This window comes from Cupressus sempervirens, chromosome 3 (genome assembly GCF_028749045.1).
Source record: "Cupressus sempervirens isolate cs-2001-9-10 chromosome 3, ASM2874904v1, whole genome shotgun sequence".
Lineage (NCBI taxonomy): Eukaryota > Viridiplantae > Streptophyta > Pinopsida > Cupressales > Cupressaceae > Cupressus > Cupressus sempervirens.
In genome coordinates, this window is record NC_143120.1 from 300,555,933 (window position 1) to 300,628,021 (window position 72,089).

The 72,089-nt window shown below is 33.3% G+C and overlaps 1 pseudogene; it reads right to left on the reverse strand.

Annotated features, from left to right (window-relative positions):
- Positions 1-17,921: 17,921 nt before the first annotated feature.
- LOC149566175 (uncharacterized) lies at positions 17,922-42,771 on the reverse strand (annotated as a pseudogene).
- Between the last annotated feature and the right edge of the window lie 29,318 nt (positions 42,772-72,089).

The following is a 72,089-nucleotide window of genomic DNA, read 5'->3' on the forward strand; positions in this document are numbered from 1 at the left end:
CTTTTAAATTTGAAGGCGGGGGTCTAAGGGTGGCAACCACCACTGGGGTCAAGGAGCAATGCCCCCTACGAGGTCTTGGGATAGTGCCCAAGGTGTGCTCCATATCAGAGTATAGGGTGGGATCGAGGGGTAGCACCCCTAATGCCAAGCATGTTTTGCCTCTTGTATTTCCTTCAAATTTTGCATTTTTGAAACAATTTTCAACCAAAATTGATATACTTGAATAACATTGAAAAGGCATCATTTTAAACATTTTTCTTCAAATTTTGCTTGTCTTTACTGAATAACTCACAAGTACTTATGATAATGCAAAATTTAATTAACTTCTAAAGCAACTAATGAATCTAATTTCTAAGGCCTTCTTGCAAACTCTAAAACAAAACTCTAAAGCAATGCATCTATATGATTTATCCAATCCAAATTAAGATTAATTACTTAAGTAAGGCCAATAGTTGCAAAATATTTTATCCTAATGCATTGTTCCTAACTCAAATCAGAAAACTAACATGCCTTTGACACCTTTCCCCAACAATGGTGCTAAAATGATAGGGTGACACTAGGGTAAAGAATATGAAAGAATTAATGATTTATGATGGAATTCGACTAGCCTATACATGTCAATCTGAGAGTGTAACCTTGTGAAAGGTGTCCAAGTAGTATGCCATCAAGGGATGATAGTTGTGAGATGAGTGGTTATGAATGTAGCTATGACACATGAAATTGAGTCTATGAGAATTGAAATAAATCCAGCGATAGGAACATCATAAATAAAGAAAACTCAAAAACATCAATTTGTAATAAGATAATATCAATAATAATTTAAAGTATTAACTAATCTAGAATATAAATCAACTAATCTATAAATCAATACAATGATGAAAACCTAAACATCTAATTTATTAAAAGACATGAATATGTAATAAAACTATTAACACTATATAACAAATAAACTACACTAAATAAAATAATCATTGTGCTTTACCAAAGAGCAAGCCCAAACTCCTTAGTTTGCATGATGAGTAGAGAAGACAAATTCTACACTACTGAAACCATGCCAAAATGGATGTTGTTATTTATTGCAAAGTAGTATAGTTTAGACCTGCGTACAATAATCTTTTCTTGCAGAATATTATATCTTACCCATTTCCTCTCCTATATGCTTACGCTTTTTTTAGATGTAGATCTTATAACAAGTTTTGAGCCATTTTGGAAATACATAAAATAAGTAATATGTGGCAATAGAATAGAAATTTATTGCATAATAATAATAGGAAACTTATTTTTATCAAAACAACATTATCTTCACCACAAATCTTGCTTGCCAAAATGGAACCATAAAAAATGGATTAATATTACTTGTAGCAGCTGTAGCGGTTGATATTATTTGAAGCCTCATTTCCAACCACCATTTGAAGCTATGGTTTTGAAAATGTTTAGATGTAATAGAATACATATATAGATCAGATGACATGTATTCTTTCCACACAATTCATGCATTTGCATTTAGAATAATTGGATTGAATGTCATTCGGTGGATCATAGTTAAATGTGTCTAATCTTGAAAATAATCTGCACATTGACTTGGTGACCACCCATCACTTCTATAGCCCATGACTACCAAATTTCTTGCTCCTCCATTCATTGGATAGGATATTGATCTACTAATCCATTCATTGGCTCATCATTTTGTCTTGACATGTCTCAGTCCCAACATCGATCCTTGTCAATCATTGGTGGTTCTTCCTTATGTATGAGATATTCACAAGTTGATGGAGCTTTGTATTATAGTAAAAAGAAGATAGATAGTAGGTTACATGAAGAATAGCAACTCATAATTAGTGTGCTAGATAAATACAATCACATCTTATTTATTCACATATTCTATCTAACAACTAGATTAAATATTACTCATAAATATTAAATCATATGAAACTTATAAGGACAAAATAGAATATAAATGGGGATTGAAATGAGTGTTAAGGCTTATACAAGGGCTAAACTAAGGTATGATTTGGAACATTAAATGATTTCATCAATCCTTTGACCACAATGTGGTGATTCTAGCCCCCACAGACTAAAAAATGGTAAATAGTTTCTATTCCTGGTGGTCATCAAACTCCAAGTGGTCAAACACGACTTTCTGGTAGACTTCCATCCACCATATGGTGCTGCATCAACCCACATATGTGGACTAAAACTCGCTATCTAGTCAGCATGAATTCCACATAAGTAGTCCATGATGATAGACCATATACATGCCAGCAAACCCTTTGACATGTGTCACCTCCACCTCACCATCTATGCGTCTAGTCAGCCAAACACTATCTAAAATTTGGTAGCCGTCTGACCATCATTTCTAGGTAAATTTGAACTATTGAAATAGCTATTTGACCATCAAATTTAATCTCATAGTTTGCTACCAAGACCTGTCTCCAGAGTTAGCTTTGATTTAATAGTCCAACTTTGGGAGGCCATAACTCAGTCAATCTAGACTCCAAATTAGGTGTTGTTTTTTGGGGAATAATTTCATAAAGTTTTCAATAGTCTATTCCTTTCTAGTTTTGGTGCATGGATTTATTAGAAATTCCATTTTTGGGTAACTATACCTATTCAATCCCAGATTTTGCAACTTGAAACACTCTATATGGGCTCATCTGGACACATTTTCAGGTTTCATTTTCTTTGAAAGTGCTTCATTTTTCATCTACTTTCCATATCTACAATTAGATTATAAGGTTGTGTGGATAGAAATATCACTTTCAAACTTAGGGCATTTTTTGCATTGTATTTCTTTGATTACTTTTCAAAATTGTTGTACATCTGAGCTACAATGCTTAGTGCCAGATTTGAGCCTCAAAAGATTGTTGTAAACAAAAAAATTAGAAGTTCACTTTTTACATTTTGACAAGTGGCCTATTATACATGCACTACCTATAAAGTTCCCAATCATACATTAGGGGGGATTGATTAATTTTTTTTGCATTTTTGGGGGTTCATTGATTGATCTCATGGAGTCTTGTCACATATGTCTATCTGGTTTAAGACCGAAGTTGACAACATGGAACTATCACAGATGTAGTGCATTTATACTAGATCATCTAAGAGGGCATCAAGAAATCTTTCCTTATCACTATTCAAAGACGTTGCCACCAAATCCTAATTGGACATATATTACTAAACTTCTTCACTTTCTGTATAATAGTATGAGTAAGGAATGTCTTGCTACTCTTAGAATGGCATGTTTTCCTCATTATATTTGGATGGCTCTTTGGGAAGCATTTGAAGATCTAGTAGTTCCTACATTTCTAGAGGATATTCTATCACCAGTCACTCTAGTTATCGTCCCTGCAACTCTAGTTGAGATCTCACCTCCTGATGCTCTTGTTGCTACTACTAATCTAGTTCCAAGCAAAGATGCTTCTAATTTAGTGTAGTAGGAATCACCATGTCTTCCTACTTTAGCTTCATGGGATGACTTCCTTCTAGACATTGTAGGTCTATTCGTCGACTCTAACATTGAAGACATGAGAGACATCATCGCTAATATTCATCTTCTCTTTCTTGAGGTGAATTCTTCATCCATTGCCATAGTGATAGGTCCAACATAGTAGGGTTCACTTTGTCTTCCAACTCCAGCATCAGTGGATGACTTCTTGATAGATATTTCATGTTTGTTCATGGAGTCACACATAGTAGATTTTGGAGGCATCTTTGATGATCTACATCTTCTCTTTGATGAAGCAAAATCTTCTTTAGTTATCACAAGGGCTCACTTTGACCCTCCTATCCATTCTCTACATGATCAATCTTCATAGATTGATATGATTGTGGATCCTTATGTACAATAGTTGTAGGAGGTCTCTTTATCATTCAAGGAGATGCATGGTTCTTTGGGACATATTCTACATCTATCCTTGTTAGAATTGCACTTGTTCTTTTTAGTAGTATTGGAAGGAGCAACCATGAGCATCAACTAAAGGACAATTGATCAAGTTTTTGAGACAAAATTCATCATTAGGATTCTTTCTACACATAGGGGAAGCATCTCACCTATACCTCTACCATTGTTTCTTCCAAAGGGGAGGAACATTATTTAGCAATCATGGATCAGCTTCTACTTTGGAGTAGCTCTCGTTGATTGACACTCTACATTTAGGAGGAGGTGGGGTCTACCTTTTCTAATTCTTCACTTTTACCAGAGGGGGCGGGGGGTGGGGCAGGGGGTCGGGTGTGATGCATAGTCACACTTTGGAAAACTCAGGAGGAAAAACTCACTCAACTGAGTTGCTTCAAGGGGCGTCTACAACTTTCAGGATCACACACGATATATTATAACCACCCATTGTGATTTGAACCAACTGTTCTTATCATTATTATTATTATGAAAACACAACCAGAGATACCTTAGACTCAACTCATAAGACTCTTATAACCATCCACTAGATTCAATAAACAAAACTTTGAAAATAAATCCCCCCAAAAATTTCTTCTTGCTGCCTCCGGATATACCTACACTCAGACATGAATAACTTTCGAACCAGAAACTATTTACTCAATCCAACCATTGATATTTTTCGTAACTAGGTTTCAAATAACATATAAAAATTTGAGAGAAATCCAACGGTTCAAACTTGACATATTGGCCCCGCATCAGAGTACATTTTTCTGCAAAACATTGCTTGTCGCTGTCTCTAGATAGGCCTGCACTCAGACATGAATAACTCTTGAACCTGATCAAAACTCTTCAATCGCTTTGGTGAAGATGGGCGTAATTATCATGAAAATCCAATGGTGCATTTGGGAGATATTACCCATGCACTGAGATTAATTTTCTACAAACATACTGAATTCGACCCAAAACTAAAACTTTTTAATCTTCTACAAACTATCAACTTGTTTCCAGTGAGAAGATAAGAAAAATCCGTTCAAAACTCAGACCATCGAAAACTTGCACAAAGACAAAATGAAAAAAACATTCCATATCTCTCCAAATTCGATTCGTGTCTTACATAGCCGACTGGCTCACCCTTAAAACTGACTTTCTTTTTTCCTATTAAAGGATGTCAAACGTTTTCTTCTTATTTTAGAAAAGAAGAACGTCTTCTATCCAAAAAAAGGATAAGAATCTAAAACGTTTTTTCTACCAATATTAGACAGTCATTTTCTAAGTCAAGAATATTCCAAAAAGTGCCTACTACCTATTATTGGATTCTAAAAATCATTAAACACTCCACCTACGAACTAAAAAAAAACTATTCTAATTTAAGATCCACGCACCTAGTCCTAGGTGGCTATATCTGGAGAGCTTATCGAACTGCTACTCTAGGTATGCCACCACATGTAGGACATTATTACAAACTTCAAAAACTAAAAGCATTTAAAACATAACATTAAATTTCCTATTACATTTTCAACAATGTTGCCTCCTATAGCGTTTCTCTTCTCTGCCACTGCAGCATACTCCCCTGTAGAATGAATCTCAAGTCCTCTTGAGATGATGTGTTGTAGAAATGAATTTCATTCTTCTTTCGAACTTTCCAATTTCTTTGAACTAGGATGAGCATATCTACAAGAAAAACAAAAATAATATCCAACTTCTCCACATTGTAGCTTTGATTCTTTAATGCTGTAAATGTCACAGAAAATTCTCTAGCATGATTCACTATACATGAAATCTGCATCCCTGCATAAACATTATTAGAAGAAAACATATCATCAACATTAAGATTATTTGAGTTCTCTTTTTGAATATGAGCTTCCTTATACACCATGTAATGTGCATCATATCTATCTTCATCAATAGTAACCATAAACTTACCTGCTTCTTGACTATCAACCAGTTTCACATCTTGAATCTTAAGAATCGTATTTATCTCTTCTTCCTTTATTAAACATTTATCATCATCTTAATCTTCTGTAGTAATCTCACTTTCAAATATCTCTTTCTTATTACAACTTTGCTCAAGAACAATAATAGTATTGCACTCTTTCCTTTCTTCTTCAAGCTAAGTTTCCATACTACCGCCATGCCTTTTCCATTCTCCTACAATGGCTGCAAATTTTTCTCATAAATCAGATTCTTCTTTAGAACTTGTTGTTACACATTCTTTAGCTTCATCTTCATGCCATTCCTCTTGACATTTTTCTTCATTATGCATATTTAAGGCTTCATCAGTTGCCTCCAAAATCTTTTCCATAGGAGTACCTTCCAACATTGTACTCTTCTCTATTTTCAAAGGACATGTTACTGTTCCAACCACAAATTGTTCACACTCAAATCCCATAGGACTTTCCTCTTTATTCTTCTCATCAACATTTACTTGCTGCAATTTATCTTCTTTCTGCTCTTCAGGTTCTTTCCCTTCCAAAGGACAACTTACATCTATCATTGTTGAGATTTTTGTACCAACTTCACATACATCTACACTCTTTATGGCTGCCTTCTCTGTAGTTTCATTTGCCTCTACCAAAACTTCTTTCACTTCCTCTTTCACTTCATCATGTGTTGGAAATGCTATCCTATCAATAAGACCTATACTTCTTGATTCCTTCCATGTTGTATCATCCTTCAATGGAAGAAAAACCATCTTCTTCCCATTCTTGTTGATGGTATATGTGTTCTCTCTACAATCATATATGGTTGACATGTCATATTGTCATGCTCTTCCCAAAATCAAGTGACAATCTTTTAAAGGCATAATATCACATTCAATGGTATCAAAATATGGTCCAATGTTTAAAGAAACATATGACTTTTCGAAGACATCAATCCACTGTTCATCTCCTAACCCATAAGCTCTGTAAGGTAAATCATGAGGTACTCTTGGAAGATTCAGTTTCTCAACCATTTCTACTGAGATTATATTTTCAAAGGAACCACTATCAACTATAACTTTGCATACCTTATTCTTGCACTTGCACTTTGTTCGGAATATAGAATGTCTTTGGCTATAGCTTTGTCTTTTTGCTTCTTCTTCTTCCATTATGATGCAGAGCTACACTTTAGAAACCTGTCGTGGATATACTCAACTCAAAGGGCTGCTTCAAAGGCTCAAACTCATCAATCTGGAAACCTTCACAAAGGCTCTGATACCAAAAATGATGCAGAGCCACACCTTTGAAAACTCAAGAGAAAAAAACTCACTCAACTGAGTTGCTTCAAGGGGCATCTGCAACTTTCAGGATCACACACGATATATTATAACCACCCATTGTGATTTGAACCAACTATTCTTATCATTATTATTATTATTAAAACACAACCAGAGATACCTTAGACTCAACTCATAAGACTCCTATAACCATCCACTAGATTCAATAAACAAAACTTTGAAAATAAATCCCCCCAAAAATTTCTTCTTGTTGCCTCCGGATATACCTGCACTCAGACATGAATAACTTTCGAACCAGAAACTATTTACTCAATCCAACTGTTGAGATTTTGTGTAACTAGGTTTCAAATAACATATAAAATTTGAGAGAAATCCAACGGTTCAAACTTGAGATATTGACCCTGCATCAGAGTACATTTTTCTGCAAAACATTGTTTGTTGCTGTCTCTAGATAGACCTGCACTCAAACATGAATAACTCTTGAACCAGATCAAAACTCTTCAATCGCTCTGGTGAAGATGCGCGTAATTAGGCCTATAATAACATATCCAAAGCTCATGAAAATCCAATGGTGCATTTGGGAGATATTACCCATGCACTGAGACTAATTTTCTGCAAACATACCGAATTCGACCCAAAACTAAAACTTTTTAATCTTCTACAAACTATCAACTTGTTTCCAGTGAGAAGATAAGAAAAATCCGTTCAAAACTCAGACCATCGAAAACTTGCACAAAGACAAAATGAAAAAAATATTCCATATCTCTCCAAATTCAATTTGTGTCTTACATAGCCGACTGGCTCACCCTTAAAATTGACTTTCTTTTTTCCTATTAAAGGATGTGAAACATTTTCTTCTTATTTTAGAAAAGAAGGTCTTCTATCAAAAAAAAGGATAAGAATCTGAAACATTTTTTTTACCAATATTAGACAGTCATTTTCTAAGTCAGGAATATTCCAAAAACTGCCTACTACCTATTATTGGATTCTAAAAATCATTAAACACTCCACCTACGAACTAAAAAAAAACTATTCTAATTTAAGATCCACACACCTAGTCCTAGGTGGCTATATCTGGAGAGCTTATCGAACTGCTACTCTAGGTATGCCACCACATGTAGGACGTTATTACAAACTTCAAAAACTAAAATTATTTAAAACATAACATTAAATTTCCTATTACATTTTCAACAATGTTGCCTCCTATAGCGTTTCTCTTCTCTGCCACTGCAGCAGGGTGGGCACCTTTTCCTCTTATGGGGTTTTGTCCTTCTCATTCTTCTCTTTTGTAGATACTTGATGTATATCATAATGGGGGGGTCTTGATTACTCTATCCATCCATGCATCTTATTTTTTCATCTCTTTTTTTGGGGGAGGGGTTTTCCCATAAGGTTTTCCCTCTTTCTCCACTTTATGAGAGATTCTATTGCATTTTGTACATGGGTATCTAACATTGCCTAGTAGCTGGGGCCCATTATGCATTTTCATCCTAGTTTTTGTGAGCTTAAGTGCATTCCCCTAAGTTGGACTTCAAGGGGCATGTTGGTGTAAATAAGTATTTACTATTTATAATTTACTTAAGTTTACTTAGGTCAATGCATTATTTTATTATTTATTAGTTTGACACCTAGGAGTTTTTATACTCTTATGAGTTGTCATGTTGACAACACTAGAGTTCGCATAATTAACTGAGTTTTCATGTAGACAACACAATTATTTACACTCTTATTTTAGCACATGTGTCTACAACATAATTTTATTTGCTACACCTTTATAGGCTTATCCTCTCATCATTGCACTTACTCCTATGCTTAATGGTGGATAATCCACTCTTGATGGACATGTTCTTGGTTGTAAGACTTATTAGTGTGATGACTCTTAGACATTTTAGAAGTATTCCAAAGGCTTTTATATTCAAGCACTCCTAGTGTGTATGTACAAAACATTGAATGACAATAAATCAATTTTGGATATTGTTATTCTGATCATAACTTTTTGGTCTACTATTGTGCTTGTGCTTGAGTTCCTTGATCTTGGGTGAATTTTTCCCTAAGAAAAATTCTTATATGGTATCAGAACTATACCAAATTCTTACAGTTTTCCTATCTTTACTACTATCTACATTATCCTTGTTACTAGAAATGCCTCTGCTTCCAAAGTAATCATCCAAATTTGAACTATGGTCCCCCATTTCTATTTTATCATCATTTTTAGCAAATGTTTTAGACTTTGTAACTTCATCCATATTTTTCTTCTTAATCTCCCTTTTGTTACCCTTTTTGGTACCCTTACCACTAGTAAAACAACAACAATATGTGACTAAAAAAACAACTATTTCTTGTCTATATGTTACTAAACTTAGTCATGTGACTAATAGTAGTTAATAGCCAGTCATTTATAACACTATTAAATTTACTACTAAGAAATTTTACTCATCTATTTGATCATTGATTTTGATCATTGATTTAATGGTATATTTAGTAGTATATATAGTGGTATATTTAGTAATTGATATAGTAGTTGATATAGTAGTATATTTAATCATGTGGATAGTCATATATTTAGTATTTTATTTAATCACATATTTAGTTGTATATATCGATAGTTGATTTATTCACATATTTAGTAGTATATTTAGTAGCATAGTTAATCATATATTTGGTCCTATATTTAGTATATTTAGTCACATGTTTAATGGTATTTTTAGTAGGATATCTAGTAGTATATTTGATCAAATATTTAATAGTGTGTTTGGTCATAATAGGGCATGATGGAATTGCACCACCATCCATTTTCTTTTCAAGAAGGTGCCCTTCCATTAAGCTATCACCCTTTAAAGAACGATCATACAATGTGTAGCTTTCTACATTGTCTTGGTATTTAATACAATCTTTAACTCTACAAACTATGGTTATTGGTCTCAATAGAAAGTTGACTGGACCACATACACAATTAGAGAAGAGGAATGCTCAAACTATGAAATCAATGAAAAGTATTTGTTGGCACGTTGTGGGATCTTGCTAATCCAATGATAGTACAATAATGAGAGAATTTAGATTCTACAACTAGTATATCAATACCTTTGTCATTGACGTAAATGTGTGAGAGTAGCATATAAAAAACTAGCGAGAGATATATCTATGGGGGAGAGTCTGTAAGAAGGGAAAGTAGTAGATATATCAGAGCATGTATAGGCTATATATGTTTTTGATATTCAAATAATTGCATTCAAATGAGAGATTGATAGTGAAACTATATTTAACCATCAATTCGAAAAGAAAGCCAACATAAATGGTTTTTCATCATATATTCTCATCAATTCCAAAGGGGAAGATTGTTAGGCTTATAAAGATGGTTGACATGTGGATATGATGTTTATCTATTGTATTGATGACAAGTTTACCATTTATGTTACAACATACATATAAGTTTATGTTCATGACAAACAAAGATAATGCACATTGTAGAGGTTGAATTGATCACCAAAGTTGGGATATAATAGTTTAAGCTATGATAGCTTAGAATCATGATCAAGAATGCATTCAAATACTACATTTTTAAATAATTGGTCTTTTGGATTTGATTGTGTGCACTTTTTTAGCATCAACGTTTTGGATCATACTACATGATCCATCATCAGGATGAGAAAGTGCAGGAGTAGAGATATTGCAGACTGAGCCTTCCTCTAGAGATATAAAAACAGCAAGGGAGAGCACGAAAATTCATGCAAAGAACAAAGGAGTACAAACTAATGAAATAAATTACACAATAAGAGCATAAAGAAATTATATCTATAGAATTTAAAACTAAAGAAAGGCAATAAAAATAAAAAATAAAAGAAAGCAAAGAAGACCTAAACCACAAGCACTAAGAGTAAGAAAAAACAATTAAACAAAAGAGAGCAAGTGTATATATATATATATATATATATACTTATATATATTTATATATTAATAAATAAATTGATATATATATATATATATATATATATATATATATATATATATATATATATATTTATATATATATATTTATATGCATACAAGAACAGATCTATTATATCTAATTATATATATTTATATATATTAATATATATACTTACAAATATGTATTAATATATATAAACACATAAATATATATATATTTATATATATATATATATATATATATATGTGTGTGTGTGTGTGTGTGTGTGTTTATACTTACAAATATATATTAATATATATATACATATATATATAAACACAAAAACAACCAAGGAAGCTAATGTAAAAAATAAACAAATAAGAAAATTAAATAACACGAGAAAGACAATTTTAAAAAGTTATATATAATAAAATTATTTTTTAAAAAATTTAAATTATTTTTTTTTAAATTAAAAAAATTGAAAATTAAAAATTAAAAACCAAGAATGAAGAAAACAAATAAAAATAAAACATAAGAGCATATCTAAAAACATGAATGCACCTATATAAGCAAGTAAACATGCGGATATATATATATATATATATATATATATATATATATATATATATATATATATATATATATATATATATATATATATATATATATATATATATATATATATATATATATATATATATATATATATATATATATATATATATATACAAGACGCAAAATACAAAAGGAAACAATAACAAGAAGAACCCGCCAAGTCAAAAGAGGAAAGAAAAAAAACCAAGAAGACCATCCTAACAAAGACCAGACCCACACAACTCAAGCACTACAGAGACAAAAATAAACTAGAACATGCAAGGACCAACTATTCTGCTCAAGATTTGTGTGTGCCTGTGTGTGGGAGAGGTGGGGCGGGGAGGAGAGAGGGGAGGGAGGGAGGAACAATGAGAGAGAGAGAGAGAGAGAGAGAGAGAGAGAGAGAGAGAGAGAGAGAGAGAGAGAGAGAGAGAGAGAGAGATCAACACAAAACAAGAAAGAGGGAGGAAGCCAAGAAAACAAGCTAAAACAAACAAACAAAAAGGATGGAGAGAGAGAGAGGATAAGACCAAAAGAGAAAAGGTGGGGGGGGACACCAGTATACCAAAAAGAACAAAAGAAAGAGAATGGAGGAGAACCAAGAGACTATCATGGATCATGAGGTCTGTCAAGTGTGCCATGTTGGGGGTTGTCGAGAGCATCAAACAGGGGGCGCCACGTATGGTTGATGGACCACTCGTCATCACGGTTAAGGTTAATGGGATGGTGGGAGATGGCAATGGCCTCCTTTAATTTTCTCTTGAAATAGTTGTGCTCCCTAGACCACGATTTTTGCATTCTCCAAAAAAATATGATGCTTGGTAGAAAATGAGTGTTCTACTAGAGCAAACTTTTGCACCCTCTCATGTTTGATGTCGGCACTATGCTCCCAGATCCTGGTGATAATAGAGCAACCAGTTTCCCCAATATAAGGCATGCCGCATGAGCACTCAATCTTGTAGACACCAGAGTCCTGAAGAGAGTTATGCAATTCCTTGATCGGGGGTATAAAATTTCTTAATTTCGAGAGGGGCTTGAAGGCAACCCAATGGCCCTGTTTAGATAAGATTTTGCTAATTTTTTGGGAAATGCCTTCCACAAAAGGAAGAGAGACATAATGAGGAGGGAGGGTTCAAGTGGGTCTGATGAATACTGCCAGAGAGATAAGAGGACTTGGCTTGGGCGAGAGCTTTAGAGATTTGCTTATGCGAGTACCCATTGAGCTTGAAGACTTGGCACAAGTGTTCAAGTTCATGGGGTAAGTTATCTGCATCGCAAATTCTATAGGCTCTGAGGGAAAGAGTCTTGAGGATACCAACTTTTTGGGAAGGGTGGTGGTGAGATGAAGAATGAAGGTACAAGTCTATGTGGGTGGCTTTACGAAACACATGACGACCAAAGGTACCATCCAATTTCTTCATGATAAGAACATCGAGGAAGGGCAACTAGCCCTCTGACTCAAGCTCCTTGGTGAAGGAGATGGTGGGAGCTAAATTGTTGATGTGTTCATGAAATTCCTCAAGTTTATCCAAGCCATGTGGCTAGCAAACATTGGTGTCATCAACATAACGCTTCCACCATTTGGGTTTCAGAGGGAAGGAATGGAGAGCCATATCTTCAAAATACTCCATAAAGAGATTAGCTATGATGGGTGAAAGGGGCAAACCCATTGCCACCCATTCCACTTGTTCATAGATAACATTTTGGAATGAGAAGAAAGTGGATCTCAAACATACCTCAACTAAGCTAGCAATCTCATCTCCAACCTTGCGTCTCATAATCTGCATAGAGTCAAGAATCAGAACCTTGCTAAAGAGAGAGACCACATCGAAATTGATCAAAATATCGCCTTGCTCCCACTTTTCATCCTTAATGAATTGGACAAAATGATAGGAATCTTTGATGAAAGAGTTGGACTACCCCAGTAACAGAGATATAATCTTATCAAGATGAGAGGCTAAAGCGTACGTAGGGGATCCAATGGTATCAACAATGGGACATAAGGGGATGTTCTCCTTACGAATTTTTGGAACCCCATATATGCAGGGGGTCACTTCCTTAGAGGGGACTAACTTTTTCTTTATCACATCCTCAAAGGAGGAGCTGGACACTAAGGCTCTGACTTTATTCAAGATCCTAGAGCAAGGATTGCAAGAGAGGATCCTGTAGCTGCTAGTATCTGAGAGTAGGTCTAGCATCTGAGAGAAATAGTCCTGCCTATTTAGGATGACTATGGCATTGCCCTTTTCTGCCTTGGTAATGACAATATCATTGCTATTGACAAAATCTTGGAAGGCTTGTGATTCTACCCTCGAGATGTTGTGCCTAGGTAGTTTGGCATGTCGAAGAGCTACGATGCAATCTTGCCTAACTTCTTCAACAACACCAGATGGGAGGGATTGGATAGCATGCTCAATCTCAAGAAGAAATTGAATACGGGGGATAGATTGAGGGAAACGGGAAAAGTTGAGGCCTCATTTTAACAAATTGAAAGAGAGGGGGTCTATGGAGGCACTAGATAGGTTGATCACCAACTTATTTTCCCAATTAGGTATATAGTCCCGAGAGGAGGAGGCACAAGGATGAAACGTGGGCTTCGACCCACTGGTGTGGGGTTTGGCAGGGAGTGGGAAGATCTAAAGAGGGGTGGAGGAATCAACGTAGGTAGCAAGACAACAAAAGAGAAACTCAATTAGGTGAAGAGGGATGCAGCAACGAATCCAAGGATGAACTCAAAGGGGGTATGGCAGGGACAGACTGGCTAACTGTTACCTTCTTATGAGACCACTGCACATGTTCCTCTATGTTACAGTTGGTGATAAGACCCTTATTAACCAAGCGGGGGGCTCGATGTGCGGCAAGAGGTCAATGGGTACTCGCATAAGAAAATCTCTAAAGCTCTCGCCCAAGCCAAGTCCTCTTATCTCTCTGGTAGTAGTCATCAGACCCCCTCAAACCCTCCTCCTCATTATGTCTCTCTTCCTTTTGTGGAAGGCATTTCCCAAAAAAATAGCAAAATCTTATCTAAAAAGGGCCTTCGGGTTGCCTTCAAGCCCCTCTCGAAATTAAGGAATTTTATCCCCCCGATCAATGACTCGCATAACTCTCTTCACAACTCTGATGTTTACAAGATTGAGTGCTCATGCGGCATGCCTTATATTGGGGAAACTGGTCACTCTATTATCACCAGGATCCGAGAGCACAATGCTGACATCAAACATGAGAGGGTGCAAAAGTTTGCTCTAGCAGAACACTCATTTTCTACCAAGCATCATATTTGTCTGGAGAATGCAAAAATCGTGTCTAGGGAGCACAACTATTTCAAGAGAAAATTAAAGGAGGCCATTTCCATCTCCCACCATCCCATTAACCTTAACCGTGATGATGGGTGGTCCATCAACCATACATGGCACCCCCTGCTTGATGCTCTCGACAACCCCCAACATGGCATGCTTGATAGACCTCATGATCCTTGATAGTCTCTTGGTTCTCCTCCATTCTCTTTCTTTTGTTCTTTTTGGTATAGTGGTGTCCCCCCCACCTTTTCTCTTTTGGTCTTACCCTCTCTCTCTCCATCCTTTTTGTTCGTTTGTTTTAGCTTGTTTTCTTGGCTTCCTCCCTCTTTCTTGTTTTGTGTTGATCTCTCTCTCTCTCTCTCTCTCTCTCTCTCTCTCTCTCTCTCTCTCTCTCTCTCTCTCTCTCTCTCTCTCTCCCCCCCCTCTCTCTCTCTCTCTCTCTCTCTCTCTCTCTCTCTCTCTCTCTCTCTCTCTCTCTCTCTCTATTCCTCCCTCCCTCCCTCTCTCCTCCCTGCCCCCTCTCTCCCACACATAGGCACACACAAATCTTGAGCGAAATAGTTGGTCCTTGCATGTTCTAGTTTATTTTTGTCTCTGTAGTGCTTGAGTTGTGTGGGTCTGGTCTTTGTTAGGATGGTCTTCTCGATTCTTTTTCTTTCCTCTTTTGACTTGGCGGGTTCTTCTTGTTATTGTTTCCTTTTGTATTTTGCGTCTTGTATATATATATATATATCCACATGTTTACTTGCCTATATAGGTGCATTCATGTTTTTAGATATGCTCTTATGTTTTATTTTTTCATTCTTGGTTTTTTTTTTTTTTTTCAATTTTTTTAATTTAAAAAAATAAAAAATAAAAATTAAAAATTAAATTTTTAAAAAAATTATTTTATTATATATAACTTTTTAAAATTGTCTTTCTCGTGTTATTTAATTTTCTTATTTGTTTATTTTTTACTTTAGCTTCCTTGGTTGTTTTTGTGTTTATATATACATTAATATATATCTTTATATATTTATATACTCTATATAAGTATATATAAATATATATTAATACATATTTGTAAGTATATATATTAATATATTTCTATTTATATATATTAATATATATTAATATATTTATTAATATATATAATTAGATATATATATATATATCAATTTATTTATTAATATATATATATATTGCTATATATATTAACATATATTTTATATTAATATATGTATATAAATATATATAAGTATATATATATACTTGCTCTCTTTTTTTAAATTGTTTTTTCTTACTCTTAGTGCTTGTGGTTTAGGTCTTCTTTGCTTTCTTTTGTTTTTTATTTTTATTGCCTTTCTTTAGTTTTAAATTCTATAGTTTTAATTTCTTTATGCTCTTATTGTCTCATTTATTTCATTAGTTTGTACTCCTTTGTTCTTTGCATGAATTTTCGTGCTCTCCCTTGCTATTTTTATATCTCTAGAGGAAGGCTCAGTCTGTAATATCTCTACTCCTGCACTTTCTCATCCTGATGATGGATCATGTAGTATGATCCAAAACGTTGATGCTAAAAAAGCGCACACAATCAAATCCAGAAGACCAATTATTTACAAATGGATTGTGGAAATCTGTTAATGTTAATTACTACATTTTTGTTCATGCATATTTTGGATGAGTATTGGTTGAGTTACAGATCATTTTTTGAAGACTGGTAGTAGGCATGAGTGCACAAACCAGGTTGCAGTATTTTGGTTATATCTGATGAGCAAGATGGAATTGAGGTGAGTGAGATTAGATCATAGTTGAAGACTTGTTCATAAGGCTATTCCTATGTTAGAACATCTTAAAGACCATTCTAGGAAGATTACTGAAATGTAATGTGTGATATGTTCATTGGTAGTCAACTTTGTGTTGGGAACCTTAATGAAGTATCTCAATGAGGTCCTATGTAAATAATTGTACATTAGGGAAGCTCAAAATGCCAACCTCGTCAATTTTTTGGATAGAATATGAAGGAAAGATGTTTTCCTTATGTATAAGCATGATATATTATTGTGATGTTTTGTTCTGTAAGGGATCACTCATACTTTCTAGTTGACAAGTAAAAGCAAAGTGTGTTCTATAAGACATCACACACTTCTCTTTTTCTTGTCAGCTAGCAAATATAAATGATCACTAATATTTTTAGGCACACAATTGAAAGATATTTCTACGACTTGGTATAGTTTATCTCAAGTTATAATATATATAATTATGATGTTATAACATTTTTAAGGGTCAATTAACAAATTACAATAGGATTTTAATTATGCTTGACATTACAAGTTCAGACTACTTTTCTCAAATTCCAAGCTTATTTAATAGTTGAATGTAATTGATAGACATCAATATCTAATAGAATACATAAGTGTTACAATAATTAATTGATAAAGAGGAACTAACTATATATCCATTAATTTACACTTGACAAGCATTTTGGTGTGCTAATCAATGGTCATCAATGACCACACAACAAGCTAATAAGCATGGAAGCTTGTCAAATTTTAGACCAGTTTCAAATCAATTAGTTCCTCCTTTCATTGAAATATATGTTTCTCTTAATTTGTAACCTATATCACATTTCAGCATCTACAAACATATAAATGTTCTAGGTAACACTCAAACCTACAATAATTTTAGGACATGATGTCTTTTCACTACTAGTAATAATCACTTTCTCTTCCTCATCTTTAAGGATCTTCTACACCATTTTCCAAAAAATGAATATCCTCAATAGCTAAAAAGTCTACCCGTAAGAGACATGATATTTATGTATTCCATATTAGTGATTAAGAATGAGTTTGGATGTAACTAAATGGATGTGTTTTGTATCAATGTTTTAGATCATAATTCACTAACTAATGTTAGTTAGAAGTCAAACATCAAATAGTCTAATATTTCATTAGCCTTAATTTCCATATTCATAAAATGAAACAAAGAAAAAGATTGATTTTAAACAATAAGAAAGATGTGATTTTACAACACCTATTTAGACATATATTTACCTTTTGATTTTACCACACTTCATAGTTGCCCTCTAAAGATGTCACTTAGCAGGAAATCCATAAAACTTTCAGTTCTAGTCACTACACTCCAGTTCTTGGGTCTAGTAGTATCCCAATCATCTTCTCCACTAACTATAATCATTGAGGAATTGTTACCATCCAAGTGTAGAAGTTCACCATGCATCCTATCCATAACAAAAGTAAGAAACTCTTGGGCATCTTCTTGCCTGCAATAACAACTAGTTGATTAGCTAAGAGACTATGAGTTTTGGAGATTAGTGTATTGCGATGGATAAGCTAAAGTTAAAACAAGATCCTAGTAGGCCTTAACAAAATAAATTATTAAGAATTTGTGAATAATGATATTTATAAGGACACAAAAATAAGAGAGAGATGATATAAACTTCTTCAATTAAAGGGTAAATAATTAACAAGGGGCATCATTTGCTTGGACATATCTTATTTAATTATTGTAAATAGAAATAATATGATGAGAAGCTTGTAGATTTTATTGAAAATTCTCAATTTAAAACATGGAATAATTCAAGGTTCGAATTTATTTTGAAGGAAATGAAAAACACATTCAAGAATATAAGCCCTCAACAAAGCCCAAATAACAATACTAGAAATGGTTGAAAAATTAAAATATACAAATTAGGATTCAAAAATTGATATGAATTAACTCCACCAATGAATAAATCAAGGTGCCTTTCTTTCTCAAAGGTAATGTACAAGACAATCTAGATTTAAACCCTAAAAGGTCATCAATATGGAGAATCAATCTCATTAAAATTTAGAAGATTTACAAGTCTGGAAGTAGATAAACTAGGTATTTAGTATTTATTTAGATTTAGTTGGTTATTGAGAGATAGGTAAAATCACTAGAAACTTTAGAGATTCTACAAGTGCATAATCTAGTAATTATATAAGCTATAATAATAGATTCAAACATTTTGTCACAGTTTCAATCTAAAACATTCAAGAACTCAAGATTCTAATTTCTTAAACATGCAGAAGAAGACATTAAAAATTAAAGCACTTACTAAGATCAATTTGGACAACCAATCTCATCAAAAATAGAAAATTCACAATGCTAGAAGAATCATTGATTATATATTGAGCAGAATTTGAATAAAATCCACAAAAAATAGATTATTTCTCATTTGCATCAATCTGGCTATGGAAATAATCTTTGGAATTACTCTTTCAGAAACTCATTAAACCAAATTAGTAGTGCCACTAGTTGATATGATAATGAACTAGCATTCTTTAAGATTATATGAAAAAAAATTCATATCATGTTCAAAAAAAATTGAAACTAATTAGGACTCTTCTTGCCACATATAGATAAAAGAGGGTATCTAGTGGGTACATAATCCCAATGAATACAACAAAAACTCATGATTTTCTTGTGAAGGCACTAATACTAGATAACATAAAATAAATACTTAATATTATAATGCATAATAAATAGATTTTTAATTTTTGCAATCTTTTGTGAAAAATTAAATGATTTTTCACTTTGAAAAGATGAAGGTGGAAGGAACTTGGAAATGGAGTACTAAGCATTAACTTCAAGGCAGTAAAAAATTCAATAGAAAGTTATATCCATATGCAATCTTTCATTTTGTAAGACCTTTTTTGTTTATATTATGTACTAGTAATGTGCATCATAATCAAACATTATGGCATAAATTCCTAGACCTCAATCTCAAATCTAACCATAGATAATCCAATTAGGATTAGTTTTTTTTGTTGATGTAGGATAATAGTACCAATTATATCATTAACATTCAATAATGGAAGCCACCACCACCAAATGATAGAGAAGAAAAGCATAGAGCTCTCATATTTTGTAACATCACCAATTCTTGTGCATACAAAATAGAACAAACTTATTTCATGATTTCACAAGGGCAATCCATACATTAATAAATCATAACCAATTTCTCCCTTCAACATGATTTCCAAAATACTATCAATCCTTCCCCACCACTACACTACATCTGGCTAGTGCATGAGAGGTAACTGCTATAATACCCCAAAATTGGCCCATTGCCATGATACCAATTTTGGTCTATTTCTAACAATCCTAAAGACCTATTCCATTAGGCAAATTCTTATTCGGCTACTTGCTACTTGACTTAATTGTCAAATGCAGAAAACCCTAATATACATTCATCATGCTTATTATTTAATTCCTATAGTATTTACTCATATTAGTCACATTAAACCTATTGATTAATATTTAATTTAATTACTAAGTATTTATACTTTAATTAAATTAAATTAAATCTTAAGGCTAATGTACTATGGAATTAAATTTATTTAATTTAATAAATGTGCCTATTTTAATTAATTAAATGAAATTATTTAATTAAATGGAGAACTTACTTCTAATTAATTAAACAAAGTTATTTAATTAAATTGGAAGCCATTCCTAATTAATTAAATGAAATTATTTAATTAAATAAGAAAAGTGTCTCTAATTAATTAAAGGATTATTTAATTAAATAGAAAAGGTAATTATGAGAGCATATCTCATTTTATTAAATTAAATACCTCACCAAAATCTCTCTTCAGTTCAAAAAGGGAAATTTCTAGTTCACTATTGATCAAAAAGGAATTAAATCAGTTAACTCCTTATTTTACTCAAATTAAATCAGTTAACTCCCTTTAATTTGGGAATCTTCCTTTATGACTTAACTTCATCTTCAATCCTGACCGTTGATTGAAATCAATCTTAACTGTTGATGGATTCCAAGAAAGTCTATTTAATGGACCCTCATCTCTTCATTTTAGGAGAGGATGAATTAGAATTTTGCATTGAATTGCTGTTGAAATTCATACTCACATTTTCTCATATTTTTGCATACATTTTGCATCCTTAGCTTAATTTCATTTCGCTTAATATGTATGGGTTAATCTAGTTTTGTTTCAATTGTTCCTAGATTAGAATGCATTTCTCATTCTAGATTAATCTGCACAATCGTATAGATTAATTTTATTTCTTAAATCCTTCGTTCTTAGAGGGTCTGGTTGCTTAAACACCTCAAATCTAAGGATATCTAACAAGCAATTCCCTTTAGATAGAAGGCAACAAGTCGTCTTGCCGGCTGATTTTCGGATGAATAATCCAATGTTCATTCCGGGGTGAATCCACATACAATGACCGTGTTGAAGTGTGTGTGTTAGCATAGGCCGCATATTCATGAATACATTTTTGGTGTCCACCGTGGGGCAAGAAAATCAACTTTTCTGGCCTCTTTCTGCATTTTTTTAATCATTTTCATTTTTTCTGTTCGTACTGTTCCATACAAAATCAAGAATCTTCGTGCTAGACTATTTATTTTTGCATGAGGATTCTGAATCTTCACACAAGGATTTTGAATCTTCACACGAAGATTCTCTGTGTGTCGAATGAGAAAGTGCCTGAGTGCACAAAACTTCGCACGGCACCTATTTTCTTCACGCGGGCTGTAAAATAATTTCGTGTGAGCCTAAAATAATTTCGCGCGAAACCTATTTCTTCACACAGGCAGTAACAGAATTTCACGCAAGCCTAAAACAATTTCGCGTGGCTCTGTCAGAGTTTTCATGCGAGATCTTGTCACAGCTTGGTTTTTGAGCATTTTCGATCTTCATCTTATCTGATCTGTTTCTGTTTCTATTTCTCTAGATTTCTTGTAGCTTAACCATTGTTTTCAAATAAATAATTTTTTTTTAAAAATTAGCTTTTGATAAATAAATTTATAAAATGAATTTTGACTTTTGATGTTTTCATAGGTTTTAGTATTTTCTAAGCTTTTTTATGGGTATAAAAATGAACAAAAAAAGTTAAATTTTATTTTCCCATAATTAAGCTTCAGTTTTCACTAACATGTTTTCTCTTAAGCATCTTTATTTCCATTTTTCTAATTTTTTTTGCAGCATAACAGTAGTTTGCGGGACAATTGGAAAAGCGTGATAAAGTTGCTAAAAATAGGTAAAACATCTACTAAGCGCATTGCGAGGATTACCAGGTAATTCTCTTTGACTAATAACACTTCATTTGGACCTAAAATGAACATCTCTCGTGTCAAGCTTGTGTGTGTTTCCTTCCATGTTCTCATTTTACAACACATGCATAATTTGATACTAGGTTGTGATCTCTATTAGTTTTCATCTAGCAGGCTTAGTTACTAGTGATAGATCTAATTAGCTATCTTGGGTTATTGGACTCGCTAATCTGCCAGCCCCTTGTTTCACGCTGTGGTTGCAAGATCAGCACCACGTTAAAGGGGAGGGGTCTATAAGAAAGAAGTGTTAAATGCTCCACTAGGCAACCCTTTTGTGCTTTCTAGAACTCACTAGTTTCTGAGTTGTGGACTCGTGTTGGCTTGTGTGAGGGGTTAAATGTTCCACATCTTTGGACTCACCTCACATTAGTTAAAGCATTAAGTGTACTGCCTTGTGCTCTTTGATTGCTTTTGGATAGATTTGCTTTCGGGAACTAACATCTTTACACACATAGTAATTAGACCCCCATGAACACTATTCGTGAATCTTGAGAGAGTGGGTTCCTAGTGAAACTCCTCTCTAAAATGGATTCCTTGTAGGTGGGGGTATACTTTGAGCATCTCATAGATAGATGAATCTTCAACTTGTTGATTGAGGCATCCTTTCTTTGGAGAGGTTGATAGATCACTGGGTGTTGATGTCATAGATCTTTAAGAAATACTCTTAGTTTAGCATGTTAGATTAATCTGTCTACTTTGATTGGGCTAAAAGTGAAAAGGTGTCAAGACCTTGAATCTAGAAGCTAAGTCCCCTTGTGGTACACTATTGTGAGTTGGTCACCTTTAGAGAGGGTTAACCATAGCAGATAATCCCTCTACAAGGCAAACTGCGTTGACGGAATCTCGAGCTGTAATAGACATTTTTGACGTGGTAGTGACAACTGCTATATAAATGTCCTTGTGGAAGAAATCTCCATGGGTGTGGTTCATTGTGGGTTGTTAGATCTCCCCAGCAGCTCTTGAAGATTAAGTTCTCGGACTGTGTTGAAACCTCAGTGTGCCGGGATTGGAGATCACCCCTATGAGTCATAAAAGTTACAGAGTCAAAACATTACTAAAAACCTTAGAGAGGCCAACTTTTATTTTTTAGGGATCTATGCGTGATTGCAAAACTTTTCGAAAACATACACAATTAGCTTTCTTAGGAATCAGCGCGTACTAAGTCACTTGATTGTTCATGTGCAAGGTTGCTTTTTCCCTTGCTCATTATTTTCAGACGTGCTTGAAATCACCTACTTGCTGTTCTACATGCTTGTTTATCTGCCTCGTTACTGAAACGATCAAAAAATTTGTCAAAACTAGTTGTTGTTGTAAAATTGGTCTGCCTTCTCACACGAAATCATTTTGGTCTTGCACAAAATCATTTGGTCCTTGCGCGAAATCATTTTCTTCTCGTGCAAAATTAAATTGCTGTTATGAGCCTTCGTGCAGCCCTGTGAACTTCTTCGTGTGAAATTAAACTACTAAAACTGACCTTCACACGAGATGGAAAACTTCTTCATGCGGCCTGTAAAACTTCTTCGCGTGACCCGTAAAGGTTTTTCGCACAAAATCTTGTGTCAGTATTTGCCAATTTGGATTTGTTTTAGCTATCTACAGCCTACACACTATCCTTTTCTATGTTCGTTTATCACTCTCTGTCTGCAAACAGTCTTAACATAGTGACACTTCACTTAGCCAAAGACTTGTGTCTTGTACTTTGACTAGTCTCGTCTCATAAGTTTTTTTTTTGGTCCTTGTCTTAATGCTTGTCATACTTTGTATCGCATAGGTCATAATCTTTGGCTATTCTAGCCTTTAAATCAGACCATTTGTACCTTAGTGAACAACATTCTTACTATTATCTTGTCCTTTTTGAGACTCAGTCTTAGTATAGTCCTTGTCCAGGTTCTAGCTTTTTTTCATTGTCTATGACTGTGGCAACTTGACTTATGTTCTAAAACTTGGCCGTCACTACTTGAAACATAGTACATCAAAATGGCTAATAACCAATGCACTAAGTCCAATGTTCCTAGTGAGGAAGAAAAGCTACTTATTGCAAACATGAAGCAACAAATTCAATCAATGAGTGATTAACTTCAAAGACTAAAAGAAGAGGAAAACACATCATCAAACAAATTCTCCTTGAGATAAAATTTCCCTTCCTTCTATGAAAACCACAAATCACATTCTTGTGATCTTGAATCTAAGATATCTGAGAACACTTCACAAACACCCAAGAAATCTAGAAATATCTTTGAAGAAAAACCTTGGGAACCTAAACCAAAGTGTGATTTCACACCTTTGGGAAAATCTTACGAATTAACCTTGGAAGAACTTCTTGAAGAAAAAATCATTATTTTACCTAAGGTCACTTTGGCGGGAGTGTCCTTTATGAGTAACTATAGTGTCTATCATAAACATAATTTACATAAAACTTCCCATTGTAAGGAGCTCAAAAACAAGATCCAAGATCTCTTTGACAATGGTATAATTTAAAAATCTAAGCTCTCAACTACTAAAGATTCTACTCTCAAGAAGGATCAACCTCATGAAACCATGTCTAGTAATGGTTCAAACACAACTTCTACTACCTCCAACATACATCCACCTTCTAAATTGTCCAATCTTTCCAACACATATTCACCAAAAGAACTCACTACTCCCCTAGTTGACTATGTGTACCCTCAAGGTCTACCTTTAAAGGAAACTCAAGGTAATCTTGACTTAGCTGCAAACCTCTCCCATGCTACACAAAGCAAAGATCCAAAACCTCCATGTGTTGCTCCTCCTATTATCCCCAATCCAACTATTCCTCCATTGTCCCTTTAAGAGCCTATTATGGAGACTCTAGAAATATTTTCAAATACAAATTAAGATACTCCCTCATCCTTGGATTTGGTTTCATGTCAAGAGGACCACTTAAATGATGAAGAAACAAGTGTTGATCAAGACCAAGATTCCTTCATCCCCTTTCAAGTCTTCCAAGATCTCGTACCTCCATCTCAAGCATGACATAGTCCTCCATCTCCCATTTCATGCACCTCTACTAAGCAAGATCAAGATATTCCTTCCACCATCCTTAAGGAGATTACAAAAGACCAAAAGAAGGATACTTTTCCTATACTACCTAAAATTCCTTTTGAAGAGAAAAGTGTTCCCTTGCTCTCTTATTCTACCTTGCTACATTCACTTCCAAACTATGCTCAAGCTTTAAATAATCCTGTCAAAGGTATTGCTCCTATAGCAATTACTCATAAATCTATTGATGACTTTGGTCATATTGCTCACTCTAAAGATGCTGATATCCATACTCATGGTCCATTCACATCTTCTAAATCTATCCTTGGTCTCTACCCATCTAAGCTAAAACCTTCAAGTCTTCCATCCATATTGGGACCTTATGTTCCTCCATCGCATACTTCCACTCTTAGCTCATTACACGTTCCTCCTACCCTACCCCAAGATCAAAAAAGATACACATACTTGAACTCTTCACATCCACCTTTCCATCTCAACCAGTCATATTGGCCTCATTCATCTACAAGTCCCAAGTCCTTTGGAAGAAATTTGGATGATCAACTCAAAAACAAGTGCATGAATCCATCCTCAAAAGTTCACTATGTCTCCCCTAATCGACATGTGAATGTCAAGAAGGAAAATATGCAAAAGAGACTGCAAAGGCCCACTATTCAAAGAGCTCAACCAAAGAAAGTATGGGTTCTTAAATCTATTATTGAAGAAATGCATTCCAAAGCATCTAATGAAAAATAAAAAGCTATATGGATTCCCAAGTCTCTTTTGAAGGACTTGAATATTGAAAACAAATCAAAGTTGACATTCAAGCTTCCAAAGGTTTCCACTCCATCTCCTTCCCAGCATCTTCCTAAAAAGGTTTCAAAACCTTCTACTCCACCCCTCTCCAAAATGGCTTTGCTACCTCATATAACTAAGCCTCAATCTATTTCATCCATATTTCCTCCATCATTCCACTACCCTTCAAGGTGTGTGTCAATGTTGATCTTGCCTAATATCTCATCCACCCTCATGAGATTGTCTAAATCTTATGCCTGCTTGCCATCCTTTCTTGTTTCAGTCTTCCAAAACCAATAGCCTTATGCTCCATCTACCTCTCATTTTCCTATCATCTCCCTCCATTACCTTATCAGTATCTTTGAGCTTACCTTACTATGGCCTTGTCTTATCATAACTTACATTATAAGAGTGATATCTAACTTAAGAAAAGCTTGAATTCTTTCCAAAAACTCTAAAACTTCAAAAAGAAGAAAAAAAAAAAAAAGTGCCTTGGTGAAAACCTGGAAACAGGCACTTGGTAGCAAAAGTAAAGATAAATAAATTTTTCCTATGGTGAAAACCACTTCTTGTGGCACCTTGGATAAGTACCATGATGAAAACCTATTAAATAGGCATCATGCGTAACTCTTCCATCCATGACATCCTATCATGATCTTTCTTATCCTTTAGATGTCTTCATTCCTAAAGTCCTCATCACTCATAACCTCCATAACAAACTTTTCTATCCTATTCAGTTAACCCTTTGGTCTTGATCAATGAAAGAAAGAAGAAAATTCAGTTCTTAACAATCTCTTGACATGGTCATTTTCTTTGATTACTTACATGACACCCTTCATTACACCATGAGCTCATATTGTTATATCCTTTTCCCTAGCTTGGGTAATCTTGTGAAGACTTTCCTTGAGGGTAACATTCACCGCTTCATACTCCTTGCCTTTCCATCTCTTCTTATCCACTCGCTTGCTACTACATCTCGTCCTACACCTTGCTAGACACTGGAACAAAATCAAGGTGATCCTTCTTGAGAGCTAGTAATCTCTGAAAAAATCTAAAAATCAGAAAAAGTCCTAAAAAAAATTGTTACCCTACTGAAAACCTAGCAATAGGTGCCTTGGTAACACCAAAAAAATTCAAAAAAAGAAAAATTGAAAAAAAATTGAAAAACAAGAAAAGTGCCATTGGTGAAAACCTAGAAATAGGCATCATGGTAGCAAAAAAAGGAAGATCTCGCCAAGAAGGTGAAAACTTGGTAAATAGGCGCCTCTTGTTCCCGACGCTCCATCTTGCAGTGCATATTTTGGCTATTCTATACAGTCGCTTTCATGCTTTCACTTTCTTACTTTTCCTACTTTCCGCTCATGTATCCATGGATTGAGTCTTGTCACAACTCAGGGGCATTCCCCCTTAGTGTCAATTTTTTTGAGATTCTCCTCATAGAATCTTCTTTGTGACAATCACCAGTGGTTCTCACTATGTCTGCCTACTGTCGCTAGTGTCACTATTTTTGAGATTCTCCTCATAGAATCTCCTTCGTGATAGTCACTAGTGGTTCTCACTGCGTCTGCCTACTATTGCTAGTGTCACTCTCTTCAAGATTCTCCTCATAGAATCTCTTTCACAAAAGTCACTAGTTGTTTTAATTATGTCTGCCTACTATTGCTAAGGTCATGTTTCTAGATTCCTTTATGGAAGATCTCTCTTGCATCAGTCACCAGTCATCCTGGCTGTGTCTGTCTACTGTCACTCAGTCCTTCTTAGGTTCTTCATCATGAAGATTCCTCTTTGACCTCAGTCACCAGTCATTCTGGTTGCATCTGCCTACGGTCGTCACCCTACTAAAGAGATTTCTTTTAAACATGTTTTGGACACTAGCACTTGACATCAATCCAAAAAAATGAACTCAAAAATGATATACTTGTTTGGATTTGCTGGGCTTTTTCTTTGTTTGCTTTGTTTTTTGCTTTATCATATCTCCTCGAGCAACTCGATGATTTCATCTTTGACTAGAGAAGTAATGACTGGGGGCATGATCTTTTCTTTGCTTTCTGTTTGTGGTTTAGTTCCAGTAAGTTGATTTATTCCTATAAGAGGGGTGTCCACTATAAGAGCCTCCATCTCGTATTGGATGGCCATGTGTACCTCGACTCCTTTTATACGAATACACCAATAATGTTGTTTCTTCTGCTTGTTTTTTGGAGTAAACTCTTCATGCTATAGTAAATATTGATACTCATCCTCCTAAGTGAATGTACGGGTCACTGCAAGTATATCTAGCACACTTCTATCTTAGGTTACGAATGCAAGGGTCGTTGCGGACAGAATGAATATTGAATACTTAGCATAAGAGGAATCTCCCATGTGTTTGGTGTGCCTGTCATGCAAGCAACATGTAGGTCATCCTAGCGTTTATGCTCTGATGCTTATGTTAACTTGCCACATTAAAAGGGACAAATGTTCTAGTCATTCTGGCTTCTTGTGCCTCAAATGCTTACATTTAATCCTAAAAAACCAATAATGTATGTTATATTCATATTTCCATGATTGCAATGTCAGTGGGAATTGTATAACATACGAGCTTTATTTTATATTCAGTGATGATTAAATATCGAGGCTTAGTAACTAGACCTAGGGTTACATTTAACATAGTCTTGCATTGCATACTTCACTTGCATAAGCATGCGATTCAATTGTAAACCTACTTTCACCTTCTCTGATGAGGGATTTCTGATCTCTTCAAAGTATCATGTTCTTTCATAAACTACACAAATGATTGATTAATCACCCTCTTGGCTGCTTTGGTTGCTCTGAATCCATTTTCAAGATCAAATTCAAAATCTGACACACTTAAGAGCCTAAAAAATGTGCTTTAAAATTTTTGCGACCGATGCGATCAAATGCTTATGCAGCCCAAATCTTTCTGATACTTTGTGATTCTTGGAATCCTTTAATCTCTACATTCTCCATATTTTCAAAAATTGTTTTCGAAATAGTCAACTCAAGTCAACCGCAGCTAAATCTAATCAACTTTTGGTCAAAATTGGTCTTTGCGACCTTGCAATCATTTCAAATCAACCCTGAATCTTCTTTCAGATCATTCTGATCTCTTCTCAGATTTCTTCTATTTCTATTGCTATATTGCTTCGCATCTATTTCTAGTGTCTCATCTTTTGATTTCACTCCCGAGGGGGCAGGATGCTTACATCATTGAATACTTATTGCTCGGGGCATCTTGTTCCCTTCTATCTGGCATCTTTGCTATCTAGCTTATCTTTTCATCAATTGATCAACCTTGTAACAGCTCTTCTCAGAGTTTGATGGATAGGTATTGGGACAGTCTAAACCTTGACTCTTGAGGATCAAGCCTCATTCTAGGGATGATTCTACGACTCATGATTGGACCTTGTTATCTTTTATCAATCTTAGGTATCTAGGTGTTCTATCTAGATCCTTGAAGTTTAAGCTTTGTTCTGGAGATAGTCTTCTAAATGCTTTCGATCTTAGGTATCTAGGTGTTCTATCTGGATCCTTGAAGGTTAAGCTCTATTCTGGAGATAGTCTTTTAAATGCTTATCAATTTTAGGTATCTAGGTGTTCTATCTAGATCCTTGAAGATTACGCTCTGTTCTAGAGATAGTCTTCTAAATGCTATTACTCTCGGGTATCTAGGTGTTCTATCTGGATCCTTAAAGGTTAAATTTCATTTTGAAAAAAACCTTTTCAATGCTTATCAATTTCAGGTATCTAGACGTTCTGTTTGGATCCTTAAATATTACGCTCTGTTCTGGAGATTGTCTTTTAAATGCTACCAATCTTAGGTATCTAGGTGCTCTACTTGGATTCCTTGGGATTAAGCTCTGTTCTAGAGATAGTCCTTAAAAGCTTATCAATTGGCCTTCGTATCATCAATTTCAGAACCAATCTCATTTCTTGATCCTCGCATCATGCTTTTTTATTTTCTTTGAATTGAATGTACTTCTCGCACATTCATTCAAAGAGGGGCAAAATGTAATAGCCCAAAATTGGCTCATTGCCATGATACCAATTCTGGTCTATTTTTGACCAATCCTAAAGACCTATTCCATTAGGCAAATTCTTATTCGGCTACTCGCTACTTGACTTAACTATCAGATGCAAAAAACCCTAATCTGCATTCATCATGCTTATTATTTAATTCCTATAGTATTTACTCATATTAGTCACATTAAACCTATTGATTAATATTTAATTTAATTACTAAGTATTTATACTTTAATTAAATTAAATTATATCTTAAGGCTAATGTACTATGAAATTAAATTTATTTAATTTAATAAATGTGCCTAATTTAATTAATTAAATGGAGAACGTACTTTTAATTAATTAAATAAAGTTATTTAATTAAATGGGAAGCCTTTACTAATTAATTAAATGAAGTTATTTAATTAAATAATAAAAGTGTCTCTAATTAATTAAAAGATTATTTAATTAAATAGAAAAGGTAATTATGAGAGCATATCTCATTTTATTAAATTAAATATCTCACCAAAATCTCTCTTTAGTTCAAAAAGGGAAATTTCTAGTTCACTATTGATCAAAAAGGAATTAAATCAGTTAACTCCTTATTTTACTCAAATTAAATCAGTTAACTCCCTTTAATTTGGGAATATTCCTTTATGACTGAACTTCATCTTCAATCCTGACCGTTGATTGAAATCAATCTCAACCATTGATGGATTCCAGGAAAGTCTATTTAAGGGACCCTCATCTCTTCATTTTAGGAGAGGATGAATTAGAATTTGCATTGAATTGCTATTGAAATTCATACTCACATTTGCTCATATTTTTGCATACATTTTGCATCCTTAGCTTAATTTCATTTAGCTTAATATGCATGGGTTAATCTAGTTTTGTTTCAATTGTTCCTAGATTAGAATGCATTTCTCATTCTAGATTAATTTGCACAATCATATAGATTAATTTCATTTCTTAAATCCTTCGTTCTTAGAGGGTTTGGTTGCTTAAACACCTCAAATCTGAGGATATGTAACAAGCAACTCCATTTAGATAGAAGGCAACAGGTCATCTTGTTGGCTGATTTTCGGATGAACAATCCAATGTTCATTGTGGGGTGAATCCACATACAATGACCGGATTGAAGTGTGTGTGTTAGCATAGGCCGCATATTCACACATACAACTACCATCAAAAAATACATGCTTAACAAACAAACAAACAAAAAAAAACAAAGAGTTACAATGAGTATCTAGAATATGTAAGGAAGAAAAGGTGTGTAGAATCACTTCCTACACTAATCTTTGAGAGGACGATTATGCAAATTCAGCTAACAATTGTAGAGATCTCAAGAAATGCATAATTACATAATAAAAATAACAATGACCTCATAATTCAGCTAGTAGTGGGTAAACCACTCCAAGAGAAAAACCCCACCCTCCAAAACCCACACAATGTATTCTCAAATATGGAAGATTACAATATGCTTGCAATTCAAGTTCTTGCAGGAGTGTATCACCACAATTCAAACTCGAACTCAGAATTAGAGAGATACTCCTTCTAGCACTGGTCTTGCAAAATGAATTCAATGATTCAAACACCTCCCCAAGCCCTCCTTTTATAGTGATATGTCACCTAGAAAGCATTTGTGGCTTTACAAAACCATGGGCCAAAACCATGGGCAAAACAACCATGCCACATGTTACCCACTTGTAATTTGTAACTCCAAGAATACCATTTTCATCTCTAATTATGTCCTCTAGTTTAGACCCCCATAAAAGTCATATAACGAGTTGTTTACACTCTAAAAATAGCCCTTCTACATTTTTCTAGAGAATAGACACATTTTTAACAACTCATAAACATGTGGAAAACTACCACAAAACAATTCTAGAGTTTTTTTAGAAAAAGAGCTAGAAAGGTTGAGACACAATTCTCAACATTCTCTCACTTGTTGAACACCTTGCAAGATTCAGGGGATCCATAATTTCATGAATTTAATTGCTAGGGCCCAAGAGGCCCATAGACTCTGAACACCATCTGAACTTCTCTGTGCTTATAGGCTTAGTTAATACATCAGCAACATTCACCAAAGTCTCGACCTTTTCTAGCTTCAACTTTCCATCCTCAACCATATCTTTCAAGAAATGATATTTTACATCAATGTGCTTGGCCCTAGCATGAAATGTCAGGTTCTTTGCTAGGTAGATTGCACTCTAATTGTCACTATAAATTGTCACTATACCCTATTTGAATTCTATATGTGAACACAGTCTCTTTAGCTAGATAGCTTCCTTGCAGGCATGAGTAGCTACCATATACTTTGTCTTTGCAGTGGACAAAGTGACCACAACTTATCGCTTGTTCATCCAATTGATTACACCACCAAATAATGCAAACATATATGTATTGGTGGATCTTCTACTATCAACATCACTAGCATAGTCTAAATCCACATAGCCTTAAATATCCAAGGAATGGTCATATCCTATTCCATAAAAACATATAGATTAGTCTAAGGTAAACCACAAGTATTTAAAAACTCTTTTTACTACATCTAAATGTGCTATTCCTAGATTAGACATATAATGGGAAAGTACTCCCATCACTTGGGCAATATCTAGTCTTGTATAGACCATAGCATACGTCAAACTTCCAATAGCACTCTAGTATGGTACTTGACACATCTCTTCCATCTCCAATGGGGATGAAGGACACTATGAGCTAGAAAGCTTTGTTCCCATAATAATAGGAACACTCAATGGTCTCAAATCCTATATATTGAATCTTCTCAAAATAATACCGACATACTTACTTTGTCCAGGCCAAAGCTTTCCAATTTTCCTATCTCTTATAATCTCCACTACTAGAATGTACCTTACTAAACGAACATTTTTCATTTCAAACTTTGCTGAGAGGTAAGATTTAAATTTTGTAATCAAACCTTTTCCTTTTTAAACAAATAACATGTCATCAACATTTAAGGCAATAATCAATAAATAGTCACCATCAGACTTGTAGTATATATAGCAATCAAATTTGGATCACAAAAATCCAAAACTCAATACATATCTATCAAAATTCTAGTACCACATCCTAGGACTTTTTTTGAACCATAAAGGGATTTCTTCAATTTACAGACCAAATTATTTTTACCTTTAACCACAAAGTGCTCTAGCTATGCCATATAAATTTCTTCTTGCAAATCTCAATGAAGGAAAATTGTCTTTACATCCATTTTCTCAACTTCAAGATCATAAGTTGCTACAATAGAAAGTAAAAATTGAATGGATGTCATTTTTTCTATAGGAGAAAAAATTTCACCATAATCAATTCCTGCAACATGGGAGTAACCTTTTGCAACCAATCATGCTTTATACTTCTCAATGCTTCCATCTAAACTAATCTTCCTTTTGAACACCCATTTATAAACAACAAGCTTCTGCCCTTCAAGAAATGGTACAAGGTCCCATGTGTCATTCCTCTTAAGAGATGCCATCTCTCATTCATACCAAGAGACTCTTCTATAGATTTTAGTTCATCAATATTAGCATTCAAAGAAAATATACACCTCCAATCATTAGGAGAATATCCATACCTTTTTTGGTGCTTTTCTTTTTCTATCAAACCTTCAAACAATATCTAGTTAACATTCAAGTTCAAGTTCATGATCAGGTTCTCCCTCTTCCTCTAACAATTTAGAACTCGTAGAGCTCTCTTCAACAACTTGTCTTTGTAAGGGCCTCAATTTAAGTTTCTTAGGTGTAGTAGGAAGATGAATCACATTTCTCTTTTCTTTTATCTATTTTGGCTATAGGGTAAAAGCACAAACATGTGTCACCATTTTGTAAAGGAAAAGGCTAACAAAAGTATAGTTGTTCTCCTTCAATGACATAAAAATTTCTATTATTATTTTGAATTTTAAAATGATGCAAACTAATGAAATGTGTAGAAATGGATGAATTTTATGATTATATTTTTAAATAATTTTATGGAATAAGAATTGATATGTTTTCCTATTTTAGCTGCTAAAAAATGTTGAAAATTAGGGGTCTAGTTCCCACTACAAAACTATTTGGAAATAAAATTATTTCCCTTTGATCTCAAACTATGTTATAGTTAAGATATATAGCTAGAACAATCAAAAATAAAAAAATTCTTTAGACCTATATTTTCTCTTTTCTAATTATTCAAATTTCAATTTACTTGAAATCGATAGTTTTCATCTCCAACCATATTTTTCAAAATAAACATATTCTAAATAAGATTGAAATTATACATTCTAGAAGAGGACTCTCTCCTCTAGAAAGTTACATAATTTTTTTTTAAAATTGAAATTATTTAATATTTTTTCTTTCTCAAAATCAACATCTTTTTGAGTTTTAAAATGTGTGCTTATAGAATTCTTTAATTACAATATACTATATCTAATTAAAATACTATAAACCCTATACATGAATATTCTTGACTCTAAGCTCTATAAAATGGTGTTTATATGTTAATAAAAAAATACCATAAAAATAGTAAGAGTTATTGAAATGCCATTTTTTTTAAATAATTTTATTTCTTTAGTAATTGGATACAAACTAGTATAAAACATGCATTTAATAGACATTTCCAATTGCAAAAGTGTGAGATCATATATAACTTAGCTAGAATGAATTTATCCAAATCATATGTTTGAAAAAAATTAATATTTAGATAGAAATACTCCAATTTAGTCATTTTGATAAGTCACCCTAAAAGATGACATAGCTTTATACATTTACCCTACACTATAATAGAAGAAGGCTTAGTTTATCCAAAAATAACACTTTTGGAGTAAAATTTTGTGCAACAAAATCCCAAAGCTTGTATCCTTTCACACTATAACTATATCTAATGAAGATATATTTGATAGATTTTTTGTTCAATTTCGTCTACTTCTCATTTGGCACATGAGCATATGCCTCATAACTAAAAACTCTCAGATGTCTAAATGAAGGCTTGTGGCCCAACTGCACTTCCATTGGCATCTTATCAACAAGAGTTGATGTAGGAGACCTGTTTATTAGGTAGTAGGTAGTGGCTATAGCTTTGGACCAAAAATTTTGTTCTAGTCTAGCTCCACTCAGTATACTCCTAGCCATCTCCATCAATGTCCTGTTCATTCTTTCTATAGCTCTGTTCTACTATAGAGAATATGGAGTTGCCCTCTCTCTTTTAATACCACAATCTTTACAAAAAAATTCAAAATCATTGGAGCAATATTCACCACCATTATTAGTTCTCAAACACTTTATCTTCTTTCCAGTCTATAACTTAACCATTGCTTTAAATCCTTTGAAACAACTAAAAACTTTAGCTTTACTTCTAAGAAAATAAACCCATGTTCTTCTATTGAAATCATCAATGAAAGAAACATAATAAACTAACCTATCAATAGAAGGAACATCAACTAGTCCAAATATATCTGAATGGATTATATCCAAAATACATGAAGACTTATGAGAACTTGATTAAAACTGAATGAGATATTATTTAACATAGATACAATGTTTACAAAAATTAAACTCAAGATTGTAGTCATTCAACCCATCAACAAAGTTTTTGTTTATTAAATTTTGTAGACCTTTCTCACCAATGTGGTTGAGTCTCCAGTGTGACAACATAGTCTTCTCTACAAGTAACTTTGATTTAGTTGATAGACCACCCTTGGGTACCTAGACACCATGATCATCTGTTGAAAGAGAAACCCTCTCCTCCTCAAACAAAGAAGTCTTATAAGAAGATCTATTGCAATCAATTATGCATGTATCAAGCTGGTACAATGTACCCAATCTACTTCCTCTTGCTATTACCATAGCACCTTTCACCATTTTTACACCTACTTCAGAAAACTCTACAGGCACACCCACATATATTAGTTTACTAATAGATAATGAATTCCTTACTAGTCCTAGGATATGCAAGACACCATTAGATCTTGTAATTCTACCATCAGAAAATTTCACACAAATACTTCCATGGCCAACAATATCAAGAAATGAATTATCACCCAAATACACCTTACCATCATCAAACATTTCATATTTACTAAACCAATTTCTATTATGATTCATGAGAAAAGATGCACCTAAGTCTATCAACCATGCAAATTCACCTCCATAAGTGGCCAAGGCTATGATGAAAGCATCTCCATCTTCCTTCTTCGACTCAGAATCAGAATCTTGCTTCTTCTTATTTTTCTTTTCATCTTTGTAGTCCTTTTGGAAGTGTCCAAGTTTGTCACAATTCTACTAGATCACCTTGGACTTACCATGAGATTTTGATCTCCCCTTATTCTTGGACATAGAGTGGGCATGCTACTTCTCATTCTTGCCTCTTTCCTTGGGTCTTCCTTGAACACTCAAAGTATTTTTGGCATTTAGAGAGACATTCCTTCTCATCTCTTCAGAAAGGAGAGAACCAACAATGTCATCCATCTTCAGGACAAATGAAGTACTCCCTATGGCCATGACAAGGCTGTCCCATGAATCTGGCAATGAACATAGCAATATTTGGCACCTTTTTTCTTCATCCATCCACACCCCAACTGAGGTCAACTAAGTCACCAACATATTAAAACTTTCAAACTGCTCAGAATTCTTTCCACCTTCTTCCATTCTCAAGGAATACAACTTCTTCATTAAGAAAATCTATTTCATAAGTGATTTCGCTTGATAGATCTCACTTAGCTTCTTCCAAAACTTCTTTGCAGTAGGTTCTTCAAGGACATTAATCACTATAGAGTTTGTAAGACAAAATCTGATGAGACTTTTCACTTTCTAGCTTCTCACATCATACTCTACAGCTAAAGTTGGACCTGTGGGCCTTAGCTTCTTTTTATCAACTATATCCCATAAATCCTAATCAACCAATAGGTCTTCCATCTTCAACTTCCACATCTCAAATTTTGTGCCATAAAAATTCTCTACATCAATTCTCCCTAATGTGCTTGCCATCTTTGCAATCCTGCAATATAGAAATAAAAAGCCTCTCCACAAGCTCCAACTCAAACCTTTATTAGATCAAAAACCCTTGTGCCCAACAAATAGAACCAAAATTGGCCAGGCTCTTATACCACTTGTAAGGGAGAAAAGGTTTGTAAAATTTCTTCATACACTAATCTTTGAGAGGATGATTATGAAAATTCAACTAACTATTGTAGAGATCTCAAGAAATGCATAATAGCATAATCTAAATAATAAGAAATTCATAACACAATGATCACCATGGGGAAACTCTTTTGGGAGAAAAACCCCACTATCCAAAATTGGCACAATATATTCTCAAATCTATAATATTACAATACACTTGAAATGCAGGTTCTTACAGGAGCGCATCACCACAACTCAAACTCAAACTCAAGCTCAAAGAGGTACTCCTAGCAGTAGTATTGCAAATTGAACTTGATGATTCAAACACATCCCCAAGCCCTCCTTTTATAGTGATATGTCACTTGGAAACTATTTGTGGCTTTACAAAACCATGGGCCAAACCCATAGAAAAAAAAACCATGCCACATATTACCCACTTGTAATTGTAACTTCAAGAATACCATTTTCATCCATAATTTTGTCCTTTAGTTTAAACCCCCATAAAAGTCATATAATGAGTTGTTTACACATTTTTAACAACTCATACACCTTTTTCCAACTCATAAACATGTGGAAAACTACCACAAAAAAATTCTAGAATTTTTCTAAAATTTTTTTAGAGTTATCCAAAAAAAGAGCTTACAAGGTTAAGACACAATTCTCAACAAAATAGACATACCAGATGCCAAACCAATCTTTCTAGATAGACTTTCTATTTTATCTAGGGGCTCATAAGAAGAGTAATGTGTAGGAATGAAAAATTGATCATTTAGATTTTTTTGTCAAATATATGCCTTCATATTCCAAGACAAGTTTCTAAGCACACTTTTAAACATGTTATTGACAAATCAATGAACATCAAATAAACATTCAACTAATGAATGCATATTTTAATGAACAATGTAAGAAAATATATTAAGAAATAAATGATAAATAATTTCTATTCCAAGGGCATTCAAGAAAAAAAAGCCTCAAGTTTATGTAGACTTTAATTTAATAATTCATAAAAATGTAATCCTTATTTGATTCAGAGAAAATACATACTTGGGTCTTCCAAAAGAACTAAGTGGTTAGTCAAGACTCACAATCCTAAGTACATGGTTAGACATTGTTAGATAGAAAGACTTCCCAGCTTCAAGCCATCCAATATCTTATCATTTTCTTCAAGGATTGAATCAATAGGTTTCTCCTCCTGAATCTCATCCAAAAATTGAACAAATGCCCTAAGTTTTAGATAGCCAACCTGACTGAGAAACTAAAGCTTTTAGGGTGAAACCAATCATGTTTTTTGAAAAAAATTTAAGCACTTCAAAAATAGTAAGGATATAGTTTCTCCACAATATCAATATAATAGAAATTTCTATCATATGCTTACTTGGTTTTATACTGAGCATGAGCAAGTGACAAACATGTAATAGACCAACATTGACCTCTGGGATATCATGAAATTTGAAGGCTTGTAGAAGTTGGGAAAAAGGTGCATATGAAAGAAGTACTTGCATCGTTGCATTAAAAAGCATAAATTTCCTACATTTTAAAGACATCTTGGTTGCCACCTATTCATCATAAATCCCATCTAACTTGAGGAAATGCTACCAACATTTTCAATTAGGTCGGTGCTTATTTTTCCTTGAGAAGGCTTTGGTATAGCTAACACTACCCAAAAAAATTTCCTACTTTTATCACTTCCATGAGAAGATGCAACATTCCCATTTCCTTCTTTTCCTCCAAATCATGCTTCCCATGATATAGGAATGTTTTCTCTCATCAAGGTTGGATCTTCTATAGATTCCTCAAAAAAAACCATTGCTCTGTAAGATTAAAGAGAATTCATTGAATGATATCACTTACCATAAGATTAGAGATTGATTCAACTAGGAATTCCTCTAAACTTTTAGTTCTATCAATTATTTTGTTAACTTCATTCTCAACTATTGTGCTTTCACTGCTAGATGATAATTTCATTGAATATATATTACCACCATTTGCTATAGTAACTTCATACATCATAAATAAAATTCAAATGAATAATATTACTTTCACGTAGCTATTATGTTGCTTCTAATAATGAAAAATTCAATCCAACATACCTTTTACATTATAAATCCCACTAACAACGTGCTTCTTTATGGATTTCTCACTAGTTCTACCCCCATTAGAAACAAAATATTCATGGTCATTGGGAATATGAGACTTGACATTTGATCTTAGATGATCATTCACCGCCACTCCCCCATTACATGCCTCTTATATAATATTTCAGGGTTCTTCTCCAAACATTCAACTTGACTTTCAAAAGAACCAAATAGTGGAAGAAAGACATTTGGTCCTCACCAAAACATCCAAATACAAAAACCTGGTTAACAAGACAACTAACATAAATTATGCTTAACAATAAAACTTCACTTATTCAAAAAATGTGAGAGCTTGTACTAGCACTTGCACCTTTGAAGGGTTTAAGGGTTATGTTGATAGTTTTAAATGTATCAAATGATGTCAATTTATATATTCACAGCATGTCAATTCATAGTAAATCATTGTTAACATAATTTTAAAATATTTATAAATTTCTCTTCCTTGATACCCAATACACCTTGTTAAACTTTTCTTTCATCGAGTTTCATCTTGTCTTTTCAATAATTTATCTTCTTTGCAGCTTTTATTATGATCTTTGCACCATTTTTCATCTATAAAGAATTTTATAGGCTCTTGGATATTATGACTTGAGCTTTCATTATCCTTCTCCAAAAGCATGAGTGCTATAGAAGCATTGACATTGTTATTAATGAAGTATATACTATTGTAGTGGTTTCCATCATGATATATGACATGGAGTGTAGGAGCATATGAGCTAGCAAAATTGTTGATTTGGGATAATTGGCCCTTCAAATTGTGGATGTGAATGTTAGTTTGAGTCACCTTGGAGGCTACATAAATCTCACAATGGTCGACCCAAGTTCCATCTTTTGTCATTTTTTCATAGTATTCTTGAAAATTCATATTAGTTTTCTAAGTAAAAAAAGGCTCAAAGTATGAACGATGCTACATAACTTGGTAATCCACTACCATGCTATGATACTTTAAGTGTTTCTCTTGGTCACTTCAAGTTGATATGCACCATTCTTATCTACAATCCATTATGTTGAGTGTTTATTTCTTCTTGTCACTCCCATGATGGTTATCCTAGATATAGGAAACTTCTAGCAATGTTATTTTACATCTTAGGCACTTTTCAGCCCTTGATAAAATTTAACATATTCTTGGAATTGTAAGAAATGGATTTCTGAGAAATGGATTTCCAATATTCACACCATTTCACAAACTTCAAAATTTTCAGATGTAAAAACTTTAGAAATTCTTGACTAATTGTATATGTTTGTAATTTTAGGTCATATGTATTTAATTTCAGTGAATGATAGATAAAGCGGTTTTTTTAGATTAAGATTTTGTAATTTTTCTTAAATTTTAAATTCTACATTACAATATGGGAGATGGTTATACCTATTTATATGACATTTAAAATGAATATAAATATTTTTTTACTATAGTTAGAAAGAAGTTGAAATAATAAGTTTCTTACTTCAAAGAAACCCCTCTCTTGAAGCATTAGCAATTCATCTTGATAAGGAAAATTAAGACTATGATGGGAATCTATTGATGAAACTCTTAGAAGATATTTGGTTTCTAAATAGAGTATCACTACATATCCATGAAGTGAATGGAGACTCCCAACCTCTCGGTGCACTATGTTGTATGCCTACTCCAACCCTATCCATGTAATAGGCCGAAAAAATATGGCCTTTGACCGTGCTTTTTATGGATATTTAATTTCATATTACTTTTCACTTGTATTTCAAAAGTTATGAGGAATTTAAGTTGTTTATGTTAGTTAAGTTTCTCATGCAAATTAAAGATGGCTTACATAAAACAATGTTGTTTTGACTATGGATTTAAAGTGCAATTAGACTTTCTTAAAAATTTCAATCTAAGTTGAAATATCCATGTCATTTTTTATACCATTTTGTCTATTGATATATTCCTAATTTCTCAGAGTGTCTATAGAAATTCATTGATGTGTTTTGTATGAAAATTACACTTTCTTAACATTTTTATATTATCTGAGTTGAATAGATATATTTTGACACAAACTAATTGCAGTCAATTTCTTTATTAAATATGCATGCAACATTAACTCTGTTAATTGTAAATTTACGCTGCTATGGTTTTCCTTACGTTAATGCAACAAAAAATTACAAATTTCTATGTGTGACTGAATATTATTGTCATTTTAAAATAATTTAGAATTAGGTGCTCTTATTTTGCAACAATATTTTACCATCATAAGCTCTCTCTATCTAAAGATTCTCCAAATTACAAGCACAAGAATGGAAATAGACACACTCAACATTTCTCCACATCCTCTACGTCACTTCTCATGGGACTATAAAACCCACACTCATCAATTTGAATCAAATCACTAAGAGTAATGTGTTATCTAACCACCTTTTTTATTGATAGAAAATCACACAATAGAAAAAAAACTAATTTAATTACAACTCTATAGTATGATCCATTTTATTAAAAACTATTATAGGACAATATATTAGACATAAAATATAATGTTTAATTGAATTGCATCTCAAGGAAGCCTAAATTGAAGCTAACAAAATTCTCCATGAAGTAAACATCTTATAAACAACAATAGCTTTTGAGTCAACATATTTATAAGTGGTGTTGATTGGTAATTTAAATGTTTTCTTAATGTTGAATCAAATCTAATATCTAAGACTATTCAATCCAAACTATACTATTGAAGAATATATCAAGTACTTATTATTCTATGCCTTTATAGGAATTATTTTTCCTAGTCTTAAATCACCCTCACAAACCACTGATATATATCACTTCCTTCCTCCATAGCTTATCACTAAGTTGCCTTCACTTGTTACATTCATCCATCATTTCCCTTGTACAATGCCTAAATTTCATTAAACATTTTTCACTTTGATTTAATTCCTAATGGATTTGTCCAATGTTCTTAAGAAAGGAAGGGTGTGACTGACCTTAAAATCTTTGAAAATTATCCTGAAATCTCCCAAATTAAGATTGGCTTTTGACATGCCACCAATAATTTGTCTTCATTCTATTCCATTAAAAAAGGTAATAGACTATGGAATAGTTTTAAAATGTTAACTCGGCTCCTAAATTGGTGTATATGAGATTGAAATATAAAAAGTACATTTGGAAATGATATGTAGAGTGAGAAAGTGTCATTGTTCTTCCAAACATACAACAAAATCACCCTTCAAAGTCCTCTTTCCGTAAGAATTCAAACCAACAAATTATCAAAATCTACCTATGATTAACAATGATTCTCAAATCAATTATTGCATTTCCAAAGCATTACTCCCCTGATCTTCCCAAAGCGTTGTAGGTTTAGTGTCTAATTTATTAACATCCTAGGAAACCATGCATCCTTTGAGTATCCTGTCATAGCCTTCAATTCTAGATGCTTGTCTATCATTCCAATTTCTTCTTCTAGCATGATAATAATTGCATTGGTGCACCAGATTGTAAATTGACAAATAGAAACTGTGACTTATTATTGTCCTCAATTGCTAACATTATCTCAAGCTTTGGATTGCCTTGGAGCTGGCCTTGATTTCCATTCATCTATTTTGATCCTACACATTTTGAATGGTATGCTTTCCTACCTTTAAAGTGTGAGGCATATCTTGAGTGCATCACCAGTCATACATATCAAGAGCATTTTGCTGGTGAAGCAGTTGATGACAGAATTTGTTGAAGCTTTACATCCGTTTAGTGCCGTCAATGATGCTAGGATACGCCAGCCCCTGGATTTAGGCATCTCTTCTGCAGAAATATTCTCTCCAACAAAGTTCAATTTGTGTCAAAAATTGAGAGAAATAAGCTCCTTTGACGCAATCTTTGGCCCTTGCTTGTAGCTGCATGAAACCGACCGCTTCAGAACCGATTTCTTGACACCATGGCCGTTAGGTTTCTGCTGCCTGAGGCCCATGTCTTCAAACTTCATGATAGGGGTTATCATTGACTCGGATTCGATGCTCGAAGATCTCCGTAATGACATTGGAAGCAGGCAGCCTTTGTAGAATAGATCATCTGTAGGGCAAGCGTTTCGAACCACCAAACAACCCAATGAAAACTTTCGCAGATTTCCCAGCATAAGACTGACGAAATATCCGAACACATTCCAGTCACTGATTTTCAAGGAGTGAAGCCTATCGACTTAAATATCATAATTTCTTTATTATTAAGAGTTAAAAATATAATTATTCTTCCTAATCATGACTTCATAGTATTATAAATTATTCGTGATTGTTACACCTTACAAGATTATAAGAGAAAAGTAATGCAGATACTATTCATTATTAGTTAACACACATCACAAGCCTATTTTCTTTCACAACCCTAATAACTTAACTATATTATCATGTTTTGCAAGTATTACTTTTTTGGCAGAGTGGGTACAGAGGTAAAATAATGGTTAAAACACATCTTTTCTGATCTAACTTTTTTATTTAATACATTTTGAAAATTAATTTTGCAAATAAATGTTATGTTGTTTTAATAAGTTTAAATGTTTAGTACTCTTTAAGCTATGGAGTTTTTGCCAAGTCAAAAAAATTTGGTTTGTTATGTACTTTTCAAATTTTTTTTTCTTTTAACTATGGATAAGACACTATTTCATAACAGATTTACAAGCTGGAAGATCATTAATCTAGCATGAACAATTTCCTAGCATGAACAATTTCAATTAACCACTTCCACTTTGCCCCATGCATTAAGTTTATGGTTTTCCATTTAAAACATTATAACATGTAATATATGATCAACAATCTCATATAGTCAATGAATCAATTGAAAAGACAGTCTTACTCCAAATAATGACTATTTTGATATTTTGCATTATAATATTGAGCTCTTATTTTTTAGGCTATTCCACGGTACTCTCTGACTTGCTTTGTTTGCAAAAGCTCTTACGAGGAATTTCTATGGCATTCAACAACACAGTATTCAAGCAAAGGACGTGTGCTTCGTTTCATCTGCACAACGCCATAAAGTACCTTTAATGCTACAAATGTTAAACTGTTGAAGTTTTCAAGCATGTGCTAGGCCTTGAAATTTCTGAAGACACTATTGGTATGAAATGCATCAGGGTTCACCCTAGCCATAAAACCAAGGGGCTCCCTTTGTAATCTCATTGAAGTCATTTATCATAGCATCCCCTGATAAAATATACAAATAACATTATTCTCTTGTCCTTTCATATAAGTTCATAAAACTTGGTTGATCACAATCTTCAACCAAATCCTACGTGGTATAAATTAAACTTTATCTATACCAACTCTTACACCCCTGACACTCTCTTTACAGTAAGAAGGCCCCAAACTCAATGATAGACAAAATAACTACAGATTGCATTATACACCTTCCATGGATCTTTTTAATTTCTTCTTACACAGGGAATGTTTTCCAAAAATATCTTAATAATTCAGACGTAGAAGATAATGCCCTCTAAGCAAAATATTGAAGAGAACAAACAATAATTACCATTTACTAGATTGATTCTTCTACACTATCAAAGCCTCGCAACATCTTCAAATCTCCTAGAAAATGTTCCCAAACTAATCTCACAGATCCTCACGCTTCATAATTTATAGAATGCTACTATTTGGTACATTACGGATGAAGTGTCAAAGAATGAACTATTGCTTCTTAATTGAAAAACATAAACATTATTTATGGCTAGCATTCACCATTTCATAGGCACAAAATATGTGCTCTCATACCATATTAAAATTTTGGGCTAAATTTATAGAAGTCGACAAAGGATTACACACCAAATAATATGTGTTTCTATTACACACTCTATTCAATAAGACCATTACATATTTTTAGAATTAATTAACAATCCTTCATTATTATTTATAGAGAACAAATCATAACACCGTAAGGTTCTTTCTTTTAAGGACAAAACCTCATGCAAGAAAAATATCCCACATAAAACAAAAGAAGAGATACCATGCATCACTGCCTCAATGATGTGTCTCCTACACTAGTGATGGATGATCAATAGCTAAATGAGACCCAATCTAGACAAACAACATCCCTCTCCTTAGAAAGAAAAATAAAACAAGATGGTGCACAGGTTGTCTTCAAATTCCTTAAAGGAAGATGAGTGAAGAAGAATAACTGGTGATGTCTTTAAATTTGGTCAAGTGTCTCCATGTCAATACTAAAAGTTGTTAGAATCAAATCAGCCATTCTACCTCACACTTATGAAGATGACAACCCAAAATCTAGTAGAGATAATTGTTGAACATTCATATGTAGAATGACTAATTGAAATTAAAAAATCTCAAGTTTTATTTTATTTTTACTAATTATTGAAAGGGGGCGTCACATAATAAATGATCTTATTAATGGCTCTAGAATCAATTCACATGCACCGTTTTCCATTAATTTTCAATACAAGTACTAATAGTATCATGCATGAATTTAGAATCTATAATCAATCTCTTGCTACTCAAACCAATGTAAATGTTCATCTCCTCATTTTCCTTTATTGTTAGCCTACATGTAATTTTAATAGGAAATCTTGCTCATAATATCACATGCATGCGATGAATACTTTTTTTCTAGGTTGGCAATCCTTCAAGCATCTCACCAAATACAACATTTTAAAATTCACTTGGTAGACCTTTTACTTCCTTAAACATATTATTGACTGATACTACATCTTTTTTAAGCATGGCCATGAGCACATAACATGTCTCCTTTGACTTTAACACATTCAATAAAACTTTACCTATACTCAACATTACCTTAGCGTCACTCACAATTTCTTCTACTCACTCCTTCAAGAGATTCAATATATATATATATATATATATATATGCCATTCCTGGCAAATGTGTAAGCATTGCTCTTCCAAACTGTATTGCCACCATGTCAAATTGACAAGATCTCACAAAGGAACGTAGTAGGATATCACACCAAACTTCATCTTTATAGAGTACATGTTTAATCCAACCAAATAGTTCTCTCTTACCACTACTTGATGACCTTTTTTTCATATCAACCTACAACACAAGATTGCCTACACTACAAAGTACCACTATTAAAAATCAATTTACAAACCTTACCTCCAGATTTGTATAGTCTCCAAAAAGGACTCTTCCATTGTATTATTCATTAGTCTCAGTTGATGTTTCAACAATCTTATGTTTATCAAAAGATATCTCTTCATATCTCATATATTCAATCCTTTCATGTTGCAGTTGATTTCTACGTTAACTATCACAAGAGTGTTTGCTTCTTTTCTACAACATCTTCCACTTGTGACCAACTTGACCACATCTGAAACAAGTTTCTTGGAATCCTCTTCATTTGCAACCATACCCACCTTCATGTGAATGGAATATTTCTTCCCCAACCATGACATAGGGTTTTGATGTTCTTATTCTCCTTCTTGATCACTTCTTCCAACCATAGACCTATAAATACATCTTCCTTAGGTCTTGTTATATTCTATTGTAGACAAAACTTTTCTTCCCTCAAGACATATTGATATGTTTTTTCTATGAATATAAGATTAGTCATGTTCATTTCATCTTCAATATTGAATTACAATCCATTGTCATATCATGCCACCTTTTTTTATCAACTTCTATACTTTCCAACCCAAAAATGGTTTTTCAAAAATTCCTTAATATGATTTGTCAAACTCAACTGCCCTCCTCTCAAATCCTAAAGTTTCTTAATAGATTTAGCTAGTAATGACTAGGAACGGACCTTCACCAACATTAATGGAAAACTACTCCTGGCAAGTGATATCCTTCTCACACATAGTCCTTTCCAACTAAAATCCTTTGAAATGAAGGGATGATGCTTCAATTTGGTCTGCACCACCTTAACACTTAGATGATCATAGATATTATCATACATCAAGCACTCCTCAATCTCTATAAAAAATAAATTAACTCCTCTAGACTCAAAGCTCCTACAAATTTTGGTAAATCAATTTTTGCTCCCTTTTTTATCTCCAAAATAGCTTGCAAAAAGACTATTTTCCCCAGCACTGCTCTTAGCATCTTCATCCAAACTCCTTGTCATATTGGCAGCTTTGGCATTATGTGTTCTGTGTGTTTTTTTCCATTAAATCCATAATTATTTTTGTATAAAGTGCATCCAAAATGTTGGACAATACATATACAATAGAAATACTTTCAGCTTCAGAAGATACTTCATTCTTGGACAATCCACTATATTCTTCATGCAATAGCAGATACTTATTGATTCTTCGCCAAATCCTTTATAGGGATCAGGGTTATGGTGTAGACCTAAGAGAGGGAAATCTCAAACAATAAAGAAATCCTTTAAACCTTCCCTAACTCTGCACAATGAGAGCATGTAGCCACTATGGTACTTCACCCTGAAAGTATATACAATTTACTGTACAACTAGTGGGTCAATAGATTTAGACAATAACCAATGAGGCTAGACATAAGATTTCATTTAATTAGGTAGAAAGCTTAAGAACTATCGCATCCATGAGGTAAGGGGGATGTACCAAGGCTGCAGTCAAATATAAGTATACGAGCATATTTCACAAAAAAAACTGATTATATTATCTAAAATCACACACCATAACCTTCACTTCTCCTTTCTACATCTCATTCTCTCCCTTCTACATGAGATCGAATTGCTTATGTAATAGAATGACCTTTCAAATCCTCAAATAGTTCTTCCAAGATGTTTGACCTTCCATCTTCCAAAAACCATCATGTTGTAAAATGTTGTCAGTAACATTTTTGACAACATAGTAACATTTTATAACTTTTTTCGTTTTGGAATTTTATGCTACCCCATGCCTACTTGGGACCTCAAACAGGTCCAAAGTTTTATAATGAACATTTTAACACTATATTTTAATCCATCTATGACCTTGCATGGAATTTTCCACCTTTAGAGTCTTTGATTTATTTTGACCAACATTGACTGAAACATAACCTCGGCCTACATGACCTTAATTGAATACATACTTACATGAAATTGAAATAACTATTTCACTAATCCTATCATGACTTAAAATATACTAAAATGACTCAAAATTCAATGGAGATGGTCAAGATGTTCTTGCACTACAAATTCTTGAGATCTACTACAAACCGTTTCACAGAAACCTAAGGTTGAAACTTGATGCAATTCTTATTTGAAAACTTAGACCTGCAATTTTGTAGACAAAAATTCAATTTGCAGGCAAAAATAGTGTCAACAAAATAGTTTTCCCTAACTGTATCTAAATTCATGCCCTTGATCTACCCATCCTAAAACCCACCCCGCAGCCCTACGTATCTCCGTCATGAAACTCCATGGAACTATGGCCATGAATAAAGGCTTGGGTAGAAGCTTAATCAAACCTAGGAAGATTTAGTAGAAGAAATTCCTAGAATTTTTACAATTTTGGGTAAGGACTTGTTCAATAGATTAGAGGTTCTTGAAGTTAGATTGGATGAGAACCAAGTCTGTACAAATCAGATTGCAAACATAAAAAGAAACAAATGTACACATTCCTATAATGGAGAATTATACCAAGTAAAATTACAAGTAATTGGAGATTTAAGACTTGACAGATTGGAATGTTGAGATGGAAGCATAATTCAAGAGAGTAAAATGGTGTTTCTCTAAGTTCCACAGACAGACGGGGTGTGGTTTTGGAGATGAAGAGATATTCACAGATTTTAGAGAAAATAGGAGAAGTGGTCGATTGCAGCTTTTAAATAGGTACAGGTCTCATAGATACAAACCAAACATTCATACAAGAAATAAAAAGTCCTAGTCTCTTATTATCAAATTAGAGAAAAAATTCCTAAAATTTCATATCACGTTACTCTTGTATATACTTTGGAATGATCTCATTCCCTTTCCAATTTGTTTTACCAAACGAACACTCGTGAATTAAAACTATAGGATTGTCCAGGCTTTTCTATCATGTATGAAGACAAGAAAGTTTTCCTCACTAAGGAAATTTAATTTAATACTGTCAACCAAAGACCATATAAATGAGCAAAATAGAGGCAATATTTAGAATGTCCATCATCTACGAAAGGTTAGGTTTTCAACCGTGACATTTATGATAGTTTTTTATGAGATTAATCTACATGGCACACTGATGACTAAAACCTTTGCAATTTTGCATACATTTTAACATTGGCATTCAGTTTTTTTTTTTATGAATAGTCCTATTTTATTAAAAAAATATACTTAGAATGCAATTTACAAAAAAGGGGTCAGGGGATATAAGATCACCTCACGAAAGAGTTCAAGCGGCATTCAAGTTTTTACTTTTTACTATCTAGAAAAAATAAAATAAAATTTAGAACAACCACCACCTTAAAAGTTAGGTTTTCAAAGGTAAAATTTATATTAATATATTATGAAATTGATGTTAATGGAATTGTGATAGAGATTTTGCAAATTTCAATGACTAATAACCATTCCATTCATTCTCATGAGAGACAAGTTCTTGTGAAACTTATGAACCATGAATTAATAAGTTTAACTCAAAAAATTCCACAGTTTAATTGACTTGCTATGGAAAATATCTCCTACTTATCATGAAAAATGGATTATTGAGTTTACCTCAGAGATTGCATAGTTGAATTGACTTGTTGTAGAAAATATCTCCTACTTATCATGAAACATGGATTAGAGTTTTCCTTGAAACTAAACAATTGAATTGACTTGTTGGGGAAACTATCTCCTACTTAGCATTTGATAAGCTAAAGGGGCTCTCAAATGAGTGATTTGTAAGGCACAAAACTTTTTGAAGATTTTCCAAATGGGCTAGCAAGCTAAATGAATTTAACCTAGACAAAATTGCATGGTCAAGCACACTTGAGTTGGAGTTGTATTAGGATGGGTGACCTTCCTAAAAGGCCCAATGCATATGGATGTTAAATGTTCTATTCATTCACATAAGATATGGGTTCTTGTGAGTACTAATGCAACATGGGTCAATGAGATCAACTTGATAACTTCAATGTTGAACTAACTTGCTATGGAAAATATCTCCTCCTTATCAACTTTGCATACATCTTTAGTATTAGTTAAAGACTACCCCTACAAAATCAATGCTACATTAGCAATCTCCATGAAATAAAATAAAAATCAATGAGAGTCAAAGTCCTTTGAATATTGACTACTCAAAATTAGTTGATTAACTATCATTAACTTTAACTAAAATGATACATATACATATATGCTCAATTTCAAAAGAAACCATAATTTCATTACCAGATTACTAATACTAGATACCGGATACTAGATAGACCATGACAACCAAGTTGAAATGAGTTCTTGAACCTATCTAAGAACACAAGGGCAAGAATATTGTAGGAGTGCTTTACCACCCTACCATAAAGCTATTAAGCTTCCCCTGAATCTTTCTTGACATGAAAGATACCTAGCTCAACAATGAGATAGTCTAAACAAGTAAAACTTAGAGCAGATAATGGAATTGTGCAACACATTGTCTACAATTCAATTAGAAGGTTCCACCCATTCACTATTAACATATGTGTATAACAAAAACCCATCTTTGAAAGGACAAGTAACACAATTTCTAGCCAAATGGAAGATGATATATTCAATCATTTACATAGGAAAATTAATTAAGCCCAATAATTTTCTTCTCATATGTACATCACGAAGGCATATCACAAGTAAAGGAAACTCTTTCCAAAATTAGAACTTCATCTTGTAATAGTAAGTTAGTACAATCACTCTCTTAGTGACTTGTAGTTCATTTCAATTAATCATGTCACAATAAATCTAAATATTGACCAAACTATCAATACTTCGTCATCTCTATGAGAAATATTTCTAGTTATCTTATCTAAAATAGACAAACACCTATTAATACAAGCATCTATTCCACATGAAACAATCAACTGCCTAACATAATTGTGTATCAATCATGCTCAAGGTGCACCCATTCTATAATGTTACAATCACAAAATAAAATAAATTTGACATGCTTTTATTTTTCTAATCTAAAGGCCTACTCATTAACCAAATTAGTTTCATAAAAGAGATTTATAAATGGTTATTCATTTCTAGCATAAGCCCTCTAACACAATTTCTTTTAAATTCATATGTTCATTGTATTGTTCACAACTATCCAAGGTCAATGTTAACCAGCTTTATATGAAATTGTCAATGGGCTTAAATAATGAGTTGAGGCAGCATACTAGATAAGGATATATGTATTTGTCCATCACATTTTTTCACTAGGTGATTCATAGATTACACACCAGCAGGGCAACCACTCAACAAAAAATTTGGAAAAATGTTTATATTATATTTTAAGACAAAACTTAATTCAGTCCAAATCAAGAAATCAAGAACATCACATGTTCAATAATGTTCAAACTTATATATAAGGGAAGATTCATTTAAATTGAAGTTCAATCATAGCAAATTGTCTTCACTCTATAATTGAATAAGGTGTATTTAAAAAAAAATGCAACAACTTGACACTTAAGGCTGCAAGGGAAATGGTGGAATAAGTCTCCCATTTTTAGGATTTCATGAAATTTTGAAAACAGTAAGTTCATAAGAAAGAAAACTTAGTCTTAAATGCTAACATAGTCAAGCTTCTTTAAGTCTTGCAAAAGGGAATGATGGGTGAGTCAGCTGAGATTGTTGCTATAGTATCTGTAATAATTTCTCTAGCTCCAATTGCATCAGTTTCTTAGGAAATGACCATAGAAATAGTATTCTTCTTGTATTTTTCGCATTTGCAAATTTTGAAAATAATGGATTAGCTAGGTCATGTAAGCTTGTTAAGCCAAACTGGAGACTAACTCAAAAAAGTCAACATCAAAACTTGGTTGTGTCGTGGGGTTTTCACACCATCGCCCCATTGCAAATGGGGCCCCCCTTTTGTCTCTTGGTCTTGTCCTTTTGGATTTAGTTCTTGGTAGTATTGGGCTTGGTCCTCTAAAGTCCCCTCTTTCAAATTAGAATTCCTAGAATTGGCCAAATGTGGAAAGTGGTGTCCATGTGGCTTTGAGAATGGAAATTATTTGCTTGTTTGAGAATTGAATGTCTTGACTCGCTATTTTTAGAAAGTCTATTTTTAGTAAATTTCACTACCTCTCGAATCGACCTTAATTTTCCTTTGGGACAACTTACTATTTTTATAAAGTCTATTTTTAGTAAATTTCACAACCTCTCGGATTGACCTTATTTTGACTTTGGGATAACTTACTATTTTTAGAATGTCTATTTTTGGTAGGTCTATTTCGAAAACAAGTGAGCTATGGTTGATAAAGAGCTAAGAGGGTACATGTTTCTATATCCAAAAGAATGAGCAAGCATGACAGTCAATCAAGAAAAAAATGGTTAAGTCTGGAATAACCCATGAAATATCCAAAAGTGGGAAGGCATGAAAATATTAGGAAAAATGGTTGCTATGGAATTCTTCTATCAAAAATCCTACCTTGGAGAAAAATGGTTCTTGCGGAATTCTTCCATCATGGACAAAATCCATGATCACTCAAAAAATCTAGCCTTGGAGAAAAATGGTTGTTGTGGAATTCTTTCATCATGGACAAAATCCATGATCTCTCAAAAAATCTAGCCTTGGAGAAAAATGGTTGTTGTGGAATTCTTCCATCATGGACAAAATTCATGATCACTCAAAAAATCCACCCTTGGAAAAAAATGGTTGTTACGAAATTCTTCCATCATGGAAAAAATCCATGATCACTCAAAAAATCCAGCCTTGGAGAAAAATGGTTGTTGCAGAATTCTTCCATCATGGAAAAAATCCACAATCACTCAAAAAATCTAGCCTTGGAGAAAAATGGATGTGAAATTCTTCCATCATGGACAAAATCGACGATCTCTCAAAAAGTGTCACCTTGGAGAAAAATGGTTGTTGTGGAATTCTTCCATCATGGACAAAATCCACGATCACTCAAAAAATCCTGCCTTGGAGAAAAATAATTGTTGCGGAATTCTTCCATCATGGACAAAATCCATGACCACTCAAAATTTCCACAAGCAAGAGAATTAGAAATCATGGAAGCAAAAATAGCTAAGTGTTGGAAATTTCTCCTTCATGGAAGCAAAAATGGCTAATTGTTGGAGCTTTGTCCTTCATAGAAGCAAAAATGGTGAAGTGTTAGAAATTCCTCATTCATGGAAGAAAAAATGCTAGTGTTGGAAGTTTCTCCTTCATGGAAGAAAAATTGGCTAAGTGTTGGCAATTACTCCTTCATGGAAGAATAAATGGCTAAGTGTTGGAAACTTTCTCCTTTATGGAAAAATGAAAAAGGATTAAGTGCTAGAAATTTCTCCTCCAGATCTTGAATTTCACCCTCTTCAAGTGTGTACCCAAGATTGGAAAAATGATTGATGATGATTAAAAAAGAGGGAATTCTTCAAAATTTAAGAAAAGGCATAATAGTGAATTGAAAGCATTTGAAGAAAAAGGAGGAGAAAGCTCTAGTTCTAGAAATTCAAGAAAGACACTCAAATCCAAAATTCTAGTACCAAGATCAAAGTACTAAGTGATTTGGTCCCAAACATTCAAGGTTCAAAGATCAAAGTTCAAATCCAAAAATCCATGAACATGGTGAAGGAAGTTCAATATGAAGAAATTCTAGAGTAACATAATCATCAACAAGGGATTCTAATCCATTTTAGGGAGATAAATTTCCAAGCAAGTACATGGAAGACGAGAATGTTTGAAGAGAGATTTTCAGAAAAGTCTGTCAAAGTTGGATCTTAGTTAAAATGATGGAGTTGTAAAATACTTGATCTTACATGGCCTCCATTATCATTTCATGGCATCCAACTATCTTTGATGAAGAACTGAGGTCTCCAAATCAAACTTCTATGCATTTAGAGAATGGAATCAAAAATAATTTATTCAAGGAAGACTGAGCATTTATCAAGTAGTGGACATGCATGGTGGATATTTATTGCACCCCACTCCTTCCTAAATGAGCACGCATAGTGGAAATTTATTACCCACTAACAATAGTGGATTCCTTGTTGCATTGATGTAGATTCCTTTCCTTTGCCCTAACCCTAATTAGGGCTGATGTGGCACAATCTTGGCCATCAGTTATTGTGATAATTTGGGCCACCTATTGTAATTAAGGACCTATATAAAGGCCTCATTTCTCATTTGTAAAGGGAGATTTTTATGAGCTTATTGCTATGAGCTTGTTGCTATGAGCTACTAAGATAATAAAGTTTTCATTGGAGTTTGGTGAATACTTGATGTGTCTTAGTGCTTGCTTGTTCTCCTAAATTTCTTCAATTAGATTAAGTTTACCATAGTCAATGTGTGGTGATTACAATGAAGAATATGATGGTGTATTGATGAATTCCTTTCATTCATACTTTTGACATTTTAGTGATTCTAATTCGTTGTGTAAAGTTAGCCTGAACTCCTTTCATGCATATGGTCAACTTTTATCATTTGTATATATTGTTCTTTATGATGGTGTATGCAGTGATATGAAAATCTTTGGCATAACCCTTGAAGATTGAACTAATTCATGTGTAGTTGTAGTATAACTTGGCGAAGTAGAATTCAATAAGCTGAGGAATTTGTCCACTGGAGTACTATTTGTTGTTATCACTACCCTTAGGATTAGAATAGAATTCCTAAACCTTGTCTTATTGAATTTCTACATATTTTGTGAAAAATCCAAAAAAAAAGCACTTCATTGCAAAACCTTAGGATAAATTCCACATCTAGTATGGCTTGAAATGAATCTAAATAAACATGTAAGGCCCCTTGTGATCATCAAAAAATCACATCAACCACCAATCTTATCCACAGTCAAGACCTGGCATTAAAGGAACCTTAAAGTCATTGTATGATCTTCTAGCAATCTTAGCATACACAAGACTTTATTCAAGAGAGGATAAGATATTTTGGTATTTTGTTCTACTATTTGGTGAGTCATAAAACACACATCAATAGGCTGGCACAAAGATAAGAAAGGAAAAAAATTCATTGAATCAGTTTTCTTATACAATATTTGCAGAGACATTTTCTTTCTAGATTTTTTTTACTATGTTTTAGATTCAAATGTAATGCATCTGAGCATCCCTAATCACCCCTAGGATAATCAAGATAGCCGGGAATTCATGGACATTCCACTTCATGGGATAATTCACTATCTAATGAGGACAACCCCTTCTATTTTTCCCATATAGGTATATTAATAAAATGGATGCCATGATCTTATTCAGAATGGTAGGATAAATATGATAGTTCTACAATGTGAAAATTTATAGCCACCACTTTCACAAAGAATCCCATAAATAAGAAAATAGTTGAAACAGAAGATGATTAATTAGGGATAGTGGAAGTTCTGAATCTGGAGCATAATGGTGAAGAATATAAATGACAAGTTCAGAGGGAATGAACAATCATTTGGCAGCAACTTCAAAAGTAATGAAGGATGGGGAATGAAAAGAGTGACCCCATAATTGGACAATGAACAAAAATGGTTTAACACAAATAAAATACCTTGAGGGAAAACTTTATTAGGATTAGATGGTAATAAATAAGAAAAGAATCTCTAACACAATGAAAACAAGTTCTTGTTTCTAAGTACCTAAGAAGCTCCACTAATTAGATGGCAATAAATGAAAAAGAAAGTGCAACACAATAAAAACAAGGTCTTGTTACAAGTAGATAAGAAGCTCCTTGATTCTAAGCTAGCTAAATTTATCAGAGGTCATGAAATAAAAGATGAAAAAGTGGAAAGCAAGACGAATATTATTGGAGTCTGAGGACTGTAAAATCAAGGTCAAGTTGTAGATTATCCAGAAATAATGATTGAGATTGAAAATGAAAAATACAAAGAAAAATACATAAAACTAACAAAAATGAATCAACAAAGAGAAACTATAAACCCTTATTTTGGAAGCAACAAAAACATAATCGAAACCACATTTTTAAGGGTTTCAGATATACTTGAGAAGTCAAATAAATCAAACAAATTGATTCAAGGTATGGAATCAATACATACAAAAACTCAAGCTGAACATCCGACCAACAATTGAGGGCCAGCCTTAAACATCACACACTAAGGAAGAAATTAAGCTTGGAAAAGTAAGTCAAACTTTGACTATTTAACACTTTTACTCTAGGAATGAAGCCTTAGTGTGTGATGTTTAAGCCGTTTGACAATTGAGGGTGTGTCTAGTGATTGGTCTCCATTTTTCCTGGTCCAAAGGTAGTCATAGTTTTCTCCCTCACCAAATTCTCTTCTTTCTATGGGTGCCCTATGCCTAGATTAGATAGAATATTTTGCCATTGAAACCTTTCTTTTACAAGAAGCGTAAAAGATGTCAAAGGCATTAAAGGGAGCTTCATTTCTTCTTCCCGATAATCTTTGCAATCTTTGGCACTCTTTTATCACTGTTTTGGCATTGATTTTTGATGTGCATATTATTTTTTATTAGTTAAAAATTTCATGACTTCTGATTAATTTATTTTCATTTTTTAATTACTAATTATACTAAATAATATATTATAGATCATGTTTATAATTTGTTATTATATTTATTTAGTATGTTTTCAAATTTAAGATAATAGATAGTAAAATCTATAAAAGTCTTGCATAATAAGTCATTGTATTAGTCATATTATTTTTAAAGGATAACAAAAGATGAAATGCAATTTTGAAATTAGATCATAGGAGATGATAAAATATAACCTCCCCCTTTCTTCTATGATCATCTAGCTCCAATAAAATTTCATGAAATTACAATTAAATTTTTTTTTATAATGATTGAATAAAGAAATGAGGTGTATGTAAAACTACATTAACTACCTCACCTCTTTGAGAAGCTTTGTTGTCAAGCCAATAGAAAAATGTTTATGGCTAGAACATATATTGTTGAAAATAGTTTAGGTCTAGAAGATATCTTTGTTGAATTGACCAAACTATCATAAAGGAAACATTGAAACTAACTTCTACCAAATTATAAACAATAGCAACTCAATTCATATAGATAATGATTCCATTTGGTATATATTTTAATCAATTGTGCAATAATTAGTCTTCATATGATCAAAGATACAATAGATACATCATCCAATGAAGTTGTAACTCTAATAACTTATAAGAAGCCTTAATTGTTTTCTCTCAATTTGCTAAGATCATTTTTTTAGAGGTAGGCACATTAAATTTATTTTAATTCCTAAAAATTTACTTTTCACAATGTTTGTCTTAATTAATAATGTATGCATCATTTTTCTTCATTTTTATTTAATGATAATTAAAATAATATTATTTTATGATTCAATATAATTTAAATATTTAAGACAATGTTAATGATGTCTTTAAAAATATACATCTTAAAGTACACTTTTATGTATATGTAGTGTTTAAAGATAATTTCTTTCTCTTATGCTTTCTAATTTTTGGATTTTATTGTGTATAATTTTTTTATATCAAGATTTCGAATCATACTACATGATCCATCATCAGGATGCTAGAGAGAAAGGAACATCAATTAGTTACAAGTATGTACCAAAATAAACCTAAGATTTAATCAATCTTTAGAATGAGGAGAGGGTTTTATGTATTGACTTTTAATAAAAGTAACCTAATAGATTAATAAATAAACCTTAGAGAAAGTGAAGAGAAAAAATACAAATGAGTCATTATTAGTGACTAATTATCCAATCACTTATTTAGTCATTTATTTGGTAGTTTGTTTAGTCACATATGTTCAAGTAACTAATTATTAGTGAATAATTATTTAGTCACTTATTTAGTCATTTATTTGGTAGTCTATTTAGTCAATTATATTTGATTGATTATGTAATTTTACTTGAAGAACAAATTAGTCACTCATTTAGTCACCTATACATACAAATTGCAAAGAAATAATGGATTGTGATCAATCTTAGTCACTTGACTAAAAGCTTTAGTAGTGTGACTAATTTTTTTAGTCACATAGTCACATATTTGCCAAAATGTACTAGTGTACTATTGCTAATTCCTTCCTCACTTTTAACCTTATTTTTCTTTAAATGAGGGTCATTACCAGCCAATTTCCTCTTCTTCTCCACAACTGGAGAGGGTTTAACAAAAAAAAATTATAATGATTTTCAATAAGTAAAATTATCCCCTCATGGAGCGTAGGATGTGACTTCTTTCCATGGGCTTGGAGGCTTTGAATCAAAGAGTATTTCAAATAAAACAAGAAAAATAATCCATCTTTGTACCAAAAGTGATTTAAAAACACAAAATGAAACTTGTGTACCCTCTTAGATCTACCATCAAGGATAAATAGTCACGAATGCATATAAAATATCACTCCATATAACCTTAATCTAGCTTAGGTTGTAGAATTTTCCACTTTTCTCCAACTTTTTCTCCTTTTCATCAATGTTTGAAAATTTCTTGAAGGTAGCATTCAAAATGCTAGTCTCCTTGCTAAATTTAAGTCCTTCGATTGGAAGACCCATAATCTCGGCAAGAAATTCCTCAAATAGTTTCAGAGTAACCCCATGCATTGTAACCCTATATTCAATATAGTTCTTGAAAAAATACTTTGTAATGTGGGGCATGTATCCATGAAGATTCTCAATATATGGCATAACTTTCCTTTTTTTTTGAATATCCTATATAGCTGAATTCACCTTCCATTCCTTGTAGTTTTTTGGCTCTTATTTTCTAGGTTCTCCTCGCATCTTGTATTTGTCTCTATGTAATGTCCCCACTTTAGCAGTTAAATTAATTTCTTATGAAGTCATTAAATAAATTAATAATTAAAAGGTGACTTTATATTTAATTAATTTAATTAATTATTGTATTGGAAAGGGGGAAGCCTCTAGTAATTTAATTTTCTAGAAGCACAATTAATTATTGCAAGGGAGGAGTTTCTAGAGAGTGCATTCATTATTGGAAGGGGGAAACTTCTAGTACTTGCAATTAATTAATATTTGATTTCCTTCTAGAAGGGTGTAGAAAAAGTATAAATAGAGGTGGAAGAGTCATTGTTGAGCATCAGATGATTGTGAATTACATTTGATAAGAGCTTGGATATGTGAGTTGCATATCTTTCTTGGCATTAGAGGATGTCCATCCTCTCTTGTAACATTCTAGACATCGTTCCCTTGGGGTTTGGCCTTTGGAATCCATTGCTATGTATTTGATTTTATCATTTTGAGAATTAATATTATTCCTGCAGTGGTTTAGTCTTCAATTTGCTTAAATTCCTTCTTGTTCATGTTAAGTGGATTGAAACCTATGCAAAGAAATTAAAATCATTTTTAGAAATTGGTTAGTTCTTGGGCATTTCTAGGATGTCCATTATAGTGGTATCAGAGCTGCCACTACACTTTGTACCTACAACTGATTTGAGAAACAATAACCAAAAAAGAGAGTAAAGTGTATTTGATTTCCAAGAAACTTTTAACCCTGAATACGTGCCAAGTACATTACATAATTGCACAATGGTACCTCCTTGGGATACACAAATAATCCTCCATAAACCCGTCACTTCTCATCATAAATTCCTCAATCTTGAGAGATCTTTCCTTCAATATCACATGTCAAATCATAATTAATAATAGTCATCAGCTCACATTCCTTGCTTAGGTTATCTTGCTAACTCATCTTTGTTTCCTTGTAGACCACTTGATTTGCAACCCACTCAGCAACTTTGTTACCTTATGAAAAATATGAGTAATAAAAAAATTATTAAACATTTTTATAAGGTCTTTTATTTCTATAATGCTTCTCTTAATACTCCAAGTTATAGGAATCTTATTATTCAACATGTTAAAAATATTAAGAGAATCCACTTCCAACCATAAATTTTGAAATCTAGATTCCACTACCATTCTCACTATGAACAAAGTAGCCATCACCTCATCTTTATGACTAATGGACTAGCCTATAGGTATTGCAATAGCATTCACTAATCTACTATAGTAGTCTCTCAATACACTGCCACACCCTACTTTTCCAAGATTCCCTTTAGCTTATCCATAAAAATTACCTTTAACCCATTCCAAAGGTGGAGATCTCCACTTCACATACTTCCTTTGATCATCCTATTTAATTTTAGTACTTTTACCATTCATAGGATTACTTAATTGGGTTTCATCAACATTTTTTCTTTGAGATTTGAAATTCTCTTTAATATCCCTAATAATATTTTGACCCAAAACCCAATCAAGAGTTTCCTTGTTTCTAAAAATTCTATTGTTGCCCACTTTCTAGATACCCCACCAAAGATGGGGAAGAGATATCTTCTAGAGAAAACCAATATCATCATCCTTTGTACGACATATCCAACTTTGAAAACATTGGTCAATGTTATTATGTTGAACCCAAGTGATGTTCCAATAGTAAAGAAGATAACTCCAAATATTATGGCTGAAACTATAATTTCAAAAAAGGTGATTCCTATCTTTTGATTCCAACTTACAAAGGCAACATCTATTAACCAAATAAACCCCTCTTTTTCACAAGTTATCCAAAGTTTTAAAATTATTTTGAAGTATTGTCCAAAAAAGATATTGATTTTTGGAATAAGTCATTTGATCCAAACTTTTGCCTAGACTGGAGAATTACCCTTATCATTAGATCTAAACACAAAAGAGACCCTGAAATATCCTCTAGGTTCAATCCCCCATACCATAGTATCCACCATTTGTGGATAAATGTTGTAGGCATTTAGGACTAGCTAGATACTAGAAAAATCTTGATTAATCTTAGCAATATTAATAAACTCCAAGTTAATCCAATAATTCCCCATAAAATCACCATAAATTTATTTGTAAATTTTAATAGAATTCATATTCTCAAAATTCTCAATCAAAGGGTGATCCTAGAGCGACTCATCATCCCAAAATCTAACTTTACTACTATTACCAACTTTTCATTTACATCCTTTATTTAAGATATGTTTAGCTCCTTGGACTGCATTCTAAATAGTAGAAGACATAGAAACATTAGGGTAGGAAAGAAAATATGAAATAGATGGAGCCTCATAAATATACTTATATGTTTCCAAATGGAACTCCATTCCTTATTGTCATGATACACTCTCCATCCTTGTTTGGCTAATAAAGCTTTATTCATGCTTCTTATAGATCTAATACCCAAACCACTTTCCATCTTGGGTTTACAAATATTTTCCCAAGCAATCAAAGCCATTATCTTCTTTTCCTCAATTCTAGACCATAAAAAATTCCTTTGAATTTTATCAATTGTATCCACAAATTTAACTGGGATTGTAAAGAGGCTCAAAGCATAAGTAGGAATACTTTGAAGACAAGCTTTGAGAAGAGTAACTTTACCATCTTGACTCTGCATATTACCTTTCCAACCCATAAGTTTCTTATTGAATTTCTTAACAAGATCCTCCCAAAAGGTATTCGAAGGACTAAGTCCCAAGGGTAGATGAAGATAGGTACACAGAAGAGATCCTATAGAAAAACCAAGAATATTAGCAATCTTTTTCTATCTAAAATCAAGAGAGTTAAAAAAAAATAGAGAGATCTTGTTCCAATTAATCAGCTATCCTAAAGTAGAGGAATAATGATTGTGAACCTTATAAGGTTTCTAGCCTCCCTAACATCAACTTTACCTAGAAAAATAGTATCATCTAGAAATTATTCATGAGAAAAAATAAGTGGACGAGAGGAAGATCTCAAACCTTGAATTTCCCCTTTTGAATCCAAATTTCCAATATATCTACCCAAACTATCAACCATAATAGTAAAGAGAATTAGAGATAAAGGATCACTCTACCTCAACCCTCTAGAAGATTAAAAAAAATCCATGGACCTCCCATTGACTAACATAACAAGAGAAGTAGTGGAAACCATCTGCATAATTAACTTAATTACATTAACACTAAAGCCAAAAGAAAGTAAAATATTATGAAGAAAATTCCATTCAACTCTATCGTAGGCTTTAGTAACAACAGGTTTCATAATAAAACCTTGATTGTTAGAAAGAGACAATGAGTGGATATTTTCATGAATTGGAATAATAGAGTTAAAGATTTTTCTTCTAGGAATAAAGCCATTCTATTTCTAAAAAATTAGATTAGGAAGAATATTCAATAATCTCAGAGTAAGGACTTTTGAAATGATTTTATAAATCAAGTTGCAAAGACTAATTGGCCTAAACTGATTAGGGAAGTCAGCTCCAATCTTCTCTAGAATATGACAACAAAAGGTAGAATTAATTTTCTTTAGCATTCTTTTAGCTCCAAATAATTCCTTGACATCATCACATACATCTTCTCCAATCAGTTTCCATTCTTTCTAAAAGAAAAGCATAGGGAAACCATCTAGCACTGGGGACTTATCTTCTTCAAGTGAGCACATAGCTTTGAAGATTTTCTCTCCCTTGGGATTAACGCACATCATTTTATTCTTCTCAACGAAACCAAAGAGGGAATCACATCAAAAAAACTCAATCTATTTAGTTTCATCAATATCAAGGTTTCAAGCCAGCAAGGAAGAAAAAAGGAAACTATTTCATTAGAAATATCCTTTTCATTAGTAATTTCTTGTCTTTAGTAAAAATAGAAATATGATTTTTGGCTATGTGTTTTAGAGTAGAAAAATGCTATTTTTTTGTATTTATATGTACTTCTTCTAGCCAAATGGATCTAGACCTCTGTCTCCAATAGATTTCTTCTTTAAAAATGATGTCATGGTACTCCACCAACTTTATATTTTTTTCCTAAACTAGTTCCATTGAGTATCCCTCCTACTAAATTCTATATTGGATAGCTTTAAGATCATCTTTAATATTTGATTTTCTTTCAAAAATATTCCCAAAGTATCTTGTATTCCATTCTGTCACTTTCTTTTTAAATTTTTTGCCTTTAGAAGCAACACAAAATAAAGTTGTTCCTTCAATATTAATGTTCCACCATTCTTCCAACCAATCCTCAAACTATGGATGTTGCATCCATTTTTTTCCAAATATTTACAGGAAATTCTTCCTAGCTTGAATAGCCTCCACCATAAACAAAAGAGGAAAATGGTCAAAAGCAATCTTTTCAATAGCCTTTAGATTACACATAAAATCTTTATCCCAATCCAAAGATATAAGGACTCTACCCAATCAATCATTTCCAACTCTTTTATTACTCCAAGTGAAATCAATCCCTTGAAGATCTAAGTCTATTAATCCCTCATTATTAATGAAGTCCATAAATTCCAGTCTTCCTTCTAGTTGACTAGAATTTCCACCTTTATTCTCATATTCATAAAGAGGAACATTAAAATTCCCTAGAAATAACCATCTACCATAATAATCAAAATTCTTAATCTTAGATAGATAATCTCAAAACTTTTTTCTAGTATTCTTATTATTAGGTGCATACACATTAAAACGTAACAATTGTTATCCTGGGATAAACTTTGAAGCTTGACCACAATAAATTTTTTATTAACATCCATCAAAGTACTAGAAAATAAAGACTACTTCCATAAAATCATGAATCCCCTAGAAGAACCTTCAGAACTACTAGCCATGATACAATAATTATTAAAAGATTTCAAATTTTCAAGTTTGTCTTTATCCATTTTAGTTTCCTGGAGCACCAAAATGTCAGGTTTACATGCTCTCTAACAAAATTTTGAACAATATCAAGTTTATGAATACTATTCATTCCCCTAATTTTCTAGGTCATAATTTTCATTATAAATTTTTAGGAGTAGAATCTAAAATAGTTGCCTATTTCCCATCAGCAATATTTTATAAATATTCACTTTCTCTAGTCTTCCTAGTTTATTTTCTATTGGGTTTCTTTGGATTCTTAACATTCAATTTCAATTTAAAAGAGTCAATTTCCATTTTACTTCTATGGGTCTCAAATCCTATAGGTATAGGGTTTGATTTTTTTTAGTCTATTTTCTTCCTATGACCATGTTTCTATTTAGGTTATTTCTTTTTCATTATTAGATCCAAACATTTAAAATCTAAAACACTCTCAATAAGAAAAACTCTTAACATAGGGGACTCAATAGAGACAGTGATTATTCATTCTATGATTCCTCTAAGATATTAATCTCATCTAGTTGACCACTTCTTTCCTCAAGAATTTCTCCTTCCCCAACCTCCTCTAAATCTTCAATATTTTCCAACTCAACATCTTTATTTTGATAGATGACCGTCTAGTTCATCAAAATTTCAACATCCCCATTGTTCTAGATTATCTCCTCTTCTTCCATTAGCTTCTCCTTATTTTTATTAATTTGGTCTACTTTCATTTTGACTACCTTATTAGGGATAGGTTTAGGTTTCCAAACCCTTTTTTGAACCTCGTTTTCTACCTATTTTTCCACATTCACCACCTTTGGTTTATTTTTAATTTTCATAGGGCAAATTTTAGCCTAGTGACCCTATTTTTTATAGATAAAATAGGCATTAGGAAGATGTTCAAAAGCTATCTCTTGTATCCATTTTCCAAGTTTTGAATTTATTTCTACCTTCTAGGGAAGGTCCTTCAAATGAGAAACTTTCACATAGATTCTAGCATAATGAAGTTTAGATCTAGAAGCCATATATTATCAATAGCCATGAGTTCACTAAATGAACTAGCTATCCCTTTAAAAATGTCTTCATGCAAAAACTCAAGCAGGAGTCTTGGGAGTCTAACCCATACTGGGGTAGTAAGGAAGAAAGGATCAAAGATATCCATATTAGATTCCCACTTTTTAATCGTTAAGGTGTTTTTGCCAAATGACCAAGGACCTCCACATAAAACCATATTTAAATCTTCCTTGCAAGTAAAAACAAAGGAAAATAACCCTTGCATCATTAATGCAATATCCACTTGATCTAGTATAACCCATTTCCTTTTAACCAAATTTCTAAGAGCATCAATATCTGGGTAGGCCCCAAGAAATTTACCAACTTGGGTAAAATCCATAGTCAAAATAGAATAATTAACTATCAAATCTGAGATAAAGATCTAAAATTCACCTTTTTCTCAATAGGATTTTGAACTAATAGGTGGAAAATAAGAGTTTCCTCCCAGCCTTTTCCCAAACAATGAAGACCATTTATGTTGACCTACTTCAACACCCTCCTTCTCCACCTCCACACATGATCCTTTTGTATCCTTTCCCACATCCACCAAAAAATTCTTGTCCTTTAGTAGGTCCCTATTTTGAACATAACTCTTGGTTAGAGGATCATAATGATTATATTCAATGATCCCACATCTTCTAGAATGGAAACACAAAAATAGTTTGTCTTCTTCCTGCTCCAGAATCCCATTAAAATTTGTCTCTAACTTCCCTATATCTCTTGTTGAACTCCCCCCTGCCAAACTCCCTATACCACTAGGGTCATTCCCAACTGCTAAATTACTACCTGCCAAAGCTCTCACCATGACAAGGAAACTGGTAAAATATTGATGGGACCCTAGGAATTTGGAATTAATTGTTGGTCAAACAATGTTTTTTTGATATAGTTAAATTTCATTAATTACCATGCTCATATTAGTAATATCTTGATATTTGGAAAAATCTCTTTAGCTTTCCCATTTATCCAAAGTTATCTATCTCCCTCTCCTCTCTCTCATATCTCTCCCACCTCTCTTTCTTTCCTCTCTATCCATTCACTCAATTAGTAGAAATTCCTCCTAGCCCCCCCTCTCTCTCTAGGTATCTTTGTACTCCCTATGATCTACATCTCACTCTCTCCATATATAAACATTGATCTCCTATCCTCTTTCCTTCCCATATATTACATAAAGGGAGAAGGTTGGGATAGGAAGAGATTTGGGGAAGAGGGAGATACATGAAATTGAGACAAAGCAAGAGAAGGGGAAGAAAGGAGAAATTACTTAAGGTTTAGGGCTTATGTTTAAAGATTTTAGGGAATAGGTTTTATGTTTTAGGAAAAGGTATATACAAATATGGAGAGGGGGGAAGGTAGGGGGGGATGTAGGGAAGAGGGAGGGAGAGGGAAATTGAGAAACAATTTAGAGTTTAGGGATGATGGTAGAGAGAGAGAGAGAGAGAGAGAGAGAGAGAGAGAGAGAGAGAGAGAGAGAGAGAGAGAGCATATAAATATGGATATCACACCTTTAGAAGGAAGGTGAGAAGATGGTAGAGACCTACACATTAAATTGAGAGGTTAGAGAGATAAGAGGAGGAGAGATATAGATTTTGGAGAAGAGAGTGTGATACCAATGAGATAATATTGATAGGAGCATGTTGATTGTTGAAATTTGACTAAGTAAAATTAAAAATGTATATCAAAATGTGAATTATGTATATATTAATGTTTAGAGATTTATCATTACTAGTTGATACCGAAAACATAAATATTTGTTGTTGCATTTGGCACATGCCATATGGTATGATTTTTTTATGTTTGGTGCAAGCCATACATGGTGTGGTACACATTAACTACCTTTGGGAGGAACAAGACTTATGATTATATTTTCCTAGGGCATCAAACCTAAAGAATTGGATGACTATATTACATGCTCTAGACATGTTTTTCTAAAAACATCTTTCACATTTTTTCCATGCTTTGCTTCAAGTTTTATGTGTGGTTAAACATAGATAAATTTAAATGCCATAATGTTCTTAAAGTATCAATTATATATCTAAACATATAATTTATTTTAAATTTATATTATGTTAATATTTCCATCTCTGATTTCTTTTGCATGTGAACATTTTTTGTTAAAATTCAAGTGTAGCATTTTGGGTATACATTTGGTCTTGTTCATCAATTTTTTTAATGAATTACATTTTTAGATATTAAATTACAATTTATTTACATATATAATAAAAAATGATGTTTTGATTTTTGATTATTTTTCAAAAAGTTTTGGGGAATGATAATTGTTATTTATTTTTTAACATTTTAGAAGGAATATACCAGAAGCTATGCTATGTTTTCTTTAACAAGAGCACTTTGTGTGCTCTCTCTTTTTGAGTCACTTAATCTACACCCTTTTAAAAATAAATTAGTAGTTTAAAGACTAGATTCATAATAGCACAACTCTTGAACTATTTTTCATATCCTCAAATTTTAAGTGTAACTATCTTAGTTTTATTGTCAAACCTCATAGTTTTCTAATTTGAAAATTATGACATTTTAAGAACCCTTTTTTGTCCCCATCTTTGTACACTTACCCTAATTTAGGATTTTCTTGAATGAGGATTTATTGAACAATATTTTGATTGAGTGAAGATTGTTTCACTCCCAAATTTAGGCTAAATAAGAAAAATGAATTAGGGGCTGAGAAATAGTATCCTCTTCATAGTTATACAATACACCCCTATTAAACATTTGAAAGCCACACTTTTGAAGGTTATCAATCATTAGAATACTATTATGTATAAAACCACTAGAAAAAATTAATCTTGGGAAGGTAATGAGATTGCCACACATACCTCCAACTTTTTGAAGAATGTCATTCTCCAATAATACTATGATAAGCTGATCTCACACTAAAGTCTCCCCACAAATTTTTGTCCTAAATCAATTCATCTCTATCTAGGAAGATGAGATATGAGTTTCTTTCAAGAGGCTCCCCAACTCTTCATATAGAGACTTCTCCATAAGGTTTAGATTACCCAGATGGAGGACTTTCCATTTACCATTATTAATACAATTGATGACCTTGGCCCCATAGTTAGTCACAACATGATCCTTCAAAACAATAAATTTAGTGTCAATTAGCAAACATTCCCAAATCCACACATCTTCCTAGAATCTAACCAGGCTTCTATCTCAAATGTTCCATCTAATTATTACCCTTAGATGCATCTTATTCTTGATAATGTTTTCCCAGATTCTTGATCTAGTAAGGAGACCATCATTATATAACACCTAATTGAAAGGCCTTCCCTACTAATATTTGGATCTCATTATTTTGTACCATCATGCCAAGTCCTAAGCCAGTTTCCATCCCATCTTAGTCATGATAAAAGCCTTATTTAAGTCACATATTCTCCTCAGATTTAAACCCCCCTGAGATGTTGGTTTACAAACCTTCTCCTAGATCACAAGACTCACTATCACTTTTTCTTCCATACCCAACCATAGAAAGTTCAGCTAAATTTTCTCTAGGGCTTCCCTAGCCCAACTTGAGATCTTGAATATGGATAGGAAGTATACTAAGATCCCCTTAAGTGAGGTGGCAATGCATTGAAGTTTCCCAACATTACTAAGCACCTTGCCTTTTCATTCCTCCAATTTTTTCTTCATTCTTTCAGCAACTATACTCTAGAATTGGGAGGTAAGTTCTTTCACCATGAGGGGGAAGCTAAGGTAGTTGTCAAGGAGGGTCACAACTTGGAAATCTAGTTCCCTTGTGATCTATTGCTAAAGTCTTATCTTCATGTTGAATAAGTATAGCTTGCTCTTGTGATAGTTAATGTGTTGTCCAAAGACTTCCACATATTGATTCAATATTTTCTTCTAGGCTTTAGATTCCCTTATAGAGGGGAAGCCATATAGAAAAGTATCATCAACAAAATATTGTAAAACCTTTGGAGGCAAAGAAGTTTTTGGTTTAATTCCCACAATATTACCTTGGGAAACCATAGAAAGGAGGTTCGTACCAAATAATTTTTCCATCATAATAAATAAATAAGGTGATTAAGGGTCCCCCTACCATAAACCCCTCTTAGCTTTGAAAAATTCTCCAAGGAAACCATTGGTTAAGATCGAGAATTGAATCAAGTTAATCATATCCCTAATTAAATAATTAAATCTCTAAACTTCCCCATTATTCTCACAAAAATTTCTCTTCTAACTTTTTCATAAGATTTTGAGATATCTAACTTTAAATCCATACCTAGGTTACCACTGTTCTTCATGGAATGTAGGAATTCATGGGAGGTTATTACCACATCAAAAATTTGTTCCCTAGGAAGAAAGCCATTCTAGATAAGACTAATATGTTTATCCTAAATAGTCTTTCTATGATTCACCACCAACTTGGAAAGAATCTTGTAAATGGTATTACATAGACCAATTGGTCTAAATTCCTCCAAATGAGTAGGTTCACTAGTCTTTGAAACTAGAAGAATATAAGTATGGTTTTTAGTCTTAAGGATTTTACTAGTCCTAATGAAATCACGACTAGCATGCACTAGGTTATACTTGATAATATCCCAAAACTCCTAGAAAAAGGTTACAGGGAAGCCATTTGGTCCTAGGGATTTAAAATTTCAGATGGAAAAAACATCATCTCTTACATCTAGTTTAGAGTGTTATCATCAACCACCAAATTTATGACATCTAACAATGCCTCTTGAATATTCTTATCCACCTACATCATTGGGGGGTTATAATTTTGTCAGAAGCATCTAGTGGTCCAAGCCTTGATATCTTCCTCATTAGTAGGTTTAAAATTGTTTCTATAAAATAAATTTTGAATATTGTTCCTCTTCTTATGTTTTGAGGCCAAATGATGAAGAAAAACCACATTTCTATTGACTTTAGTGATTCATTGAACCCCAAATCCGTGCTTCTAGAAAACATATTTTCTCATTACAATTGTCTTCCATCTCCTTTGCTAGTCTTATTCTTTCTTGTGAGTGAGCTGAGATAGACCCCCCTTTTCCATTCTCTCTTGAATCTCTTCTAGCTTTCCCTCTACTTTTTTCTATTTGAAAATGTCTCCAAATGATGACTTATTCCAACCCACAACCTCCCTTTTAATATTCTTAAGTTTTCTAGATATGTGAAACATGGGAGTAATGTGGACCCTAATGTTCCACCATTTAGTAACACACTCCCTAAAGTTAGGATGGGAATGCCACCTAATTTCATACCTGAAAGGTTCTTCCAGTTGGGGCATAGAATCTTCCAAATAAATAGAGGCATGGAGTGGTCTGAGACTATCTTGGGGAACACATGGAGGGAGTTGTAAGGAAGAATTCCCAATCTATTGAGAGAAGCACTCTATATATCCTAATTTAAATGAGATTCTACCCTTAATGATTGTTAGACCATGTGGATGAGGCTCCCTAAAGGTCCACATCATAAACCATTCCTCATGAGAAACCTATCCATATCATGCATATTCTTAGAAAAGTCCTTCAACCCACCCAACTTATTTGAAGGGTACATAGGAGTATTAAAATCACCCACACATATGATTTTATAACCCTTTTAGTTGTAGATACATAAAGAGGCTTCTGTGAAAACCTCAAGTTTCCCCCCCTTATATTATGAGCATAAAAGTTAAAGAGAGCCTAGCTACTAATCCTGCTAGAGAAAGCCATAGCCAAAAACTGAGGGTGGCAATGGATCTCCACCCTGTCAAGTCTCCCTAGATTCCACATAGTCATAATTTCTCTAGAGGATCATGTCACTACACTATAGGCATACTAAGAACCTTTCCAAATATAGCCCGCAAGTTCATCAAAGTTTTGTTTATTCATCTTGACCTCTTAAATGAGGATAGCATCAACCTTATGATCAAAGATTATTTATTTAAGAGAAAACTATTCCTTTGGGCTATTAAATCCCCTCATATTCCATGTGATGAACTTCATTTTATACCTTTTTGAATTTCCTACAAGGTCCTTTGTTTGCATTAAGGTGTGTCTCAAGAAGTTTCCTTTGTCCTTGTCATTGTTGTCGATGACTGACTAGTTTTTGTCTTCGATCCCACATATGTCTTTAGCTATCCTTGATTTCTCTTATTGGATTTCTACCAACCTCCATCATCTATAAATGGTGAGAATATGGTGGAATGAAAGAAAGAGTCCTACTCACATGGTAAGGAGACCATTAAAGTACCCTTCAGAGAGGGGTAGTCCACCAATTTGGTGGACATACATGGCCATCTCTTTGTATTCCCAACAACATTTTATAGTGTTGAAAAGAGAAGTGATTCCTTTGGAAACTTGTCATCTCTTGATGTGAAAAAATATTGACCCATTGAAGATTTATATCCTCCTTAGGGAAGGCTTGAACCATGTCTCCTCCACCACTTTTAGTTGGTATGTCTCCTTCTTCAAGATGACCACTTGGGTCTTCCCTATCCCTGGGTTTCTTAGGAGAATATATTAGCTTCTCTATATTTTCTATAAATGGGTAATCACCCATCTAATCAACTTTCTTCTCTACTTCCCCCATAGGGGTTGGGGTAGGGTTTGGAGACACCTCTAAGGAGCACCCTGATTCTATTTCTTTAAGAATTTCCTCTTCTACAACCTCCTTCCCTTTCCTTTTCTCATCTTCCTACATTATGGTTTTGTAGCCTTTGACCACATGCCCATACTTCCTATATTTTTGACAGTACAAACCTATAATCTTATAACTAATCTATTGTTTCTAGGTCCACCATTTTTTATAATTTTGGAGCAATAATACTTGGGAGGGGTTTTCTTATAGCCATATTGACACAAAACTTGGCAAACCCAAGCTGAGATTTGTGAAGTGTGACAATATCCACCTTGATGAAATGACCAAAAGAGTCACCTATCTACCTAACCCACACTAAGACCATTCTATGGAGATTGACACTAGGGTTAAAGCCTAACTTTCATTTGGACAAATCTAGATGGTTCTTACCATAACTCCATGTTCCCACCAAAACATGACTCCAACTCTCCTCAACAACCAATATGAAAAAAAAGAGATCACCCACCATAGAAGCTACCTCTGCAAATACTTTGAGTTTCTATTTTGTTCAAAGCTCAAAGGAAAAAAACCTACCCACTAAACTTAGAGAAAATCCCTAAGAAGTATTTTTCACCATAGAATCTAGAAGAGGGATCTTTGGACCATTATCCCCAAGAGAGACTATTAATAGATCCCTAGGTGGGACACCAGGACTAGACTATCCCACCAACACACTTTTCCAACTCTATTTCAAGATCACAACATTCTCATTGTGTTCTCAGCTAAATTTGGAGCCAATACTTTGTAGAAATTCAAAATCTTCTAGAAGCTCTATATCAACCCCCAAAGCCAACCATTTGTCAATATTTGGGGTAGCCTCAGAAGAAGAGGGGTCCCCATTAGAGGCGATGAAAAGCTAGAGATTTGGACAACACCCTTTTGGATCTAGAGGGGATAGGTGGTCAAGAAAAGAACCAACGATTGTGTAGGTTGAGGCCTA